This window comes from Chlorocebus sabaeus, chromosome 20, assembly GCF_047675955.1.
Source record: "Chlorocebus sabaeus isolate Y175 chromosome 20, mChlSab1.0.hap1, whole genome shotgun sequence".
NCBI lineage: Eukaryota > Metazoa > Chordata > Mammalia > Primates > Cercopithecidae > Chlorocebus > Chlorocebus sabaeus.
In genome coordinates this window covers 11,989,112-12,060,382 of record NC_132923.1, presented here as the reverse complement: position 1 = coordinate 12,060,382, position 71,271 = coordinate 11,989,112, and the positions used below count along the sequence as shown (strand labels likewise).

Genomic DNA, 71,271 nt, shown 5'->3' with positions numbered 1-71,271 from the left:
AAAAAAAAAAAAGAATATTAGTCTGGCGTGGTGGCACACGTGTACTCCCAGCTACTTGGGAGGATGGGGCAAGGAGGATCGCTTGAACCCAGGAGGTTGAAGCTGCAGTGAGCTGTGATCACACCACTGCACACCAGCCTGGGTGACAGAGCAAAACTCTGTCTCAAAAAAAAAAAAAAAAAAAGGCACTTGGGAGGTCGAGGGAGGCGGATTGCCTGAGCTCAGGAATTTGAGACCAGCCTGGGAAAAATGGTGAGACCCCATGTCTGCAAAAGATATAAAAATTAGCTGGGTGGTGGGCACTTGCAGTCCCAGCAACTGGGGAGGCTGAAGTGGGAGGATGGCTTGAGCCTCCGGGAGGTGGAGATTGCAGTGAGCCGTGATCCACCACTGCACTGCAGCATGGCCAACAGAGCCAGACCCTGTCTCAAAAATAAAATAAAATAGGCCAGGCACAGTGGCTCACGCCTGTAATCCCACCACTTTGGGAGGCCAAGGCATGTGGATCACCTGAGTCAAGATTTTGAGACCAGCCTGACCAACATAAAGAAACCCCGTCTCTACTAAAAAATACAAAATTAGCTGAGCATGGTGGTGCATGCTTGTAATCCCAGATACTTGGGAGGCTGAGGCAGGAGAATTGCTTGAACTTTTGAGGCGAAGTTTGCAATGAGCTGAGATCATGCCACTGCATTCCAGCCTTGGCAACGAGAGCAAAACTGCATCTCAAAAATAAATAAATAAATAAATAAATAAATAAATAAAATAAAATAAAACTTAGCTAGGCGTGGTGATGCACGCTTGTGGTCTCAGCTACTCGGTAGGCTGAGGCAGGAGGATCCCTTCAGCCCAGGAGGTTGAGGCCGCAGTGAACCATGGATTGCACCACTACACTCCAGCCTGGGTGACAGAGCGAGACCTTGTCTCCAAAAAAAAAAAAAAAAAAAAAAAGGTTAAATAGTTCATAATATATCTGTGCTGTGGAATATTGTGAAGCAATTACAAGCTAAGTAGACTATACAGGAAAGGAGGGCCAAGACATTTGAGAGCAAAAAGCAGGCTGCCAAACTGTATATAACACGATTCCATTCCAAAAAATAAAACAATTCTGTTTGCATGTGGATAAAAACAGTCTAGAAAGACACAATAAGATATAAATGAAGGTTACTTGGGAAAAGAGTGAAGTTGGGTAATTTTTACTTTGTATATTTATTTATTTGAGAGAATTTTGCTCTTGTTGCCCAGACTGGAGTGCAATGGCGCTATCTCAGCTCACTGCAACCTCTAACTCCCAGGTTCAAGCGATTCTCCTGCCTCAGCCTACTGAGTTGCTGGGATTACAGGCACCTGCCACCATGGCCAGCTAATTTTTGTATTTTTAGCAGAGACGGGATTTCACCATGTTGGCCAGACTGGTCTCGAACTCCTGACCTCACGTGATCTGCCTGCCTTGGCCTCCCAAAGTACTGGAATTACAGGCATGAGCCACCACTCCAAGCTTATTATTATTATTATTATTTTGAGACAAAGTCTCGCTGTGTAGCCCAGGCTGGAGTGCAGTGGTGCAATCTCGGCTCGCTGCAACCAACCTCCACTTTCTGTGTTCAAGCGATTCTCCTGCCTCAGGTTCCCAAGTAGCTGGGACTACAGGCGCCTGCCACCACACCTGGCTAATTTTTTTTTTTTGTATTTTTAGTAGAGATGGGGTTTCACTGTGTTGGCCAGGGTGGTCTTGAACTCCTGACCTCGTGATCTGTCCACTTCAGGCTCCCAAAGTACTGGGATTACAGTCATGAGCTGCTGTGCCTGGCTGTACCTATCCTTCTTGGGAAGGCTTTCCAGGTATTTGAAGGGCCTTGGGTGTTGTCATCTAAGCTGTCTCTGCATTAGGCAGCACCCCAAGCCCAATAAAGCTGTGGTCCCTGCAGCCTCATAGAGGACCACCTTGGTGGTGTTGAATAAGAGCCAAAAGAATTCTTTGGATTACCAGGTAGAAATTCCTATTCTCTCCTTGTACTTTCTTCCAAACAAAGTCTCTCTCAAAGTCTCAAAGCCATGTGTAGTGGCATAATGATCTTGCCTGTGAATAGCCACTGCTCTCCAGCTTGGGCAACATAGTGAGAACTCATCTGTCAAAAAAAATATTTACAGTAATGCTAAAATCTAAAATCGTATTATAACCTCTCCCAACCCACCGTTTCCCTCTCCAGGGACCAAGTTACTACCTTCCTCCCCTTTCCCCAGGAAAGCCTACTTCCTGCTTTAATTCCATTATAATTGGCAGATTTCATATTTATTTATTTATTTATTTATTTATTTATTTATTTATTTATAGAATGAGTCTTGCTCTGTCGCCCAGGCCGCAGTGCAGTGGCACGATCTCTGCTCACTGCAAGCTCCGCCTCCCAGGTTCACGCCATTCTCCTGCCTCAGCCTCCCGAGTTGCTGGGACTACAGGCGCCACCACTATGCCTGGCTAATTTTTTGTATTTTTAGTAGAGACGGGGTTTCACCGTGTTAGCCAGGATGGTTTCGATCTCCTGACCTTGTGATCTGCCCGCCTTGGCCTCCCAAAGTGCTGGGATTACAGGCGTGAGCCACCACACCGGGCCACTTTCGTTTATTTTTTATTGCTGGAAAATGTTTCAGAAGTTCCTTCGTTTTTTTCCCAGAGTGTCATTATAAGTAAGACTATACAAAACTCATTTTCAACTGCCACCATGAGCCAATTTCACACACATGCTTGTGCGCACATGCACACACACACACACATCCTTAGTGTTGTTTTGTGTGTTTAAATTAGCACAAATGGTACCATATCATATATGTCATTCTGTGGTTTATCTGGTTCACTCAACAATGTGTTTGATACATTAGGCTCTTTCCTTTAAGCTACCTTGTAGTACTCTTTTGTAATAATATATTGCATTTTATCTACTCCCCCCCTTGATGAGCATTTAGACTGTTTCTATTTTTTTGCTATTACAAACAATGTTCTGATGAAAATTCTGGAATCTACTTCCTAACGTGCACATGTGAGTGTCTCTATGTTATAGGTTTATTGGGTAATTTAGCATGTATAGTTTTCAGTTTTATTAGGTGTTATCAAGTTGTTTTCCTTTTCTTTTTTTTTTTTTTTTTTTTTTTTTGAGACAGTTTCACTCTTGTTGCCCGGGCTGGAGTGCAATGGCACAATCTTGGCTCACTGCAACCTCCGCCTCCCAGGTTCAAGTGGTTCTCCTGCCTCAGCCTCCTAAGTAGCTGGGATTTCAGGCACCCACCATCAAGCCTGGCTAATTTTTGTATTTTTAGTAGAGACGAGATTTCATCATGTTGACCAGGCTGGTTTTGAACTCCTGACCTCAGGTGATCTGCCCGTGTTGGCCTCCCAAAGTGCTGAGATTATAGGCATGAGCCAGTGCGCAAGGCCTTAAACATTGCTTCAGACCTCAGTGACCTTTGCCTAGAGGTGTAAAGCTTGACTCTAATCTACCCTGACTAAAGAACAATGACTCTGGAGCATAATCTTGGCCGGAAGCATGTTAGAACTGCCCTTCTAATTGCCAGTCTCTAATTTTGTTCAATTTAGCACAGATTAGTGAGAAATCTGAATATCCATCATCAGACAGGTTCACTGGTCAGAGAAAGGTGTGGAGGTTGAGCACAAAATTTCCTCTCCCTATTCCAGAACTTGGGAGTTACACAGTTCAGTGAACCCTTGAAGGTGGAACATCAGAGGAACAGAGGGCACAGAACTGGATGTGTAAACTGTTGTTCTTCCAGGCTTTCCTGGTTGTGAGCTTTCCCAGTATGAGAGGTGCTCAGCACGGGGTGGGCCAGGCCTAGTGGTTCAGGGCAATAACGTGTGTTCTGAACGTGTGTTTATTCTTTTCAACTTTATTATTTTGATTTATTTATTTTTTATTTTGAGACAGAGTTTCACTCTGTTGCCAGATTGGAGTGCAGTGGCATGATCTCCGCTCACTGCAACCTCCACCTCTCGGGTTCCAGCGATTCTCCTGCCTCAGCCTCCTCAGTTGCTGGGATTACAAGTGCCCACCACCATGCCCAGCTAATTTTTGTATTTTTAATAGAGACGTGTTTGCACCATGTTGGCCAGGATGGTCTCGATCTTTTGACCTCGTGATATGCCCTCCTTGGCCTCCCAAAGTGCTGGGATTAGAGGTGTGAGTCACCACGTCTGGCCTTATTTTTGTTCCTTATTTTTGAGCCAGAGTCTCGCTCTGCCACCCAGGCTGGAATGCAATGGCACCATCATGGCTCACTGCAGCCTCGGCATCCTGAGTGCAGGCCATCCTCTCACCTCAGTCTCCTGAGTAGCTGCGACTGCAGGCGCATACCACCAGGTCTGGCTAATTTAACATTTTTTTTTTTAGAGATAGGGTCCCATTATGTTGGCCGTGAACTTGAACTGCTGGGATCAAGTGAACTGCCAGCCTTGGCCTCAGAAAGTGCTGGGATTATAGGGGTGATTATATCAGAAAGTGCTGTGCCTGACCTTATTTTAAACAATGTTACCAAAGGGCTGAGGAAGGAATGAGGACTAGATGAACTAAAATTTCAGAGAGGGGAGAATTTTTCTGAGGTGAGTTGAGCATATGTTTAGGATTGAGTTTAACCTAGACAGAATGCCTCTCCTTGGGAAGACCACCAAAAGTTTCTGGTGGTCATGCAAAGCAACTTGGAAACTTAGGGGGCCTCTAATTATGGCCAGTTTTACCTATGGAATATTTGCTGAACACTGGGAATGTGCAGGAGCCTGGAGAGTCAGGCTAAAAACTCCTAAAAGGCAGACTGAATCTCTTATGGTCTGTAATTACTGATTTTAAAAAGTAGATCTGCTGAGGCAGGGCAAGGAGAAGAGCCTCAATTACTCAACTGGTTTTCTCCTCCTCAAGATATTTGCCAGATTTTGAGTCTGCATGAAGTAGAAGCCTGGAGAGCTAGCTCAATATCATTCCGTATTTCAGGGCAGAGAGGATGAATACCTGTCCAGTTTTCTTTTTTTTTTTTTCTTTTATTTATTTTTTGTTTGAGACGGAGTCTCGCTCTGTCGCCCAGGTTGGAGTGCAGTGGCCGGATCTCAGCTCAATGCAAGCTCCGCCTCCCGGGTTTATGCCATTCTCCTGCCTCAGCCTCCGGAGTAGCTGGGACTACAGGCGCCCGCCACCTCGCCCGGCTAGTTTTTTGTATTTTTTAGTAGAGACAGGGTTTCATCGTGTTAGCCAGGATGGTCTCCATCTCCCGACCTCGTGATCCGCCCGTCTCGGCCTCCCAAAGTGCTGGGATTACAGGCTTGAGCCACTGCGCCCGGCCCAGTTTTCAATCGAAGGTTGTGAGAGCCCGGGCGCAGTAGCTCACACCTGTAATCCCAGCACTTCAGCAGGCTGAGGTGGATGGATGGCATGAGTTCAGGAGTTTGAAACCAGCCTGGGCAACATAGTAAGACCCCCACCTCTTAAAAAAATAAAAAAGAAAAAGAAAAGAAAAATTAGCCAGGCATGGTGGCACGCACCTGTGGTCCCAGCTACTCGGGAGGCTGAGGTGGGAGGATCACCTGAGCCCAGGAGGTAGAGGTTTCATTGAGCCATGATTGCACCACTGCACTCTAGTCTGGGTAACAGAGCAAAACAACAATAAAAGGTTGTGAGAAGAGGGGTGAACCAGGCTGAAACAGCAACCCAGTCCTGACACAGTCTAATCCCAGATTTAATTGAAGTGATCAAATCCTTACTCTATCTGCCTAATAGAAAAAAGGGAAAACTCTCTCTGGTAGAAGATAATATGATATGACTCCTCTACATTTACTCATAATTTCTGGCAAACAATACAAAATTGTAAAACTTGTAAAGAGAAAAGTAAACGTGACCAAACGTGACCAAAATTAAAAAAAAAAAAAAAAGATAATAGAAGCAGACCAACAGATGATCCAGATATTAGAGTTAGCATTCAAGAATGTAAAATAACTACTATTAACATGTAAGGAAAATAGAGAAAATGATGAATATATAGATGAAAATATGGATCATTTAAACAGAGAAATGGAATCTATAAAAAAGTCAAATGAATGTATTAAAACTGAAAAAAATCTGAAATTAAGAACTCAGTGTACTGGTTTAACAGCAGATTGGGTACAGCAGAACATAGGATTAGTGAACTTGAAGACAGATCAGTAGAAAATACTCAAACTGAAGGACAGAGATTTAAAAAAAGAATAAAAAAGAAAAAGAAAGGAGGAAGATTGGGGTAAGCTAAATTATCTAGCATACATACAACTGGAGTCTCAAAAGGAGAGAAGAGAGAATATTGGGCAAAACCAATATCAGAAGAGATAAAAACAGTAGTGCAGCCATGGATAAGCTGGACATGTTTTCTTTCTTATCTTCCTTTTATAGCCCCTGAGGCCAGATAATTTTCCAAACCGATGAAAGGTATCAACTCACAGAGTCAAGAAGCTCAGCAAACCCAAGCAGGGCAGATACAAACAAAACCATTTGTAAGAATATACTAGTAATACTATTAATCACTGGCCAGGCGTGGTGGCTCACGCTCATAATCCCAGCACTTTGGGAGGCTGAGGCAGGTGGATTACCTGAGGCCAGGAGTTCAAGACAAGCCTGGCCAACATGGTGAAACCCCATCTCTACTAAAAATACAAAAATTAGTCAGTCATGGTGGCATGTGAGCCTGTAATCCCAGCTACCTGGGGAGACTGAGGCAGGAGAATTTCTTTGCAAGTTTGCTTGAACCCGGGAGGCAGAGGTTGCAGTGAGCCAAAATCATGTCATTGCACTCCAGCCTGGGCAACAGAGCAAAACTCCATCTCAAAACAAACACAAAAAAACAAACAAACAAAAAACTATTAAACATCTTGAAGTCAGAGGGAAAAAAGCCACATTACCTTCAAAGAAACAACAATATGACTAATAGGTAAATTTTCAACAAAAACAATGGAAGTTGGCTGGGTGCAGTGGCTCACACCTGTAGTCCTAGTACTTTGGGAGATTGAGGCAGGCAGATCACCTGAGGTCAGGAGTTTGAGACCAGTCTGGCCAATATTATGAAAACCCATCTCTACTAAAAAGACAAAAATCATCTGGGCGTGGTGGCACACACCTGTAAACCCAGCTACTTGGGAGGCTGAGGCAGGAGAATCACTTGAACTCAGGAGGTACAGGTTGCAGTGAACTGAGATTGCACCACTGCACTCCAGCCTGGGCAACAGAGTAAGACTTTGTCTCAAAAAACAAAACAAAACAAAACAAAACAAAAAACCAAAAAACAAACAAACAAACAAAAAACCAGTGACAGCCAGGAGACGATGAAATAACACATTTAAAGTTCCAAAAGAAAGTAACTATCAACCTGTGCCAAAGGATAAATGCTACAAAAATAAAAGTTTAAGAAAAACACTTTTACCAAAACCATCTTGAAGAGGAACAAAGTTATAGGTCTCACATTTCCTGATTTCAAAACTTATGACAAAGCTACATTAATCAAAACAGTGTGGTACTGTCATAAAGATAGACATACTGGCCAGGTACAGTGGTTCACGTCTGTAATCACAGCACTCTGGGAGGCCGAGGTGGGCAGATCATGAGATCAGGAGATCAAGACCATCCTGGCTAACATGGTGAAACTCCGTCTCTACTAAAAAATACAAAAAATTAGCTGGGCGTGGTGGCGGGTGCCTGTAGTGCCAGCTACTCAGGAGGCAGAGGCAGCAGAATGGTGTGAACCCTGGGAGGCAAAGCCTGCAGTGAGCTGAGATCGTGCCACTGCACTCAAGCCTGGGTGACAGAGCGAGACTCAGTCTCAAAAAAAAAAAAAAAAAAAAAGGACAAAGAATAGAATAGAGAGCCCAGAAATAAACATTCACATACATGATCAAACGAGTTTTGGGCTTTTTTTGTGAGACAGGGTCTCACTCTGTTGCCCAGGCTGGAGTGCAGTGGTGTAATCATAGCTTATTGTGGCCTTGAACTCCTGGGCTCACACAATCCTCCTGCCTCAGCCTCCCGAGTAGCCGGGACTATAGGCACATGCCACCACACTTGGCTAATTTTTAATGTTTTTGTAGATATAGGATCTCATTATATTGCTCAGGCTGGTCTTGAACTCTTGAGCCCAAGAAATCCTCCTACCTTGGCCTCCCAAAGTGCTGGAATTACAGATGTGAGCCACCACAGCCAGCCTCAAATGAGTTTTGGCAAGGGTGCCAAGACCATTCAATGGGGAAAGTAGAGTCTTTTCAACAAACAGTAGTGGGAAAACTGGATATAGATGTACAAAAGAATGAAGTTACAGCAATACAAACATTAATTCAAAATGAATCAAAGATTTAAACTAAGAGCTAAAACTGAACTCAGAACAGGGGAAAAGCTTCATGACATTGCATTTGGCAATGATTTCTGGAAATGACACCAAAGTCAGGACAAGAAAAGAAAATAAATAGGACTACATCAAAATTAAAAGCTTTTGTGCACCAAAGGACACTTTGCAAGACAGACTCAGTTCCAGCCTGTACGGAACTTTTAGCTTAGTAAGGCAGACAGTCTTCCAAGTTATGACGAATGCTATGAGAGGTGTTATAGAATTGAATTACAGAGGATATAAAACTTCAAAAATCCTCAGGGTATCCTCAAGGCAGACTCACATACTAGTGCAGCCAAGGATACATTGGATATGTTTTCTTTCTCATCTTTCTGTTCTAGTCCCTTGGGACAGACCTTGAGTAGGTCAAGAAAGAATCCTTAACTGTATTGGAGTTGAAAGTTCAAATCCCATTCTCTTAAGAAGTGGAGTAGCGGGCTGAGCGTGTTGGCTCACGCCTGTGCGCCTGTGATCCCAGCACTTTGGAACCTGAGGTGGGCAGACCACCTGAAGTCAGGAGTTCGAGACCAGCTTGGCCAACATGGTGAAACTCCATCTCTACCAAAAATACAAAAATTAGCCAGGCATGGTAGTGGGCGCCTATAGTCCCAGCTACTCAGGAGGCGGAGGGAGGACAATTGCTTGAACCTGGGCAGTGGAGGTTGCAGTGAGCCAAGATGTCTTGTGTCTTGTTCTTACCTTTTGAATATTGCATCATCAGTAGTTAGCAGTTTGCTTTCTCTGACATCCTACTCTCAGGCTGGATGGCTCTGGATCCTCTCATTTAAATAAGTATTTTATGTATAGATAAAATATATAGCTATATTACCCCACCGGTAACATAGCTTCTAAAAGCTCAGGGTCACATCCCTTAGGTGACCCTCTCCCGCCTTAAAGTGTCTGCCTGAGAAAACTCAAGGTTGCCAAAATAAGGGCAGCTTCCTTCCTTCTTTCCCTCCTTCCTTTCCTTTCCCTTCCTTCCTTCCTTCCTTCCTCCCTCCCTCCCTCCCTCCCTCCTTCCCTCCCTTCCTTCTTCCTTTCCTTCCTTCCTTTCTCTCTCCTTTTTTCTCCTTTCTTCTTTTCTCTCTTTCTTTTCTTTTTTTGAGATGGTGTTTCGTTAGGTCTGTTGCTCAGGCTGGAGTGCAGTGGCGCAATCTTGTCTCACTGCAACCTCTGTCTCCTGGGTTCAAACAAATCTCTTGCCTCAGTCTCCCGAGTAGCTGGGATTACAGGCGTGTGCCACCACACCCGGCTAATTTTTGTATTTTTTGTAGAGACGGGGTTTCACCACGTTGACCATGCTGGTCTCGAACCCCTGACCTCAGGTGATCCGCCCATCTAAGCCTCCCAAAGTCCTGGGATTACAGGCATGAACTACCGTGCCCAGCCTGAGGTGGGCAGATTTCTTGAGCTCAGGAGTTTGAAACCAGCCTGGGCAACATGGTGAGATCCCCCCCGATCTCTCAAAAAAAAAAAAAAATACAAAAATTAGGCTGGTCGTGGTGTCTCACGCCTGTAATCCCAGCACTTTGGGAGGTTGGGGTGATAGGATTACCTGAGGTCAGGAGTTCGAGACCAACCTGGCCAATGTGATGAAACCCTGTCTCTATTAAAAATACAAAAAAACTCCCAAAAAATTAGCTGGGCACGGTTGTGCACACCTGTAACCCCAGCTACTGATGAGGCTGAGGCTGGAGAATCGCTTGAACCAGGGAGGTGGAAGTTGCTGTGAGTTGAGATCGTGCCACTGCACTCCAGGCTGGGCAACAGAGTGAGACTCCCTCTCAAAAAAAGAAACAACAACAACAACAACAACAACAAAATTTAGCTGGTTGTAGTGCCTGTAGTCCCCAGCTACTCGAGAGGTTGCAGATGGAAGATCACTGGAGCCGCGGAGGCCTAGGTTGCAGTGAGCCGAGATCACGCCACTGCACTCCAGCCTGGGTGACAGAGCCAGAACTTGTCTCAAAAAACAAACAAAAGACACGTAAGGACAGTGTTGAGGACAGTATCCTCACTAGTCTCTGTGGGAGGATGGAATCCTAACTTCCATAACTGCCAGCTAGCAGACATCACTGAGCTAAGCATATTTACATTGACTAATTCTGTAAATGTTCACTTCCCTGACTCTAATGACCCTCTGTCTCACCGTTCCCTAACCTCGTTTTCCCTATAAAATACCCATTACTTGTATACAAATTGCAGTCGAGTTCAGTTCATGCTGAACTCTTTTTCCTTATTGCAGTAGTTACTACTGATTGAAATCTGTCCTTTCCACTTTATTGTCTGGCTTTGTTTATCTTTGACAAAGTTCACCAATTTCAAGACACTGTTTCCAGCCTCTGCTATGGAGTTACATTGAGAAGGAAACCCCTGGAATTTAGTTTCACCCCTACACTTTCAGTGGAATTTTTCTGCTTCTTTAGAGGTGGGCAAGGGCCCTTGACAATAAGGAAACTTTCAGACTTGTCCAAGGTTCCACAGAGAGTGCTTGATCCACCCGAGCTATCACATCCCACAGGGTATACACAAGAGTATACATTAATACTTTTTTTTTTTTTTTTTTTTTTTTTTTTTGAGACAGGGTCTCACTCTGTTGCCCAGGCTGGAGTGCAGTGGGGCAACCTCAGCTCACTGCAACCTCCCTTGGGTTCAGGCAATTCTCCCACCTCGCCCTCCCAAATAGCTGGAATTACAGGCGTGCACCACCACGCCTGGGTAATTTTTTTTGTTTGTTTTTGGTTTTTGTAGAGATAAGGTCTCACCATGTTGCCAAGGCTGGTCTTGAATTCCTGGGTTCAAGTGATTCTCCCGTCTTGGCCTCCCAAAGTTCTGGGATTACAGGCATGAGCCACAGCACCGGGCCCTGATTCCTTTTTTATTCTGGCTTCAAGATTCAGTTGTACCGTTATCGGCTGTGTGACTGGGTAAATCACTACACCGCAAGTCTCGGTTTCCTATTTACGAAATGGGTCGAATAATGCCTGCCACGTGGGGCTGCTCTGAGGAGTACAGATGTAAGAGATCCTGTGTCCACTGATATTTTCATGTGGGCTTTTTGATAATGATCCAAAAGGAACATGAGAACTGTGATTTCTCGGCCGGGCGAGGCGGCTTACTCCTGTAATCCCAGCACTTTGGGAGTCCGAGGCAGGCGGATCACCTGAGATCCGGAGTTCGAGACCAGCCTGGCCAACATGGTGAAATCCCCTCTCTACTAACAATACAAAAAATTAGCCGGGCGTGGTGGCTCATGCCTGTAATCCCAGTTACTCGGGAGGCTAAGGCACGAGAATCGCTTGAACCTGGGAGGCGGAGGTTGTAGTGAGCCGAGATCGCGCCACTGCACGCCAGCCTGGGGGACAGAGCGAGACTCCGTCTCAAAAAAAAAAAAAAATTTGTGATCAGCGTCTTTTAAGTGGCCACCTCCCCACCCCACCTTCATGCCTCGCTCCTCCTTGAATCGTGTGTTAGAACGCTGTGATCTGGTCCAAACTCCACGGAGATGCGATGTGAAGCGATGTTGGGCAATTTCAACTCCCTGTCTCGGTCGCCACCTAGGATTACTGCACGTTCAGCTGCGACCTCATCAACATGGCTGCTGGAACTCGCCTACAGGAAAAAGAAACAAGTGACACTGAAGGTTCACTTCCGCTTCCGTTGGCGCAAGCGCTTTCATTTTTTCTGCTACCGTGACTAAGATGGAAGCGTTTTTGGGGTCGCGGTCCGGACTTTGGGCGGGGGGTCCGGCCCCAGGACAGTTTTACCGCATTCCGTCCACTCCCGATTCCTTCATGGATCCGGCGTCTGCACTTTACAGAGGTCCAATCACACGGACCCAGTAAGTTCTCGGCGCTTTCGCTTGCGTAGGGGGAGGGACCATGGGGCCTGGTGCTGCCGGCCAGTTTTGAGAGCCCGGGAAGGTGAGGCGGCAACCCCGGGGGCGCGAACGGCAGGGGAGCTCGGGGCGCAGAGTCCTGGAGAATGCAGAATAATTGGAAGGAATTGTAGAAAATCAGAAGCGGAGCTCAGTGCGCGAAAGAGGGCGCAGGCCATCCCCCCGCTCAGCTCCCACCGTTCTCACTCTTTAGGAACCCCATGGTGACCGGGACCTCAGTCCTTGGCGTTAAGTTCGAGGGCGGAGTGGTGATTGCCGCAGACATGCTGGGATCCTACGGCTCCTTGGCTCGTTTCCGCAACATATCTCGCATCATGCGAGTCAACAACAGTACCATGCTGGGTGCCTCTGGGGACTATGCTGATTTCCAGTATTTGAAGCAAGTTCTCGGCCAGATGGTGTAAGTCATCCAGAGAACAGGAGAGTGGTTCCCAAGTAGAGAGGGGAGTCCCCTGTTTTTTATTCCCTTCGATGGAATGGGGGGACTTGATGTTGCGGCGGGGGACTGGAACAGTTGTTGGAGGTCGGCGATCTAAGAGTGTTTGCAATAAAGTTTTTGGCATTAGGAGGTGTAAAATGGGGGAAGGTGTGGTAACTTCTTTTGGGGATGGGTGGAGACCCCGACTTAATTCTCTCCCTTTTCTCACAACCAATTCCTTTTAAGGATTGATGAGGAGCTTCTGGGAGATGGACATAGTTATAGTCCTAGAGCTATTCATTCATGGCTGACCAGGGCCATGTACAGCCGGCGCTCGAAGATGAACCCTTTGTGGAATACCATGGTCATCGGAGGCTATGCTGATGGAGAGAGGTTCATATGAATACAAATAACTTATTTCCTTTACCACCCAACCTAGTACCTGTGTAGTATCTCTTCTGTCTCTTCTCCCCAAGTGAATCCCACTTTAACTCAGACCCCATGGTCCCCTTCTTCAGCTAAGATGAACCTAAGGTGAAATGAGTTTTGATCCATTGTGTCCTGTTAGCTTCCTCGGTTATGTGGACATGCTTGGTGTAGCCTATGAAGCCCCTTCGCTGGCCACTGGTTATGGTGCATACTTGGCTCAGGTAAGTAGTGAGTCTAGAGGTGGGGAAAAGGGAAGACAAAAGGAAATGGATTAGTGGTTGTCTCCGTTTCTCCTGAAATTCTGATACGAGGGATGGGCTGGGATCCCTATTACTGGGCAGATGGTTTTCTTTGTAGTCTGGGGGCTGTAGGTGTTGACACTGATTTCCAGTGACAAGATGGAATGTCTGGGAGTCAGTAGACATGCAGAGAGAGGACACCCTAGAACTTCCGCTTGAAGTGGCTCTTAGCTTATTAGTAAGCAGAGTTTCATTCTGGTGAGGCACGAGGTAGAATGTCATCTTTTCACTCTCATGCTTTTTATACCATAGATTTGAGACAACTAGCCTGTTATTCAGCCCAATATCTACCATGGTTTCCCCCAATCTCCCTAGCCTCTGCTGCGAGAAGTTCTGGAGAAGCAGCCAGTGCTAAGCCAGACCGAGGCCCGAGACCTAGTAGAACGCTGCATGCGAGTGCTGTACTACCGAGATGCCCGTTCTTACAACCGGGTGAGGGATGTGCTGGGAACCTAATTGGTGGGCTCTGAATCCTTGCAATCCCTGGGTCTCTATGCTTTGAAGAACAGATTGCCTCACTTGTGTAACTCCTATTTTTACCCTGGGGAAGACCTCCACTTGACCTTTCATTTAAGGACTTCTTTAAGGGGTGGGCATTATTGAATGCTCTGCTTTTTTCCAGTTTCAAATCGCCACTGTAACTGAAAAAGGTGTTGAAATAGAGGGACCATTGTCTGCAGAGACCAACTGGGATATTGCCCACATGATCAGGTTAGTAATAGGAAAAAAATTGGTGACAGATTGGGGAGGTCTTTGGCTTACACTAAGCTGGGCTTTTCTGGGAGACTCATCCAGGAAAATGGGTGGAGAGGGTTTTGGTTGGACGGTACAGCTATTTTTAGGAATTGATCCCTTTATGCTTTACACTTTTATTATTCTCTCTTCCTTTTTTAGTGGCTTTGAATGAAATACAGATGCATTATCTGTTATATGAAGATGCATTGTTAGATGAAGTTATACCCTACTTTTAACTTTGAACTTGGCTGGTTCAAAGATAAGACTCTTCTTTTGTAAAGTAAATAAATTCTTCAAAATGCTTGCTGAGTGGTTTTTGTCTGACTGGGTCACACCAAGTGCAAAACTGCTGAGTACTGCTATGTGCCATCTCCCTCCTTGGTTGGAGAACCCTTGGGGTCTTGCAGCACATACAGAATTCTCTGCACGACACAGAAAGACACACTAGCGTCATTTGGAGCTGTATTAGAAGCAGAGCTTCCTGTAGAAGCGACTTAATTTTTGTGTGCTAACTGGCTTTTTGTGTTCAAATTCTTCTCCCAAATCTTCTCCCACTACACTGGATTATCAAAGGATACAGATTTCTTAATGTTGGCTGTGATTTTCATTAAAATACCACTTTAAAGATAATCTAGTAGAGCTGTTCTGTCTCAGGTTGCCCTCAAGTCAGCTGGGACATCAACCATCCCTGGAATGGTTCTAAACCTGAATATTTTAGAGACAAAATTCTCATTCTGTTGCCCAGACTGGAGTGCAGTGGCACGATCATAGCTTACTGCAGCCTTGAATTTCTGGGCTCAAGCAACCTCTTGCCTCAGCCTCCCAAGTGCTGGGATTACTGGCATGAGCCATCATGCCCAGCCTGAATTTTTAAAATGAACACTGTAGGTGACTCTGACACATATCCTCTTCAAACTTCTTGAGAAAGAAAATATAGGCAGCAAATTCAAAGTATAGAAATTCAGTGAGAGAACTGAAGGAAAAATCAAACCATCCCTCCACTTGCATTGTCTGTAACAACAAACTTGTAAGGCAAAAGAAAACAATGAGCTTTCAACCTGAAACCTCCACACATTCAGTCTCAACACAGAAAATAGTCAATAAATACATGTTTATTGATTAAACTGAATTATAAAAAACAAAACCAAAAAAAATTTCCTTCTACTACTAAGCCATGCAGGCAGAGTCCACAAAGACAACTTCCTGGCCAAAACCCAGCTGATCCGCTGTTGGTATTATGATCTTAAAAAAAATTACCCATCAAGAAAGTCAATCATGTGCAGAGGACGGGAACCCCAGCTCTGCTAAGGCTGTGGCTGCTGCAGAAACTACCAAAGAGTAGGATTAAGTTGTAGATAGAAGTGACCAATCAGTTCTTGAACTTTCTCAAAGGCAAAGGCTGACTTCAAAGTCCATAGTCAATAAAATGGCATCAGGCAAAAAGCTGGGGAAGAGAAGCCCAGATGGATCCTTAGTTGTTTTCAGATGTCAAGGGTTCACAAAGCTGGCCAAGCTGTTTCTGGAAGGGACTTTTCCAGTTCACTATATTATAGTGTGCTGGGGGATGAAAAAAAAACAAAAAAGCGGGCTGGGGTGGGAGAAATGGGTGGTAACAAATGTCACACCTGTACCACCAGGCCCATCACATCTTGAGCATTTCCCAGTCTGTGAAAGCCTATTAAACAAGGTCACCTAGAAAAAAAACAAGTTTATAAATCCATTTCCCCTCATTTTATTAAATGTTCCACTTATGTACATTTTAAAGACGAACCATTTACAAGCTTGTGCAGGTTGCCTCCTTGGCTCACAGGAGGGGAACATTGTTGAAAGTCTCAGGATAAACAGAAGACTTGGTTTTTTGCTCCTTTTCTCTGTACGGTACAGTACGTTTTGGTTTAAAACCATGAGTACATACAATTAAAAAAATCCCTCATGCAAACTGTAGAAAAAATTTTTTCCTTGAAGCTGGCAGTGAAAAATAAAGATTCATGTCATTTTCTTTGTGCACACCCCTGTGCGCTTCTTCCTATCAGATTCTTCCCTAAGTATTAAGAGAAATAGGGGAAAGCCACAGAGTACGCTGGATTTCAACAAGTAGTCTGTCTTGTCTTTTTGAAGTTCAACACTTCTTCAACAATTAGCTCCTGACTATAGGACCAGCAATCCCTTGAACAGGCATGTTCGCCATTTAACAGGATGAAGTTCAATAAAGTAGGGACTGCCCCTGGGGGCTTACAGGATGAAGACTCAAACTGGGAATGGCTTCCACCCTAAAACTGATCACCTCAGTACCTCTTGCTTGCTAATAACACCTGTATCATCCTTTGTCCAGAGTGATGGATGGTGTGAGAACAGGGAAAGGGGCCAAGGATCACAAGTGCAAAAAATATTGTTTATGTCATGTTTTGGAGGGAAGGTGGTGAGGAAAAGACAAATCTATTCATTCTGGATAATTAAAGGTGGTTTCATGCATTTTTAAAGCCACAATTTTATATCTAGGGTTGCTGTAGAAACCAACATCTCTGGAGAGGGAAGGCAAGAAAAGGAGAAGGAAGAGAGAGTTCAGTGGGACTTTTTTTTCCATTTTCATTTTTATATAAAAGTGTTAAGACCACAATGAAAAAAGTTTTTTATCCATATATATAATAAACCAGTTTGTGAGCTACATAATTTGTCTTTCCCATCTTCAGAAATGTTCTCACATTGACAATGATTAGATAGCATCATGCCCAAAGACATTGGCCACACAATAAAACAAAAAACCAGAAGTACTATGATACAATCGAGGTAAAAGGGGAAACAAAATTTAACATTCGCCCACAATTTTTTTTTTCTTTTTCTTAATTTTGTCAGAAAAATACCAAACACAGTGATTTAAATTTAAAAAAAAAAAAAAAAGTCACAAAAACCTGTTTTTAGCAGAAGTGAATGACCAATGGGCCAGCTCCTTGGCTCAGACGTGATTACTATTGGTTTTCCTAATTAATCCACAAATCCACAGGGAAGTGTAAGTCAACTTCAGGGGGGAGTGGTGGTGTAAAATTAAAAAATATAAACCAAATACCCCACCTGGTATGCCCCCTTTTCCCTAAGCCCCTTTACCCTCCCTCACATGTTCCCACCCCCACTCCACACCCCCTCATGACCCCACTCAAATCTCCATCAGATCTAGGTCAGCTTCTTCAAAGCCATAGAAAGACTCGGTCTCACTTTCACCCTCAAAGAGCTGGTGAAGGCTTTCAGGCTCAATTGTCTCTTCAGGAGATGATCTGGGTCGTGGAGTGGAAGACTCAGAATGTTCCCCACTCAGCTTTAGTTGCTCCTCTAGGGAGGCAATTAGCTCCTCCTGCATGTCAGCATTTCTTGTAGGTGAGTTAATGTTGCCATCAGGGCCAGGCAGAACACTAGCCACCAGGAAGGAGCGCTGAACCAGCTCTGGACAGTCCCCAATGACACCTAGCACTTCACCCAGCCAGACAAGCACCAGCTGAAGGAGGACATCAGAATCACATGCAGTATCTGCCATTTCCCGAGCCTGTTCCTTCCACTTTTTATGCAGGAAGTTCTTGACAGTTCTTTTGATGCATACATCTAATGGCTGAATTTTGGAGCTACAGCCTGCTGGGACCACTGCAGGCAAAGTGCTAGAGGCACTAAGCATAGCCAGTACCTCTTCTGACAAGTGAGTGCGATGACAGTCCATCACAAGCATGCCTTTGCTGCGCTGGCAAGCTGTGTGCTTCTGCCACACTCGAGTTGACCACAGCTCCATTATCTCATCATCACTGTAGCCACTCTCCTTTGCCTCTAGCAATATGGAATCTGGCATGTTAGCAGGCTGATCCATCTGCCCTCTGTAGAAAACCAGGGTGGGAAGGACAGTGCCATCTGCCAGAATGGCCAGGACTACATCACACCAAGGTTCCCCTGTGCCCACCGTCTGCAGGGCATTCTCCTTTCGGTCATCACTGCTCAGCACCTCTGTATCCAGGAACAAGGATATCTCGTCAATAGCCACAATCATAGACAAGGGTAAGTCCTGGTTGTGAATCTGCCGTTGTACAAATTCAATGAAGAGTCCTGCATTCTCTGCCACGTCCTTAGGTAGGGTGTGGGCCACAGCTCGCCGGGCATGGGGAGTCAGGTGGTGCCGCAGCATGAAACGCACAGCCCACTCATAGGAGATCTTAAATCCCCCTTCCAAAGAACGTCCTATTTTGGTGGCCTTCTGGAACAAGGTCTCCTCATTTACAGGTAGCTGTTGTTCACGCTGGGTTAGCACCCACTCAGCCAGTTTCTCTTCTGCCTCAAAGCTTAGATATTTGCCCTCTAGATTCTCCCCCTGGGAGGCCTGGAAACGTCGAAGCCAACGCCGAATACGTCGCTGGGGATTTCGGAAGTGTTCAGCTGCCTGTTCTGTATTGCAGCATAGAGCAAACAGTACTACTCGAAGCTTCTTCACAGACAGCTGCTCCTTTTTGCCAACCCCACTACCACCACCACCTGATGCTGGCTCAGGTTCCTGGGTGACCGGGCTCCCTTCATCCTGATCATCAACATTCAGACATTCAGCTCCCTCCGTAGCCAATGGTGGAAGGGCTAAAGGCTGTGTGTGAGTGGGGGTTGGTGGTGGGGTTGCAGTTGAGGCTGGTGATGGGAGTGCTGGGGCTAAGGGAGTTGGTAGCTCTTCAGGCTCAGCTGGGGTGGCCCCCGCAGATTTCACAGTGGCAGCTTTGTTAGTGGGGAAGGAAGGAGGAGGGTACATATTCTTCACGTTCCGGTCATGCACTCGGTCACGAGTCTGGCCATGCCTACAGGGGTGAGGAGCAAAGAGAGGAGGAAAAATCTCAGTTCAACTAGGAAATTGAAATAATAATATGATGATAATAATAATAAAGAATAAACACACTGCAAACCAGAAATTAAATTGTGAGGTGAGTTTTTGTTACCTTGAGTGAGCTATCCAAGTGAGTCCTATGGAAAATGAAACAATAAAAAAAGTTAGCTCAGTGAAGAAATAAGCCCTCCAAAGACAGTGCCCTGGGATTTCAACTTACTACATAAAAATACGCTGTTCACAGTGACCAGCTTTCCCAGTTTTCTATAAACTTTAGGTCGGAAGGTTTCTAATTTGGTACAGTACATCTCAACGGTGAATGAGTGAGGCCAGGTGGGCATGCTCCTGATGCATACAGTACGAACCTGGATCTTTTTTCCTCCCCTTGCTCAACTAATCCCCATCTCTCCTACTTACCCCGTGGCAGGATGCTGCTGGATCTGTGAGAGGGGTTGAATACCAAATGCTTGGCCATAGCATCTCCCACAGAGGTAACAAAGGTACATGAAGTGCAGGCCAGCTTGATTCCACTAAAAAAGAGAATCGAGAATATCTAAGAGAAATACAGCAGTGACACTTGAGACCATTAAGCTTTGAGGCTTAAGAAAGAAAAGGAATGCCCTCCCTCTTTCTCTTTTCTCTGAAATTAATTCACATAACCACCTCTCCAAATAATGAAAAACCTGAAAATTAATTAATGTAAAAACCTGAAAAATTAAGATGCTGCCAGTAAGTTTTTTCTTACCTCACAGAATTTTTAAACAAAGCCAAATACTTGGGGCTCTTCCGTGGAACATGATTGCTGAGAAAGACAAAGAAGTGGTATGAGTTATGGAGTTCTGCTGGCTAAGCTACAGATCACCAGCCAGTGACAATCCCCCAACAAGAGACGCTTCTTCAGTGCATCCTAATCTCAACCTAAGCCAGTTTTCCTGTCACCATGCTTCTTAAACTTTAATACGCATACGAGTCCCCTGAGGATCTATTAAAATTCACATTCTGATTCAGCAGGCCTAGGGTGGGGCTGAGAGTCAGCATTTCTAACCACCTCCCACCTAATACTACTGCTACTTGGCCCTAGTAGCACAGACCATCAAAACTGAAAAAACAAAGCCTCTCACTCTGCTGGGAGAGAAGAACAAATAGGTCTAAGAGTTGAAAGAGGAAACATATTAGGAGCAGGGGAGAAAACGAAATGAGTGCTCAAGAATCTGGCTGGGACCAGGTGCAGTGGCTCACGCCCATAATCCCAGCACTTTACGAGGCCGAGGCAGGTGAATCACCTGAGCTCAGGAGTTTGAGACCAGCCTGGCCAACATGGTGAAGCCCCATCTCCACTAAAAATACAAAAAAATTAGCCAGGTGTGGTGGTGCACACCTGTAATCCCAGCTACTTGGGAGGCTGAGACAGGAGAATCACTTGAACCCAGGAGGCAGAGGTTGCAGTGAGCCAAGATTGTGCCACTGCACTCCAGCCAGGGGGACAGGGCAAGACCCTATCTCCAAAAAAAAAAAGAAAGAATCTGAACTCTCAAGCTAAAATACTGGTTAAAAAACAACTTACTTGATCATGTGGTTGGCATAAGCTCGAGAGCAGCAGGTGCTGTAGCGACACAGAGAGCAGTGTACATAAGTAGGGAAATGATTAGGGAAGTCTGGGATCTCGAAGCTGCACTCCAGGCATGTCTGCCGGCCCATGACACTCCTGTGGGAAAAAAGAAAGAATTCTCATTACTGCCTCAGGGGTCCCCAAAATGTAGGATTTTCAGACAACAAACCCTGCTAAAAAGCTACCAGATCGCACTGTGTATCAGGAATAATCCTGCCCACCCAGTCCCCACCCGCCCAGCACTTAGAAGAAGGTGCTGACATTTTCCTAACAGCTCTCTTCTGGATGCTGCGCTGGACAGGGGGATAAAGGAAGACAGGCAGAGGGTCCATGGAGGAGGTCAGTGGTGCTGCCTCCTGCAAGGCGCTGGGAGGTGTATCATTAGAGGATACAGGAACAGTTCGTGGCTGCCCTCGGGAAGCCCGGATTGTCACCTGAGAAACAAGGGAAGTAACGATGAGACATAACCCACACTGAATTTCAGAATACTGAAAATCTCTATTCCTCCCTCCCTGAGCCTATAAGACACTGGCAAACTCTTTACCTTGGTGCCTGGTTTCAAGCCCTCCAGCTGCTTGGGTTTACGGAAGGTTTTATGGTGTTGAAGCTTGTGTTCAATTTTGTCCTTGGCAAAGAGAAACTGTAGCCGGCATTTGTTGCAGTGATAAACATTTCTCTTCTGAAGTGGGGGAGGGAAAAAAAGAGACAAAATCCCTTAAAGGTTCCTAATAAATTTTCTTCTTTGAGGAGAAAGCAGATCAATGTCAACCATATCATTCTTCCCACCATTCTGTTGATAATTTAAGAGAGTAAGAAAGAAATATGCGACATGACCACAAAACCTACCATTGAGAATCATCACCTCCCATGATCTCAAAGAAAGATGGTAGATTCTAGTCCACGATGACTAAGTTCTCAAATCATCCGTTCCTGACTTGTTTAACAATTTGAATGAGTGATGTAACCTTTATTTGTATTGTATCTTTACATTGCTGACAACTGGACATTCTCCTGGACATTCTTTTTTTTAAAAAAGGACAATGTACATAGTAAAGAAAAGTCATACTTTTTTTTCTGTACTCTTCTAACTTTGCTTTCAACTCCGACACTCAGTTCCCTTCCATACAAACGACTTATTACCAGTTTCCTGAGTATGCTTTCGTGGACAGTCTACACATGTAACTGTATCACAAACACATTCATATCCAATCATTACCTGCCCCACCCCCCTTTTTTTGAGACAGGGTCTCTGTTGCCCAGGCTGGAATGCAGGGGCATGTTCACAGCTCACTGCACGTCCCAAGTAGCTGGGACTACAGGCACGCGCCACCATGCCCGGCTACTTTTTGTATTTTTTGTAGAGACTGGGTGTCACCATGTTGCCCAGGCTGGTCTTCAACTCTTGGGCTCAAGTGATCTACCCGCCTTGGCCTCCCAAAGTGTTGGGATTATAGGCGTGCACCACTGTGCCTGGCCCCCACTTTTTTCCCTTTCCTTTTTGTAGAAATGTTGTCTCACCATGTTGCCCAGGCTGGACTCCACCTCCTGGGCTCAAGTGATCCTCCCACCTCAGCCCTCTTCTTTTTCTCCTTTTAATACAAATGATAGCACTTATCTTGCTGTTTTCCCACTTAACACATCAGTATATACAGATACGTCTCCTGGTGAGACCATTTTGAGGATTCAGTCCGCCTAGTATTGAAGTCCTTCAAAAACAGAACCCATGTCTATGATTTTCTTTAGTAGGATAACAAGTTTAGGCTGAGAGACAATTTCCACCCCCCTATTTGGAAACATAGTTGTGGTAGACGATCAGCAGTCACTACTGTGCAAAGGAGACTACGAGCGTAATAGGGTGCATATGTTTGTGTGCATATGTATGTGACTATTAAGCACACATTCTCCATTTTGAATCCTCTCGTATATACCTTTCACTCTCCTCTAGTGGCTCTCTTCTTGTAGTATTTTAAAACGAAGTCATAGCTTTTCATCTTATAAAGTAAATAAACAAAAGCAACAAGAAATTCTTCTTTGCCACTTCTTCCTCTGGATTTACCTACTCTGGGGGTCCTCCCTTTTTATAAACAAACATCTTTAAATACATCATCTTCATTTCCTTACCTCTCATTCATTTGTTCTGCTGAAATCTAACTTCCACCCTACCAACCAATAAAATGGCTCTCATCAATGTTGCTAAATTAAAGGCCTGTTTCTAAGTCCTTATGTTGCTTGACACCTTCCTGTAACGTACGACATTTTGATCACACCCTTTTCTTTAAAATACGTTCTTCTCCCCAGTTTCCTTAATGTCAAGACTCTTCTGGCTTTCTTCCTAGTACTATGGTGGTTGCTCTATAGATAAGAGACTTCAAATATCCTAAGCCTTCTCTTATTCTCAACAGGGTTGGGGGGCCCATGTCATTTAAGTTTAAAATCTACAGGATTTATTTAACGCTGATTCCTAAATATCTTTTCTGCAATCCAGAGTTCTCTCCCAGGCTTCAGATCTATTATCCAACAGCGACACTTGACATCCACAGATACTGCTAACTTACAATATCCAAACTCATGATCTCCCCCGTCACAAATATACTTTCTCTATTGTTTCTATCTCAGCAAATAGTTTCCTCATTCACCCAGTTGCCCAAGACAGAATCTTAGGCACTATTCTTAACTACTGGATTGCTACCTTCACTTAATCCATCTCTACATCATAAATATCACCAATCTTCTGAATATCTCTCAACTCTACCCTCTTTTTCTTCATTTCAAAAGCCAATAGCCAGTATCATCTCTCACCTGAACTACTGAAAAAAGCCTTCCACCTAGTTTCCCTAACTGTAGTCTCCATCTCCTTTAATCCATTCTCTGCAGTGCAAGCAGTATAAAATCTTAACTAAATCTGAACACATCACTCCAGGGCTTAAAACCCCTTTAATGGCTTCCCAATGACTTCTTTTCATGGCTTAAAAGACCCTCCATGATCTGTCCCTGCCTAACTTCCAACTCCTCTGTCTCTTACACCCTACACTGAATCTCTCTCAATTTCTTGAACCTCCATAATCTTGCTTTGTGCCTTGGGCACACTGTTCTTCATCTTATTTCATCTGGCTCAATCTTACTCATCCCTCAACTATTGAACAACACTTCTTTCTGGAAGCCTTACTAGGCACCCAGAATAGCTATGTGATTTTCTATATCCTATACTTTCCCCAACACAGTACTCTTCATGCTTTATTGTATTGTTTGCCTTGTTTACCACTAAATCTCTAGCATCTAGACTGGTACATGGTACATAAATGAATTCAATCAATTTCTGCAAACAAATGCATATTATAATCTCTGCCCAAATTATTTGCCTAGCTCAGCCCTGGCCCCAGCATCCATGTCTAAAAAAAAAAAAATAAAGAGAATATGGGAATTGCTTGGTGCCTAGTACCTGGTGCCTCATGTAATGCTGTTGGAATGCATTGCCATTTTTGAAGACCTTCAGGCAATAAGGGCAGAGCAGATGCCGGGTATCCTCATGGATCATCCGAAAATGGACATCTACCTCAGAGTAGAGTGAGGAGCGATATTGACACACCTGAGTCACATAAGAGGGAAAATAAGGCTAAGAATGAAGTGAACAACTGAGAGGCCTTAAAAAAAAAAAAAAAAAAAAAGGTAGCAATAAAAACTTTTAAATAAAAAAAAAAGTTTTCCCAAATGCATAGAAATCAAATTATTTTTCTGACTTTGTAATGCTGGGCTATGTCTGTGATAGATTTAGCTATTACTTTAAAAACAGGAAAGGACAGGAAAGTCTAAGAACAATCCATGTTCTATAACTAAGAAAAATAAAGCCTTTTCTGTGAATTTCCAAAGGGCATGTTCAGGAGACAGACACTCCCTTAGAATATGCACATGTTCCCTGGCTAGTCTACTTGTGGACATGTTCTTTTATGTTTTACTCCTGCATGGAAACCCTGAAGATAAACTGTGTTCACTATTTCTTCTGTACCTACTCAGAGTTCCTAAACTGAGTGTATGCAGTAGGTATTCAGCAATATTCATTAGCAGATTCTTTGTGTTCTGCCTGAGAGCAAAACTGCTAAAACTCCCTGGAGAAAAAGGCAATACCTGGCAAACATAAGGCATCTCTCCAGGCTTATGAGTATCCTTCATATGCTGGAGAAATAGTGGCTCACTTTCAAACGCCCACTCACAGATCTTGCACTTGGCTGTAAGAAGAAAAGTAATCAATAAATCCACTTGAAAATAAGACAAAAGTCCTGCTGACTCACAATCTTTATTTTCTGACTCCTTTATTTTCATTTTCAACAATCAGTAAATCACAGGTCCCTTCTGTTCTTTCTTTAAATGGCTCCACCTTAACATTTGTGTTGCTGATAATCTTATGTATGTAGCTCAGACTTCTTACCAAAGCTTCGTTCTAGATCTTATCTATAAGACATTTTAAATTGGTTATTCTATCATCAACTCTAACCTAATTCAGCATCCTTCTGGCTTACCAGTGTTTCCCTTTTTCTTTTCCCCATTTCTTCCTGAGCTCAAAATTTAGGCACTATCTCGGACTCCAAACCCTGTATTCTGTCACCATTATTTCAAACTGCATGTAGGAGCTGTCACTTCTCTATTCCTATAGGCAAAAACTTGGTAGTGGCTCATATGATTTCCCACTGCTAATCTGCTGGCCTCCAATACTTCCTACTCTCTTTGAAATTGTCCATTTTGTCAAGCTTATGAGAAAAAATTTTGACAAAATTTTATGACACAAATTAACGATTTTGTCAACTTATGAGACAATTTTTGGTAATTTCATGTTGGCCAGGCTGGTCTCGAACTCCTGATCTCAGGTGATCAACCTGTCTCAGCCTCCCAAAGTCCTGGGATTACAAGTGTGAGCCACTGTGCTTGGCACTCCCCATTTTTTTTTTTTTTTTTAAAGAGACAGAACCTCACTCTGTTGCCCAGGCTGGAGCATGATCACAGCTCACCGCAGCCTCCTGAGTAGCTAGGACTATCCTTTGAGCTCAAGCGAGCCTCCTGTATCAGCCTCCCAAGTAGCTAGGACTACACTGGTGCACCACCATGCCCGACTAATTAAAACATTTTTTTTTTTTTAGGTACAGGGTCTTGCCATGTTGCCCAGGCTGGTCTGAAACTCTTGGCCTCAAGCAATCCTTCTGTCAATCCACTTCAGCTTCCCAAAGTGCTAGAATTACAGGGGTGAGCCAGTATACCAGTCAATTTTAGTAAGATTTTTAACTGCTACATATTTTGAATTATACAGTATAGCAAAAAGATATTATTTACATTTTTCTCACTTTAATTGGAATTAGTTTCAAATTTTTGCAAATAAGAAAACTGGAAGCTTAACGCCTTGGGCATTTACTGGACAATGTCTAACCTCCCCTGCCAGCTCCCTACACCCCAGCCAAAGAAATATGAAGAGTTGAAATTTTTTTTTTTTTTTTTTTACTACCTAGAACCCTGGATTTTTGTTTTTGTTTCGAGACAGAGTCTCGTTCTGTCTCCCAGGCTAGACTGTAGTGGCTCAATCATGGCTCACTGCAACCCTGACCTCCCAAGCTCAAGCAATCCTCCCATCTCAGCCTCCCAAAGTGCCAGAATTACAGGTATGAGCCACTGTGCCTAGCCAGGTAATTTTTTAAAGTAAAACAAACAAAAGCCAGGGGTTCTTAATCTGGGGTCTATGGAACAGGCCTCTAGGAACCCAGGTATTCTCTGAAATTACTTGCAAAAGACTAAAATGTAGATTTTTTTAGGAAGAGGATTCACACATTTCATATTTTTTCTCAAAGGGGTCTGCAACTCCACTTAGAAACACTGTATAGAGGTACATTAGGTGCTATGAGGACATGGATAAATAAGAAATTCTGCATAAAGGAATGAGGAAAAGTTATAATAACATAAAAAGCTGAATTGTCAAAGAAGAATGGGGCTCAGCCACCCAGAGACAGGACCAAGAAAAAAGCAGGAGGAAAGGCAAGTAGGTATGAAAGTTAACCACATGTTTGGGAAACAGTTAACTAGCAACATGACAATATTCTCTCTTTTCCACCCACCCCCTGATTTGTTTACCTCTTTCAGTTTTTTTTTCTTTTCTAGAACACCTTTAAGCAATCTTTTGTCCAGGCCTTTCTTACTCTGTTTTCCCTGGGCAATCTCATTCAATCTTTCTCCTATAACCTATTTATCAGCTCTATTTTCACAGCTGTCACGCAACATCAATAATAAAAACCCTTATTAAGCAATTTCTAATGTACAAGCATCATGTTAAGATTTACATGTGTTGGCTGGGCGCGGTGGCTCACGCCTGTAATCCCAACACTTTGAGGGACTGAGACAGGCGGATCACCTAAGTTGGGAGTTCAAGACCAGCCTGACCAACATGGAGAAACTCCGTCTCTACTAAAAATACAAAATTAGCCAGGAATGGTAATGCATGCCTATAGTCCCAGCTACTTGGGAGGGTGAGGCAAGAGAATCGCTTGAACCCAGGGAGGCAGAGGCTGCAGTGAGCCAAGATGGCACCACTGCACTCCAGCCTGGGCAACAAGAGCAAAACTCCCTCAAAAAAAAGAAAAAGAAAAGATTTACATGTGTTATCTCAAGAAAACTAATGAGGTAGGAACTCAAATGTAAGTGGATTTAGGAGATCTCTGGTAACCTTTGACACATCAGTTCTACAGGGGAAGGCGCTAATACAGAAAAAGATTCAAGAGGGAGAATGAATTGATTCTCCATAGTGGCTATCCTAAAACTGTCCCTCTGAGCACCATCACCCTCATTCCCTCCTTAACACTTAACACAGTCTCCTACTTTGAGGAATTAGGCATGAATAACTATAACTTTTGCTGCTTGTTTTGCAAACTATGGAAGGATAGATCTCTTATATCTTCCTAAGGCTCATCCAACCTCATCATGCCATGTATTCCAAGATTTTGTCAATTTGTTTTCCCTGTCTTGAATCTTCCCCACCCCCGACAGTTTCCGACTCCCAAACATGGTTAAGCTCCTTAAAGCATCCTTCCCTCAATCCTATTTCTTCCTCAGTCTATTATTTCTCCTTTCCGCTAATGCAAGATTTTTTGAAAGATTAGAATAACCTACATCTGTTACCTTTAATGAGATGCTCAGGAGGTGGAGGTAATGATGCCAGGAGGAAAAATGTTAGAGTATTTGAAGAAATGGGCGTGGTGGCTCATACCTGTAATCCCAGTACTTTGGGAGGCCGAGGCGGGTGGATCATGAGGTTGAGAGATCAAGACCATTCTATCCTGGCTAACATGGTGAAACCCCATCTCTACTAAAAATGCAAAAAAATTAGCCAGGAGTGGTGGCGGGCGCCTGTAGTCCCAGCTACTTGGGAGGCTGAAGGCAGGAGAATAGTGTGAACCCAGGAGGCGGAGTTTGCAGTGAGCTGAGATCACGCCACTGAACTCCAGCCTGGGTGAAAGATCGAGACTCTGTCTCAAAAAAAATAAAAATAAAAAAAAAAAAAAGAAAAAAAAAAAGGAGTATTTGAAGAAATGTACCTTAAGATAGCCACTATGGAAAACAGGAATAATAACTAATAGTCTTAACCATTTTTTAGTCCCAAATCTGAGAGTAACAAAAGGTATGCAGCAGCCTCTCTCCTGAAAAATGCACACACACAGGAAAGGTTTCCATGTAATTTCAAGGCGTTCACAGGACACCTCACCACCACGCAGGTTAACATTTCTGTATTAGACATAAATATTAAAAGACTATTAATCAGGGCCAGGTGCAATGGCTCACACCTGTAATCTGAGCGAGAGGCGGGTGGATCACCTGAAGTCAGGAGTTCAAGACCAGCCTGGCCAACATGGTGAAACCCTATTTCTACTAAAAATACAAAAATTAGCTGGGTGTGGTGGTGCATCCCTGTAATCCCAGCTACTCGGGAGGCTGAGGCAGCAGAATTGCTTGAACCTGGGAGGTGGAGGTTGCAGTGAGCTGAGATCGCGCCACTGCACTCCAGCCTGGGTGACAAGAGTGAAATTCCATCTCAAAAAAAAAAAGAAAAGAAAAAAAGACTATGAATCAGACAGAGTGTGGGAGGCTCACACCTGTAATCCCAGCACTCTGGGAGGCCAAAGTGGGTGGATCACTTGAGGCTAGGAGTTCAAGACCAGCCTGGCCAACGTGGTGAAACTCAAGTCTCTACTAAAAATACAAAAATTACCTGGGTGGGATGGCGTACGTCTGTAGTCCCAGCTACTTGGAAGGATGAGGCAGGAGAACTGCCCGAACTCGGGAGGTGGAAGTTGCAGTGAGCTGTGATTGTGTCACTGCATTCCAGCCTGGGTGACAGAGTGAGCCTCAGTCTCAAAAATAAAAAAGACTATGAATCAGCATTAGACAAACTTATGAAAAGAACCCTAGGGCCATACAAGCTCCTTCAAGTCATTGCACTGCTCTGAAACAAGTGTGAATAAAAATGTAACGCTATTTTTTTTTTTTTTTTGAGATAGGGTCTCACTCTATCAACCACACTGGAGAGCAGTGGTGTGATCATATCTCACTGCAGGCTCGACTTGCTGAGCTCAAATCCCACCTCAGCCTCCTGAGCAGCTAGGGCTACAGGCACATGCCACCACACCTGGCTAATTAAAAACAAACAAACAAACAGAGATAGAGATAGGGTCTCACTATGTTCCCCAGGCTGTTCTCAAACTCCTGGGCTCAAGCAATCCTCATGCGTTGGCCTCCCAAAGTGCTAGGATTAGTGGCATGAGTCACCATTCCTTGGCCTGTAATGTTGTTAAGATGATATTGTTATCACAATTAAATATAATGATCCACTGATATTCTGGGGACAACTCAGAAAATTTTAAAATAAACTAGGTATTGAATGATATTAAGGATTTCTAATTAATTCTGTTAGTTTTTTTTTTTTTCCCCCGAGATGGAGTCTTGCTCTCTCACCAGGGTGGAGTACAATGGTGGGATCTCAGCTTACTGCAACCTCCGTCTCCCGGGTTCAAGTAATTCTCCTGCCTAAGCCTCCCAAGTAGCTGGGATTATAGGCGTGTACCACCACACCCGGCTAACTTTTTGTATTTTAGTAGAGACAGGGTTTCACCATGTTGTCTGGGATGGTCTCAAACTCCTGACCTCATGATCCACCCACCTCGGCCTCCCAAAGTGCTGGGATTTACAGGCGTGTGGCACTGCGCCCGCCCCTCTTTTTTTTTTTTTTGAGACACTGTTTCATTCTTGCTGCCCAAGCTGGACTGCAATGGTGCTATCTCAGCTCACTGCAACCTCCGCCTCCCAGGTTCAAGTGATTCTCCTGCCTCAGCCTCCCAAGTAGCTGGGATTACAAGCCCGCACAACCATGCCCGACTAATTTTTTGTATTTTTAGTAGAGACAGGGTTTCACCACATTGGCCAGGCTGGTCTTGAACTCCTGACCTTAGGTGATCCGCCCGCCTCAGTCTCCCAGCGTGCTGGGATTACAGGCGTGAGCCACTGCGCCCAGCCTATTAGATCTTAACAAAGGTACTATGGCCACATTAAAAAAAAAAAAAAAAGCCTTATTTTTTAGAGCTATACATTAAAATATTTAGGGGAAAAATATCATGATGTCTACAAATAATAAACAATTCAGAAAATAAATGGAAAAAAATCCCCCAAAATATTAGCACGTAAAAATAAGCTCCTTTTTGCACTCTCATGTTTATTGCTGCGCAGTACACAAGAGGCAAAACATGGAATCAATGTAAGTGACCATCAACAGATTAATGAATAAAGAAGATGTGGTGGCTCGGCACAGTGGCTCATGAGGTCAGGAGTTTGAGACCAGCCTGACCAACATGGTGAAACCCCGATTCTACTAAAAAATACAAAAAAATTAACCGCGCGTGGTGGCGCGTGCCTATAATCCCAGCTACCTGGGAGGCTGAGGCAGAAGAATCTCTTTAACCCGGGAGGCGGAGGTTGTAGTGAGCCGAGATTGCGCCACCGACCTTCAGCCTGGGCAACACAGCAAGACTCCTTCTCAAAAAAAAAAAAAAAAAAAAAAAAAAAGGTATGGTATATATACTCAGTGGAATATTATAGACATAAGAAAGAAAGAAATTCTGTCATGCAGGAACATGGTTAGAACTGGAGATCATTCATGTTAAGTGAAGTAAGCCAAGCATAAAAAGACAAATATCACATGTTCCCACTCATATGTGGGAGATAAAAGAAAGTAGATCTCATGAAGAGAGAGTAGAATGGTGGTTACCAGAGGCTGGGAAGAGTAGGGGAGCAGGGAGTTGAAGAGAAGCTGACCAATGGGTACAAATACATGGTCTGAAAGAAGAAATAAAGACTTAGGGCTAGACAGATCAGTAGGGTGACTATAGTTTACGATAATCTGTTGTACATTTCAAAATAGCTAAAAGAGAATAATTTGAATGTTTCCAGCATAAAGAAACACATATTTAGAATGATAAATATTCCAAGTACATAGATTTAATTTTTACAGATTATATGAATGTATTAGATTATCACATGCATCCCTAAACCATGTACACCTATTATGCATCAAATTTTTTTTTTTTAAAGCTACTTTTGGGCTGGGCATGGTGGCTCATGCCTGTAATCCCAGCACTTTGGGAGGCTGAGGCGGGTGGATCACGAGGTCAGGAGTTTTAGACCAGCCTGGCCAACATGGTAAAAACCCATCTCTACTAAAAATACAAAATCCCAGCACTTTGGGAGGCTGACGCAGGTATATTATTTAAGTCTAGGAGTTTGAGACCAGCCTGAACAACATGGCAAAACCCCATTTCTACTAAAAATAAACAAAAAAAAATTAACTGGGCATGGTGTCACATGCATGTAATCCCAGAAACTTGGGAGAGTGAGGCACAATAATTGCTTGAATCTGGAAGGTGCAGGTTACAGTGAGCCAAGATCGCACCACTGCACTCCAGCCTCGGTGACAGAGCAACTGTCTCAAAAAACAAAAGACAAACAAACAAACAAACAAAAACGCCGGGCTCGGTGGCTCACGCCAGTAATGACAGCTTTGAGAGGCCGAGCTTGAGCTCAATAAATTGAGACCAGCCTGGGCAGCATGGCAAAACTCCATCTCTACAACCCCCCTCACCCCGCCAAAGAAAACTCCCAAAATTAGCTGGGCATGGTGGCATGTGCCTGTAGTACCAGCTATTGAGGAGGCTGAGTTGGGAGGATCATCTTAGCCTGGGAAGTGGAGGTTGCAGTGAGCCAAGACTGTGCCACTGCACTCCAGCTTGGCTAACAGAGAGACCCTGTCTCAAAAAACAAACAAACAAACAAAAAACTACTTTCATGCCAGATCTGTCAAGGGTGCAAAAAAGGAAGTGACAAAAGACTGCAAGAATAAAATTGAAATCACTAAGGAAAGGTGATTTTGGTAAGTATAAAATTTTGTCGTAAGAGACTCAAAAATTAAGTCAGGGAAACCAACAGAAAAAAGATCAATGAGGGTCTACATTGTTTCTTTTCCAGAAGGAAAAGCTTATCTTCCCTCTGTGGAATTTTATTATTTGTGGAATTTCGGAATAACAAAACCCACCCACCATAATACGTGTAAAAATGAGTTAGGTACCCAGCCTGGGTAACGCAGCAAGACCCTGTCTCTACCTCCAAGAAAAAGAATAAATTAGCTGGGTGTGGGGGCGCATGCCTACAGTCCCAGCTGCTAAGGAGGCTGAGGTGGCAGGATTGCTTGAGCCCAGGGGTTTGAGGCTGCAGTGAGCTATGATTGCATCACTGCACCCCAGCCTGGGTGGCAGAGCAAGACCCTGTTGTCTCAAAAAACTGGTGTTTTCACTGAGAGGTATGGATGAGTTACTCTGGCTTCACACAACTGACAGTGAAGAATCTTGAGTCCTATTCTAGACCAAGCTGGCTACCCTGGCACTACACTGCAGTATCACTATTGATTCTTTTTTTTTGAGACAGAGTCTTGCTCTGTTATCCAAGGTGGAGTGCAGTGGCATGATCATGGCTCACTCTAGCCTTGACCTACTGGGTTCAAGCAATCCTCCCACCTCTACCTCCTGAGTAGCTAGGACCACAGGCATGCGCCACCACACCCAGCTAATTTTTGTATTTTTTTTTTTTTTTTGGTAGAACCGGGGTTTCTCCATGCTGCCCAGGCTAGTTTTGAACTCCTAAGCTCAATCTGCCTGCCTCGGCCTCTCAAAGTGCTGAGATTACAGGCCTGAACCACTGCACCTGGCCCGGTTGATTCTAATATGCATTCTACTCCCAAATGATTAGTCCAAAGTTCCACTGTCTAATATGGTGGCACCAGCAACATGTATCTAGTGAACACTTAACATGTGGTAAGCTTGAATCCAATTTAGATGTGTATTTGAAAAAAGAATGACAAATATGTCATTAATTTTAAATTTTGAGTTCATGTTGAAATATTTTTAATATATTGAATAAAATATGCTGTTAAAATTAATTTTGCCTATTTTTTTTAAACTTTACAGTAGATCCCCTTTGCCAATGGGAAATAAATGTTCCAAGACCCCCAGTGCATACACGAAACCTGATAGTAGTGAACCCTATACATACCACGTTTTTTCATATATACATATATATACACACACCTATGATAAAGTTTAATTTATAAATTAGGCAAAGAGATTAACAATAAAAAAATATATTATATATAAAAGGACAATTATAACAATACACTGTAATAAAAGTTATGTGAACGTAGTCTCTCAATAATCTTACTGTACTGCACTCACCTAGTTTTGGACTGTGATTGACTGAGACTAACTAAAATTGAGGATAAGGGAGCACTACTGTATTTAAAGTGAAAAAAATTAAAATTACCCATGAAGCTTGCATATTTCTACTGCCTAGTGTTAGTGTAAGCCATTAATGTCAATTCCATTTCCCTTGCCAATAAATAGTCAAAGAGATATAGAAGGAAAGCAATTCTCATGCATAAGAAAACAGATTCAAGAAAGAAAGATGCGAAGATAAGGTCTCTTCTTTGTCTAACAATTTTTTGTCTGGACGTAGTGCCTGACACTTACACAGTCACCCTGCTATGAGCCAGAGACAAGAGAATTATTGAAAAACAGCAAAGCAGCCGGGCGCGGTGGCTCAAGCCTGTAATCCCAGCACTTTGGGAGGCCGAGACGGGCGGATCACGAGGTCAGGAGATCGAGACCATCCTGGTTCACACGGTGAAACCCCGTCTCTACTAAAAAATACAAAAAACCAGCCGGGCGAGGTGGCGGGCGCCTGTAGTCCCAGCTACTCGGGAGGCTGAGGCCGGAGAATGGCGTGAACCCGGGAGGCGGAGCTTGCAGTGAGCTGAGATCCGGCCACTGCACTCCAGCCTGGGCGACAGAGCTACACTCCGCCTCAAAAAAAACAAAACAAAAAAAAAAACAAAAAAAAAAAGAAAAACAGCAAAGTAGTCAAGTTCTAGGCTGAAGCATCCGTTTCTGTATCTCTCAGTTAAATGATACAAAATATATTCTTATTATTTTCTTTTGTTTTGAGATAGAGACTCGCTCTTTCATCCAGAATGGAGTGCAGTGGTGTAATCTCAGCTCACTGCAACCTCCATCTCCTGGGATCAAGTGATTCTCGTGCCTCAGCCTCCTGAGTAGTTGGGATTACCGGCGTGCACCACCACACCCAGCAAATTTTTGTATTTTTAGTAGAGATGGGCTTTTGCCATGTTGGCCAGGCTGGTCTCCCCTGGCCTCAACTGATCCACCCACCTAATCCTCCCAAAGTGCTGGGATTACAGGTGTGCGCCACCACACTCAGTCCTTGTTGTTTAATTCATTTTAGTTAAGGATTTTCATTTGCAGCAAATGCTTCCAGATAATATGCATATGTCTTTTATGCTTTTGATCATGCTGTTTTCAATCACCTAAAAGCTTTTCTTACTACTTTCCATCCGTCTAAACCTTTCTTAAATTTAAGCACAACTTTCCTGGAACCTAACCACAAGGATTTTTTCCCTTCTCTGAACTATTTCGCCTACCAATGATATCTTAAAAATGTCTATGTTTATAATATACTAACTTATTCTCATATTTGCCTATATTTACATAATTTTTGTCTTTACAACAAAACTGGAAATCCCGTAAAGGACATCAGAAGTATTCTCAACACTGGGCTTAAATCCTCACAATGTCTCCTTAGTAGAGATGTATTTAGAGGTGTGTGCTCATAAGCAAGTGAGTTAATTTCTTTGAGCATATGTTCAGCCTACATCTATCTATAAAACGTACAGTATAGAAAACATTCCAGCTCAACTTATATTTCATTGAAAGCACTGTCTTTTTTTCTTTTTTTTTGAAAGCACTGTCTTAATGATAAAGTACTTAATATTAAACTTTTTTTTTTTTTTTTGGGGGGAGATGGAGTTTTGCTCTTGTTGCCTAGACTGGAGTGCAATGGCATGATCTCAGCTCTCTGCAACCTCTGCCTCCCGGGTTCAAGCGATTCTCCTGCCTCTGCCTCCCGAGTAGCTGGGATTACAGAAGCGCCCACCACCATGCCCGGCTAATTTTTATATTTTTAGTAGAGACGGGGTTTCGCCATGTTGGCTGGGCTGGTCTCAAATTCCTGACCTCAGGTGATCCGCCCACCTCAGCCTACCGAAGTGTTGGGATTACAGGTGTTAGCCACCGTGCCTGGACATATTTTCTTTCCTTTTTTTTTTTTTTGAGATGGAGTCTTGCTTAATCGCCCAGGCTAGAAAGCAGTGGCGCAATCTCAGCTCACTGCAAGCTCCGCCTCCCGGGTTCATGCCATTCTCCTGCCTCAGCCTCCCAAGTAGCTGGGACTACAGGTGCCTGCCGCCATGCCCGGCTAATTTTTTACATTTTTAGTAGAGACGGGGTTTCACCGTGTTAGTCAGGATGGCCTCGATCTCCTGTCCTCGTTATCCGCCTGCCTCGGCCTCCCAAAGTGCTGGGATTACAGGCGTGAACCACTGCACCCGGCCCATATTATCTTTTATCCTACTTAATTTCTTTGAGCTTATGTCCAGCCTACATCTATAAAATGTACAGTGTAAAAACACTCCAGCTCATCTTATATTTCATTGAAAGCAATGTCTTGATGATAAAGTACTTCATAATATTATCTTCTATCCTACATAAAACCTATCAGGGTATTAACTAAAGTGGATGAGCAAATAGATGACTGTTCCTTCTATAAAGAGACCTAAGAAATAAATTCATTACGTTTGTTTTTCTACAGTGGTTCTGAATCAAGGCCCCTAATAATTCAGGATCTAAGACTGAACTCAATCCATGCTCGAACAAAATAAGTCAGGCTTGTAAAAAAAAAAAAAAACAAGGTGAATGAAGTAAAGAACTGGCTACAAATATGAAAAGTACTTCCTCTACACTGTTACCCACATGTAAATAAATATAATAGGCTCCCCCCAGCGCCATTCAATGAGTGAACGGCAAGGTATATTCCCCTAGAGTTTAAGAGTTTCCAAACTTACTAGTAGATTCATAGGGACTATGAACATTTTCCAAGTGGCACTGAAGCTGGAAGGGAGTGGAAAACTGGCGGTAACAGTGCTGACAGATAGTATGACCATCTACCTCACCATTCTGCTGATCGAGTTCTACGTGGTGTTTCATATGGTTCATGAATCTGTAATAAAGTACAAAGAGAAAGTACAGAAAACATAAAAAATCAGTAGCCTTTTAGAAATATAATGGTAAAATTATAGAACAAACATTATCTACTCCCCTCCATTCCCCAAACTTCCTGTTTGGGCTATCCTTTTCTGAGCCCAGAAAGATAGTGAGTACTTGAAACTAAGAGAGTTCTGTGAAAGGAGATGTACTGGTTTCCTTTACTCGATCCAGTGACCTTTTGTTTAATACCACAATATCTCCTTCTATAGTCCTAGTTACTGATTTAAAGATAACCCCAGCAAGACTGTATAGTAGTTAGGTCCATTCTCCAAAGAGAAAGACTTAAAATATATAAGAAAATGTAAGTCTTCTCTTGTCCAAAGTAACCTCCAAGGCTCTTCAACACTTACCGAATATTGTTTTTTAGTCTTTTGGTACAATGTGGGCATCGGAAAGATGTGGCGACCTTAGGGAAATTTGTGAGTTGGGCTACTTTGCCACCATCCCGTCCATAGTAGAAGTCATCTACAAGCATAATGAGTTTGGTCTGGACGGCATCACCCACGTTCTCATTTGGCTCTGGTACTTTGGTAGGTGGTGACAGAGCAGGAATAGGTGTAGAAGAGGGTGTGGAAGCAACAGGAGCTGTTTTCTCAGGGGATGGGGGCTTTGCTGCTGATGGGACACTGGGTTCTGAATCCAGGGACTTTCCTTTCTTCTGGTATTCAACCATTTCTGGGCAACAGTACTATAAAGAAAGACATCTGATCATTCTGGTTATCCTGGGGGCTAGAATGTGCTAACTCCTTAACTTCACTACCATTCTTTGTTAACGGTTTGGTTTCAGGTATTCTCATTCAGCTTTCACCCTTCAGTCTTTCCAAGTTTCACTCCTGTTCTAGAGTATATCCACAGCCGTACGCCACACAAACACCATAATTTGTACTTCTCCCTCCTGCCTGTCTTAGGTCCCTTAATCATTAGTATAACTCGGCTCTGAGCTCCCTGGCAAAAAACATTTTCCAACCTTTTTATCTGGACTAATACCAAAAAATGAAAAGCTAAAAAATGGAAATAAGAGCTCCTGATTCATCCAATGATACAATTAACAGAAAACGAACTGAGGCCAATATGGTTTGAGTCCTTATTACCTATAAATCTGTTCTTCTGTGTGGTTTCAAAATCTACCGTGCTAAGAAAGTAAGATCACATATGTTCTGATCTATTTGAGGGTCTTTAAATGTATCCCATCACATTCCAAAGTACATAGCTCTTTTAAAAACAGACCAAGAGAAACAGTAACCCTCCAAAAAGCTTCAGTCATTTTAGAGCCCCTGCTTCACAAGCTTCCAATATTAATGAAGGTAAATGGCAGAAGCCACTTAAGCTGGATCACAGGTGATATCACTTACACACATGTGACCTCTCAAAGCTTCAGTAACACGAAATTGAGCATTACACCGTGGACATATTTTCCGTCCACCATCCTGGAGGTCAAATACTGGGATGGAAGAGGTCACTGAAAGAAGTGAGAAGAATTGATAAGATTAATACAATGACACCGGAAAAAGATTACTAACCTTTTGGGAAAAGGTCAAACACTCCCTGAGAAATATATAAAACGATAAGCAAGCATGAGAGATCACTATGGTTTTTTGTTTGTTTTTGTTTTTTTTTTGAGACAGGGTCTCTCAGTCTGCTGCCCAGGCTGGAGTGCAGTGGCACGACCACAGCTCACTGCAGCCTTGACCTCCCTGGGTTCAAGATCACTATATTTGAGGCACGTTCCTTTTACTGTTCTAACTCTAGACCAGGGGTCAGCAAACCACAGCTTGCAGATCAAATCCAGCCCAGCTGCCAGTTTCTGTTTGGCCCATAACCTAAGAATAATTTGTATGTGATTTTTTTGTTAAGGTTTTTGTTTTTGTTTTTTCAATCTTGCAGAACTGAAGTTATATCCAATAAAAAACTCTCCCCTTGCCTCCAACCCGGCAACCACCATTCAACTTTGTCTCTATGAATCTGACTACTCTAGGTACCTCAAGTAAGTGGAATCATATAGTAATTGTCCTTTTGTGACTAGCCTATTTCACTTTAGCATAACGTCCTCAAGGTTCAACCATGTAGTAGCACTGTTGTAGCAGAATTTCCTTTCTTTTTTCCTTTTTTTTTTGAGAGGGAGTCTCGCTCTGTCGCCCAGGCTGGAGTGCAGTGGCGCGATCTCGGCTCACTGCAACCTGCAACTCTCGGGTTCAAGTGATTCTCCTGCCTCAACCTCCCGAGTAGCTGGGATTACAGGCACGTGCCACCATGCTCGGCTAATTTTTGCGTTTTTTTTTTTTTTTTTTTTGAGAGGGAGTCTCACTCTGTCGCCCAGGCTGGAGTGCAGTGGCGCGATCTCGACTCACTGCAAGCTCTGCCTCCCGGGTTTACGCCATTCTCCTGCCTCAGCTTCCCGAGTAGCTGGGACTACAGGCGCCCGCCACCTCACCCGGCTAGTTTTTTTTCATATTTTTTAGTAGAGTCGGGGTTTCATCGTGTTAGCCAGGATGGTCTCGATCTCCTGACCTCGTGATCCGCCCGCCTCAGCCTCCCAAAGTGCTGGGATTACAGGCTTGAGCCACCGCGCCCGGCCTCAGAATTTCCTTTCTTAAGCCTGAACAATATACCATTGTATGTGAATACCACATTTTATTCATGCCTTTATCAGTTGATGGACCTCTGTGTTGCTTTCACCTTTCAGCTATTGTGAATAATGTTGCAATGAGCATAGGTGTACAAATACCTGTTCTAAACCCTGCTTTCAATTCTTTTGGGTATAGAACCAGAAGTGGAATTCCTGGAGCATACAATTCTATCATTTTTAACTTTTTGAGAAACCATCACACTGTTTCCAAAGTGGTTGTATCATTTTACATTTCCACCAACAGTGCGTAAGGGTTCTGCTTTCTCCACATCCTCAACAATATTTGTTATTTTCTGGTTCTTTGCTAATAGCCATCCTAATGGGGGTGAGACGGTACCTCATTGTGGTTTTGATTTGCATTTCCGTAATAACGCCGAGCACCTTTTCATGAGCTTATTTGCTATAACCTTCTTTGGAGAAAGCTCTGTTCAGTCCTTTGCCTACCTTTTTTTTTTCTTTTTTTTGAGATAGGGTCTTGCTCTGTCGCCCAGGCTGCAGTGCAGTGGCACGATCTCGCTCACCACAACCTCTGCCTTCCAGGTTCAAGCAATTCTCCCATTTCAGCCTCCTGAGTAGCTAGGAATACAGGCACACAACACCGTGCCTGGCTAATTTTTGTATTTTTAGTAGAGACAGGGTTTCACCATATTGGTCAGGCTGGTCTTGAACTCCTGACCTCGTGATCCACTTGCCTCGGCCTCTCAAAGTGCTGGGATTACAGGCATAAACCACTGCGCCCAGCCAATCCTTTGCCTATTTTGTTTGTTTGTTTTTTTGAGACGGAGTCTCGCTCTCACCCAGGCTGGAGTGCAGTGGCGCCATCTCGGCTCACTGCAAGCTCCACCTCCTGGGTTCACGGCATTCTCCTGCCTCAGCCTTCCCAGTAGCTGGGACCACAGGTGCCCGCCACCACGCCCGGCTATTTTTTTGTATTTTTAGTAGAGATGGGGTTTCACCGGGATGGTCTCGATCTCCTGACCTCGTGATCCGCCCACCTCGGCCTCCCAAAGTGCTGGGATTACAGGCGTGAGCCACGGCGCCCGGCCTCCTTTGCTTATTTTTAAAAAAGGTTGTTTGGGAGTTTTTTTTGATATTGAACTGTAGGAATTCTCTATATATTCTGGATGTTAACCACTTATTAGATATATAATTCGCAAATATTTTCTCCCATTCTGTGGCTTCCCTTTTCACTGCGTTGATAATGTCCTTTGATGCACAAAAGTTTTAAATTTTGATATAATTTAATTTACCCATTTTTTTCTTTTCTTGCCTATGCTTTTGGTGTCATATCCAAGAAATAGTAATCACTGTCAAATCCAGTATCATGAAGCTTTTTGTTCTATGATTTTTCTAAGAGTCTTATAGTTTTAGTTCATTTAGGTCTTTGATCCATTTTGAGTTAATTTTTGTATTAAGAGTAAGGTAAGGTTCAACTTCATTTTTTTGGACACGGATATCTAGTTTTCCCAACAACTTTTTTTTTAAAGGTTTTTACCTTTTTTTGAGACAGGGTCTCGTTCTGTTGCAGTGGCATGATCACGGCTCACTGCAGGCTCAACCCTCTGGGTTCAAGCCATCCTCTCACCTCAGACTCCTGAGTAGCGAGGACTGCAGACATACACCACCACACCTGGCTAATTTTTCTTTTTTTTTTTGTAGAGAAGGGATCTCACCATGTTGCCCAGGCTGGTCTCAAACTCCTAGGCTCAAGTGATCCTCCCGCCTTGGCCTCTCATAATGCTGGGATTAGATGTGAGCCACTGCATCTTGCGGTTTTTATTTTTAAAAGGTTGAAATAAAAGAATAAAATTTTTCGACACATGAAAATTTTATGAAACTTAAATTTCAGTCCATAAATAGTTTTTAGTGGAGCACAGCCATGCTCATTCGTTTATGTACCTGTGGCTGCTTCCACACCACAACAGCACAGCTAACAGCGGCAACAGAGGCTACATATCGTGCACAAAGCCTCCAAATTTACTACTAGACCCTTTACAGAAAACATTTGCCGACCCCTGCTCTAGACCATCGAAAACCCTCATGCTCATATTCTCAACCTGAAGATCTCTCTACCAAATCCCAACTTTAAAACCTTGTTTAGAAATCCATCTCTTCCATGAAGTTATCTTTCATTATCTCACCAATCTCTTGATCAATCAATTTCACTAATCTCCAAAGCACAATTACACATAGAATTTCTTAGAGCTGATTCAGTTACACTTTTTATAAGTGACTTTCTCCTTACTAAAGTTTCTGTAAGAGCAAACTACAGCAGCTATATTTTATTTTATTTCTGTATTTCTGAGTATAGAGCTCTGATACAACGAACACTTTATTAATGCTTTTGAATGACTGGCTGCTCAGGGTCTTTCAGGTTATTGTACCTTTCATTGACGACTCAGGTCCGCTGGTTCTTTGAGAGCCATGAGCAGAGCTGTTGTTGGACACCACCACTGGCCCAGCACTTTGGCCCAGGGAAGGGATTGTGTTAAGGGTATTCACCAATTTGGCCACTTCATTGCTATTTTCACCTGTAACGCCAGGTCGCTTCACAGTGACAAAGCTGGCAATGCTCACTGCAGGTGGAGAGGGGAAGGAGGGAGCTACGGTGACCAAGTGATAATCATCTGTTCTCCACCCACCATCCCATCCTAGCTCTGCCATCTCCTCTTCCCAAGCCTTACCTAGCTTGGGATTCGTGGTTTGGTTTGACTGGCCAGGAGACTGAACAGCTAGTTGCCCCAGTGAGGTTGGCTGTGTGGCAGTGGGAGTGGTGGAAGTGCTGGGAGTGGACTTGGTCTGCTGGGACTGGGACTGTGGGACGGTGCTTCGAATGGTAAGAGTGGCCGGGATGACGGTGGTGAAGGTGTTGGTGGTGGGCCTCACAGGCATTGTGGAGCCTGGCCTCACAGGGGTCATCTGGGAGAACACTTGTGGAACTCCAACTGTCGGCTTAACAAACTGGGTACCTGGGGCTTTGAAAGAGAGATAAAGTACCAGATCTTGGTCAGTGAGCTCACCTATAAAACATTCTCCCTGCCTTTACTGGAAAGATTACTTCCCCAAACTGATGGATGATCATCAGAAGTTTCCAAGAGTAGTATAGATTCTAAAGACTAAGAAAAGTCTTAGTCTAAAGACTAAGAAAGCACAAGGTGTCCATATTGACAAAATAAATTAGCCTGGGTAGCCTAAAAACATTTAGTTAAGACTCCCATCAACTCCTCCTGAAACACCTTACCACACTGCCTTTTTAATTCTAAGAATACAATTAGTAGCTCGACCTCGGTACTGGCAATATGGGTGTATATAGGCCAAATGGCAAACCTGGTCCTGAAAAAAGAAATCAGTCTTTCTCAGAGTACTAAAGGAGTCTTCCGTCCTTTCCTATCAACTCAGAAGACAGACTATGTCATTCTACTAGGATGTCCCAAAGGAGAATGTCTACTGGCTCAACTGTAGACGATTCCACTGAGAAAAATAAAGAAATACCAGGGTAAGCTGGTCAGACTGAGGGCTAAAAACCCCTGTGGGCTATGAGAACAAAAAACAAAACCTTAGGGAGATAAGCTACAGAGGTACCGTTACAAATAGCTAAATTAAGATATTCTGTTTTGGTCTGAATTGTAGTAAACTTATACATGCTAAATAGAGCAATGGAAAATTCTAAGATTTTTAAAAATTATCCTTCTCAGAATCTTAAAAAACAAAAAAACTATCTAGCAGAATCTTAAAAAAAACACAAAAAAACTATCTAGTCATTGACAGTATTTATCCATAAAGGGAATGGTCATTTGTTTATATCTAAAATCCATGCTATAAAATTAAAACAAAGTTTATAATCCCACCGTGCAAATGAGGAGATGTGTAAGGAATGAATTTGTGAGTTTGCATTAATAACATTTCTCCAGGATAACAAACTTAATAGCTGACTAAATACCAGTTACAGAATAATGACTATAAACTCTGTTTTACTACTTCATGAAGGGTGGTGAAAAGCTAAACAGAAATAAAACCACCACCCTGGCCAAACAGATTTTTAAAAATTGGGCTTAAATCATTAAGATTTTTATATTTTCTTTAAATATACTTACTAAATGACTTAGGATATGTAGAACAACAAAAACAAATCTTCTGGATGCCGGTTTACTCCAAATGGATAGACATTTTTCCTTACCTGGAACTAGTGTAATTGGTCTAACCGTTTGGCCTTGCTGTACATTCAGCACAATCCCAACCTGATTCATTGCATTTTGTACAGGCCGGACATTCCTTACAGGAAATCCCTGTATTAAAAAGCAAAATGAGCTTTAACATGGAGACCAACTAACACTAACAAACATTGCAGTATGACCTATATCCAAAAAAATTCCCATACTCTTACTTAATGGTTCTCTCTCTAGAATTACAGCTTTTAAACGACTGAGATGGAGAAGTTTAGGAAATTCTGGCAAACTTTTGAGTAACAAAATATCAAAACTAGAGAACAAGCTTTGGTACACACAAGCAAAAATGAAAACCTATTCCCTGACTTAAGAGAGCATCGGTTTAAAAAACCTCATCAACACATTGGCTCCCTGAAGTGCTAAATGAAGAGAAGCAGGGGTGGGGGAGCGGGGGGAAGAGCAATGTTCACTGGAGTGATTCAATATACAAACAATCCTAAGAAATTGTTCCCAAAGTCTACTTCAAAGGCCACAAACCTCTGGCAAATTCATAAGAATTTACAACTCAGGAAGCCACAGGCAAAGAGAAGCATTTGCCTTTAGAATCAGGCTTTCAGAATTAGGCTTTCAACTTCAATTCAACACATTATATATCAAATAAGTCATCTTCCTTGTCTCCCAAAGGTCTCCATGAACTCCACCAATTACATATCTACATCTCCAAAAGTTAACTAACTCATCCCGTGGGAAGAGGAGCAGTCCAAGCAAAGGGTGAAAAGCCTCAAGAGCCAAGCATTAAGGCTTCCTAATCCAAGCTTTCCCACTAATTTCTGCCTAGATTTTAATCAAATCACTTAATAAACTTCTAAGGGGTTTAAAGAAGATATTACCCAGCCATGCTATCTAAGCTGGGCTTTCCACAGTCAATATCAAATTGCAGAACAGTAAATGAGAAAGCCAGGTCAAGAGACAAGACTTAGAACCACTTCTAATGATGCCAAAGACCCTAAGTCAGAGCTTTCAGAGGTTCACAGTCTTTCTCTCCTCTAGCAACCTTGGAATTCAGAGTCCTACTCACCTGTGTAGTGATAAATATTGGTTGTGAGGCCACAGGGGAACTAGTCACATGATTGGCATTCTGCATGACCTGAACAGGCCTCAATACTGGTTGAGTAACCATTGTGCCCAGACCTGGGGCTGGATTCTGGGTCAGGATGAGTGGCTGTCCACCTTGCTGGACCAAAGGATTGCCAGCTAAAGGGCAAAGGAAGAAAAAAAAAAAAAGGAATGTTAGAAACAATGTTAAACCCACTTTATTTTATTTTATCTGATTTACTTTATTTTATCTGATACAGGGTCTCACTCTGTCACCCAGGCTGGAGTGCAGTGGCACAGTCATGGCTCACTGCAGCCTCAACTTCCTGGGCTCAGGTGATTCTTCCACTTCAGCCTCCCAAGTACAAATCCATATTTTATTAGAAACAGAAATGGTGTCCTATATGCCAAAATATTCAAGACTGCCACTCATCTCAGGTTTAATGTGACCAAATTCACCAAAAAATTAAGCTTCACCCAAATCTACAACTAACAGAAAAACAGATGGGTAGGGGAGGTTCACTAACACTTTACCCATATGTCTTAACTGGGGATGAAAGACACATTAGAGTTCTATGTGGCTAGTACCCTGACTCTTATGATTTAAGTGACCACATATAATCTCCTCCACTAAATCAGCAGAATAAAATATGTTGTCTTTTTTCCATATTTTAACTAGGTAAAGCCTGTTTTATTAGAATATAATTTGTTAGCTAATCCCCCTTAATTTTTTAAAAATATTCATCAACAAACATTAATTCAGCAAGTACACAGAATCTAAAGAATGGTTTCTCCTCCTAGTGAGTTAAATCTGAGAAATGCAAGATTCTTTAAGCAACCACTGGGAACCCAGAGACTGACAGGCTACCTACTGTAGCCTTTCTCTTTATGTCATCAGGGCTGATAAACAGAAGACCTGGACAAAACCTAACCCACACCAAGTAAAAATGACATGATTTCAGAAGATAATGATTCATTCATGAATTAATATTAATAAACTGGGCTATTTATTATTGAAATATCTTAAATTCCTTTCATTTGTGAGACAATTTTATAAATATTTTTAAGTCCCTTATTGCATGACATTTGGTGAAAAAGCCAATACTAAGTTTCCTGATTTACAAAGAATACTCAAAACCAGATAGAAAATTTCAGAGCACCAATATACCTAAGCTAAAGAGTCAAGCAGGCCAGGCATGGTGGCTCACGCCTGTAATCTCAGCACTTTGGGAGGCCAAGGCAGGCAATCACTTGAGGTCAGGAGCTCAAGACCAGCCTGGCCAACATGGCAAAACTCCGTCTCTACTAAAAATTAGCCAGACATGGTGGCGTATACCTGTAATTCCATCTACTTGGGAAGCTGAGGCAGGAGAATTGCTTGAACCAGGGAGGTGGAGGTTGCAGTGAGCCAACATAGTGCCACTACACTCCAGCCTGGGCAACAGAGCAAGGCTCTGTTTCAAAACAACAACAACAACAAGAAGAAACAAAAAACCAAAGAGTCAAGCAAAATATGGCCTCAACTTTTTACCCAAAATCACCAGAATGGGATGGGCCCCTCTGAAACGTATGTTCTACCTGGCAGGTTATATCACCACAGTTAACTACAAAGCCAGACCACCAAAGGAATAGGCATGTAGGTGGCTACTAATGGGCCAACAGTGGCTTATCTCATACTCTCTCAGAAACGGAGAGCTCATCAGTAGACTAGACCCTCAGTTACTGAGCCAGAAGACTAGTGATTGTAGAGGCAGATAGATAAATAAAACAGAAAATTCCAGCAAGTTCTATCCATGTTAAACTATACTGGCAAGTTATCGATGGTGGGTTTTTTAATTTTTTAAATGTTTTATTATGGAGAAGTCAAAACATACATAAAAAGAGAACACTACAGTGAACCCCGACGTAACCACCACCCTGCTTCAATAATTATCAATGTATGGCAAGTCTTATTTCTTCTATACCTTCTACATACTTAATAGTTCCCATATCACTTTAAAACAAGTTCTAGATCATATCATCTATAAGTATTTCAGAATGTACCTCCTACATAAGAACTTCAAAAAAAGATAAAAGAATCATACCAACATAACTCCTGAACACTATAATAATTATTCAATATCAAATACCCAGTCAAAATTCAAATTTACTTGTTTGTATTTTTTAAAGAATTTGTCTGAATCCAGTTACAAAATGTTTGCAAAGTGCAATTGATGAACATAAGTCAAGTCTTTTAACCTATAGGTTCCCCAACCATCTCTTTCTATCCTTTTGAAATTTATGGTTGAAAAATACTGACTAAGCAAAAGTCTATATTTTCTAGTCATTATTTAACTGCTAGGACAAAAGAAAATAAATTATCTCTTATTTATCCTAATTCTAAAAATTCTTAAGGTAATTACTAGCTGAACATCCCAATTAAATACAAGAAGGGAAAGATGGAGGCTTTTTTCATTTCTGTGAAATCAATCAGCATTAGCAAGTCTCTTAAAGACAGACGAGGTTTCTACGAAACCTGTAAATACCATTATAAAGAATTTTAACAGCATTTTCTGCAAATATTTTCTCTTATATCAGAGTCAAGTTTAAATTTTGGTGGATTGTTAGAATTTTTCCAAAAAGGCCGGGCAAGGTGGCTCACGCCTGTAATCCCAGCTCTTTGGGAGGATGAGGTGGGTGGATCACCTGAGGTCAGGAGTTTGAGACCAGCCTGAACAACATGGAGAAACCCTGTCTCTACTAAAAATAACAAAATTAGCCAGGAGTAGTGGCACATGCCTGTAATCCCAGCTACTCAGGAGGCTGAGGCAGGAGAATTGCTTGAACCTAGGAGGCAGAGGTTGCGTTGAGCCGAGATTGCGCCACTGCACTCCAGTCTGAGCAATAAGAGTGAAACTCCATCTCAAAAAAAAAAAAAGAAAGAAAAAAAAAGAAATTTTCCAAAAATATGGTACAATGAAAAAGTGGTTTTCTAAGGCCAGATTAGATTCACAATACAATAGAAAGCAAAAGCCAGTCTATGGAAAGTCACACTGGGTAAATTATACTTATTTAGAAGCATTTTAATGATTTCTGCAATCTTATTAAATCTTTGCTCAAAGGAATTCTGCCAATTCAAGTGTCTTACAAGGTTCTATTTCCAGAGGATGAAACAGGCTACCAGAATTCTGGTGCTTTTAAAAAAAAAAAAAAAAAAAAAAAAAGCCTTTAAAAGGATTATCCAGCCTAGAGCAGTGGTAAGCACCTGTAGTCCAGCTATTCGAGAGACTGAAGCAGGTGGAACACTTGAGCCCAGGAGTTTTGAGTCTGGCCTGGACAACACAGTGAGACTCCCATCTCAAAAACAAAACAAGGCCAGGCGTGGTGGCTCACACCTACAATGTCAGCACTTCGGGAGGCCAAGGCAGGCGGATCACTTGAGGTCAAGAGTTTGAGACCAGCCTGGCCATCATGGTGAAACCCCATCTCTACTAAAAATACAAAAGTTAGTTGGGCATGGTGGCACATGCCTGTAATCCCAGCTACTTGAGTGACTGAGGCACGGCAATTGCTTGAACCCAGGCGGTGGAGGCTTCAGTGAGCCAAGATTGTGCCATTGCACTCCAATCTGGGCAACAGTGTGAGTCTCAGTCTCAAAAATAAAAAATGAAAAATAGCCAGGCGTGGTGGTGTGCACCTGTAGTTCCAGCTACTTGGGGGGCCGAGGTGGGAGGATCGTTTGAGCCTGGGAGTTGGAGGGTGCAATGAGTCAGCCATGTTCGTGCCACTACTGTACTCCAGCCTGGGTGACAAAGTGAGACCCTATCTCGAACAAAACAAAGAAAACCTAACAAACAAATGAAACAAAACAATCCACCTCACTGACAATGAATTCCAAGAGTTTTCTTCTGTACTTCAGACGTCATATGGTATCAAGCACATTATTTTTTGAGATGGAGTCTCACTCTGTCACCAGGCTGGAGTGCAGTGGCGCGATCTCGGCTCACTGTAAGCTCCACCTCCCGGGTTCAAACGATTACCCTGCCTCAGCCTCCCGAGTAGCTGGGGCTACAGGCCGAGCTAATTTTTTGTATTTTAGTAGAGATGGGGTTTCACCATGTTGGCCAGGATGGTCTCAATCTCCTGACCTTGTGATCTGCCTGCCTTGCACATTATTAGTTAAAAAAAAAAAAAAAAATTCAAAGAATTATGCAACTAACTTTCTCTAAGTTTGCTCTCTCTTGATTTTTTTCCTTCATTTTTTTTTTTTTTCTTCACAAGGAGTTTTGCTCTGTCACCCAGGCTGAAATGGTGCAATCTCAGCTCCCTGCAACCTCTGCCTCCCAGGTTCAAAAAATTCTCCTGCCTCAGCTTCCCTAATAGCTGGGATTGCAGGCATGTGCCACCACACCTGGCTAATTTTGTATGTCTAGCTTCTTTCTCAGCATTATGTTTTCAAGGTTCATCTATGTTATAGAATGTATCAATATTTCATTCCTTTTTATGGGCCAATAATATTCCATTGTGTACATATACATTTTGTTTATCCATTAATTGATGGACACAGGTTGTTTTTACTTTTAGCTATAACAAATGATACTGCTATGAATATTAGTACACAAGTTTTTATGTGAACATACATTTTCCATTCTCTTGGGTATACAGCTAGGAGTAGAACTGCTGGGTCATATGGTAACTCTATGTGTAACTTTTCGAGGGCCAAGTGAGGTGGCTCATATCTGTAATCTTAGCACTTTGGGAGGCCAAGACAGGCAGATTACTTGAGGTCAGGAGTTTGAGACCAGCCTAGCCAACATGGTGACATACTGTCTCTGCTAAAAATACAGAAGTTAGCCGGGTGTGGTGGCAGGCACCTGTAGTCCCAGCTACTCTGGATACTGAGGCATGAGAATTGTTTCAACTTGGGAGGCAGAGGCTGCAGTGAGCTGAGATCGCGCCACTGTACTCCAGCCTGGGTAACAAAGCAGGCTGGTGTGCAGACTTCGTCTCAAAAAAAAAAAAGTAATACATGCCACAAACACCTTCCAGTTTGTGGTTTGTCTTCTCAGGGTTTTTTTTTGTTTTTTTTTTTTTTAAATCACATCTTTAATGTAGTTCTATTTATCAATTTTACCCTTTATGGTTAGCTCTGTTTTTGTATTTGGTTTAAGAAATTTTTCTCTCTTCTGAGATCACGCATTTTTTTTTTTTAATTTTAAATTTCTAAACTTTCTAAAGCACACTAAGTGAAACAATACTGAATTGTTTAAAAGTTATTCTCATTTGCTGGCTGGGAGCAGTGTCTCACGCCTGTAATTCCAAAACTTTGGGAAGCCATGGTGGGTGGATCACTTGAGGTCAGGAAATTAGAGACAAGCCTAGCCAACATAGTGAAACCCCGTCTCTACTAAAAATACAGAAATTAGCCGAGCATGGTGGCGCATGCCTATAATCCCAGCTACGAGGGTGGGTGAGGCATGAGAATCGCTTGAACCTGGGAGATGGCGGTTGCAGTGAGTCGAGATTGCGCCACTGTACTCCAGCCTGGGTGATGGAGTGAGACTCTGTCTCAAAAAAACAAATGTTATTCTTATTTGCTATGTTACTAATGTAGTAAGCAGATAATACACCAATACAATTAAACTGAAGGTTTAAAGGGAAACTGGGTTGTAAGAGGCAATATTTCTCATTCGCTTTATTCTGAAGCCATATCCTTAAAGTTGGACTAGCATTTCAAGAGTTCCTAGGCTGGGCGCAGTGGCTCACGCCTGTAATCCCAGCACTTTGGAAGGCCGAGGTGGGCAAATTACCTGAGGTCAGGAGTTCGAGACCAGCCTGGTCAACACTGTGAAACCCCATCTCTACTAAAAACACAAAAAACTTAGCTAGGCATGGTGGTGCATGCCTGTAATCACAGCTACTCAGGAGGCTGAGGCAAGAGAATTACTTGAACCCAGGAAGTGGAGGTTGCAGTGGGCCGAGATCACGCCACTGTACTCCAGCCTGAGTGACAAAGGGAGACTCCGTCTCAAGAAAACAAAAAAACAAGAGTATCTGATGAAAAAAGTTACAGAACTGTATGTATTTTTTATATAGATATATAAAGTGAGATAAATTAGACAACTGCAATTAATTTAGGCTTATCTATGGATGAATTTTTTTTGGAATATACAAGACTGTGGTTACCAGTCTATACCCACTGTCTTCTTTTTTTCATGAACACGGGTTATGGGTTAACATTTTAATATAAACATTAGAGGCTTCTGAAGTAAATAAAGTCAACTTATATTTTTTAGAAAAAATTAGTACACTGGCCATAGGCAGGCTCAAGAATCAAGGGTACATTCAAGGAGTCAAGGAGACCAAGTCATCTCAGCATGTCATACGATGCTCAGCTGGCCTGGCACGGTGGCTCACTCACACCTGTAATCCCAGCACTTTGGGAGGCCGAGGAGGGAGGACCGCTTGAGCTTGGGAGTTTGAGACCAGCTCAGGCAACATGGTGAAACCCTGTCTCTACAAAAATTATAAAAGTTAGCCAGGCATGGTGGCGTGTGCCTGTAGTCCTAGCTACTTGCAGGGCTGAGGTGGGAGGACTGCTGAGCCAGGGAGGCTGAGGCTGCAGTGAGCTGTGTTCACGCCACTGCACTCCAGCCTGGGTGACAAAGCAAGATTCCGTTTCGGGGTGGGGGGAAAAAAAGAAAAAGATACACAGCCATCTCAGCATGGGCCTTGGAACCCTGGGATCAAAGAAAAGGTTAGGTAAGCTGGTTGCTAACAGAACTTTAACAGTTTAAGAGACACACAGGACTAGTCCTGTGGTAGTGGGTTATCAGAACTTATAAACATTAGTGTCACTAAAGCTGGCATACAACTCCCCCACTGCTAAATTTGACTGGCTTAAAAAAAAAAAAGAAATACACAGGAAAGCAATATAATACAGTAGAAATCCCGAAAGCTTTGAAGTCCAGAGAATTCAAATCCAGTTTAGTTACTTAGCAACCATTAATTCTTATAACTAAAGCAAATTATTTAGATGCTCTAGGCCTCAGTTTCCACATCTATAAAATAATAGAAATCTTTACATAAATGGTTCCCCATCTTTATATACACAACGGTCCCCATTTACAAGGTTTTTAGAAGTCTAAAGATTTCCCATAAAATAATCATATTTTCAGTACCTAAATACTGAAAGTCTTTGGAAATCATGGAGGTTTTAAAGTTTGATAATACCTAAAGTTGGTAACAACATGGGGAAAGAGCTATTGGTGGGCACTTATTTAGAGCAACCTATTAGGGTAACTTGACAATATCTATCAAATTATAAACACCTGATCCAGCAAATCTCACCTCTAAGACTTTACATCGCAGATATGTTTTACACAGTGGGCAAAGACACATGCCTGAGAACGTTCACCACAGCATCATTTGTAATCACAAAGGATGGCGACCCTAACAAATGTTCCACAATAGGGGAATGCATATATAAATGGTTATATCCCCAAATTAAAAACCATACACTCTTGTAACAGCAATATAAACTGATAAAACATTTCTAGATGGCCAAACCAGGAATAATACTGATCACAATTCTTAAAAACTGTGATGACCTTTGAGCCAACAGTTTGTTTCAGAAATATATTCGCAGAACTAATCAACGATGAGAGAAAAGATGCAGAGATAGGAAAGTTCACTGAAGCTCCTTAAAATGGCAATATACCCTCTTACAACCCATTGTTAATAAGTTAATCAAATAATGGGAAATACAGTCATCAAAAATGTTATAGATGACTATTTATTAAAATAAGATACTATTAAGGGGAAAAGGCAGGCAGAGTAATGTACAACTTGTATAATCTTTTTTTGTAAAAAGAAAATCACATATAACATACAGATGTATATAAAAATAAATATTGTACAGAATAAAAGTAACCACCAGTTATCTCCAGGTGGTGGGATTATGGTTAAACATTTTTTTTCTTCCTTTTGAATTTTTTTTTACTTTATAGTTTTTCTACAAAGCATATATTATTTCTGTAGTACTAAAGCTGTTTCGGTTTTATTTTATTTATTTATTTATTTTTTTTTTTTGAGAGGGAGTCTCGCGCTGTCGCCCAGACTGGAGTGCAGTGGCCGGATCTCAGCTCACTGCAAGCTCCGCCTCCGGGGTTTGCGCCATTCTCCTGCCTCAGCCTCCCAAGTAGCTGGGACCACAGGCGCCGCCACCTCGCCCGGCTAGTTTTTTGTATTTTTTAGTAGAGACGGGGTTTCACTGTGTTAGCCAGGATGGTCTCGATCTCCTGACCTCGTGATCCGCCCGTCTCGGCCTCCCAAAGTGCTGGGATTACAGGCTTGAGCCACCGCGCCCGGCCTGCTGTTTCGGTTTTAAAGGAAATAAAATAATTAAAAAATAAAGTCCTTTGCAGCAACGCAATGACTCTATGAAAGTGCCTACTTCAGTTATGAATCTTGAGATATAACTGGTCAACTCATCTTCAGAGTGTAGAAACAGGCATCAGAAATTAAATAGAAACGAGTACTATATAGCCTTTCTAGTAAAAAAACAAAAACTAAACACTAAAAACGCTAGTCTTTCACCATTTCTTTCATGCAGACAACAACCCTATCCTATCTTCCACACTCAGGAACCAATAAGCAAATCAATCTGCCAGAGAAAATACAGAACTGCCCTGGGAAAATTCTTACCAAACTAATGGAATTTTTGTAATTAAAGAAACAAAAACAACCAACCAACCAAACAAAAAAAGCCCCAGATCTCTTTAACAGTTAGGAATTTTGGGTTGACATTTTCTCTCCTAGAAATTATCAGTAGCAAGAATCTACTGCTCTCTCACTTGAAACACCAGTATCGAGTCAGCACTAACTTAGAAGGAATAGCACCATCTACAGAAATCACTTCCATATCAGAGAATCATTACTAAATTCATTTTCCAACTAGTAGAACCACATCTGTACCTAACTAAACAGGTATGGCTGCCCCTGAGACCTTTTTTATTCTTTCACCCCTCTAGCCCAGGATTATTATTTCCCAATAATCCCACTTACCATTGTTGTTGGCAATTAGTGTGACAAGAGTCTTCTTTGTACTGTCGCTGTTCTGTGCCCCGCTGCTACTAACGGTGGTGGATGTAGAGAGGTGCCCAGCAACAGAAGCATGGGCAGCGATGGGCACTGGAGCCGAGACTGGCTGCTGGCTCACAGAAACTGTGGGGAAGGGGAGGCACAGTCACTTGGAGACAGGGACAGATGACACTAAAGGATACTGCTCTAATCTTCCCTTTCCATCTTCTTGTGGATCTCTATAGCCAAAAAGTTTCCTGTTTCATAAATCCAACTGTTCATGTGATTTCTCCTCCTACTTAACCCTTAGTCCACCATTTAAACACAATCCCTTCTTCTTTGTCTCACATCTCCTGGTTAATTAAGTTACATCACTGAGCCCACTGAACTGGGATTTTAATACTTTGCTTACATAACACTAGCAAACCTCTACGACTCAAAGGTTTATTATTACCACTAGTGGTATTCATAACCATGCACATTAAGCCATCCAAAAAGACCTTGAACTGTGCCCTATTTCAGCCTAAACCAATGCCATCTTCAGGTCTCAAGACAGGAAAGATAAAAATAAAGAGCAACTGGTACAATTTAGGGGAGCAAAAGAACTACCACCCATTTTCTGAATTCAGGGCAATCTAGAATTTGACTCAGCAGTATCACCTTTATGAAAGAAAAGCTAACAAGCCTAAATTTGTAAACTGTCCATGAAGGCAGACACAAGGCAATTTCTACTCTGCTCACAAAGGAAACCAAGTACAAGTAAAACAAAACAAAACAAAAAAGACTATGGGAACCTATTTTTGACTGGGTACATAAATGAGCACTGATACACACACACCACCACTTTGAATTCTTGTTCATATATCTTTTAGTAAGAAGACTGCTAGATATTTGATAAACACTGGTTAATCCAACCTTCCAATGTTTTCAATGAAATAAATATATAATTTCTAGCTATATGGATGAGGAAACTGAGGTTTTCACAGACTACAGCATGGGAAAAAAGGTAGCACCAGTGAGTGCCACAATGAGGTCTCCCTGGATTCTTAAAAGTCCTTTTTCATCTCACACTTTGTTAACCAAAATATCATTCAATTTAATTAATTTAAATCATCTAAGATCAGAAGAGCTTTTGTTACCTGTGGTAGTTTTATCCACTGAATTATAATCTTCAACTACAGAGTCCTCAATGACATCACTGATTTTCTGCCATGGCTCCAACTCCTCCTCCTCACATTCCATGAACAGGTCGGTGTCTGCCATGCTACAAGAAAAACATTCAAATAAGATATGGGCCTAAGAATAGGAGATACTGCTTTATACCAAATATGAAATCAGAACTTTGACTCCATTGGCAACCTACCTCCTTGGACTCCTTTATCATATGCTGCTCTAGCCTTTCTCCATTTCCAAGGGTTCAGAATTACAACTTTTATTCTTGAATATTAGAATCTATTGCACAGCAAATTATTTAATAATTAGGGCTACAGGCCAGGCATGGTGGCTCTGCCTGTAATCCCAGCACTTTGGGAAGCCGAGGCAGGTGGATCACCTGAGGCTGGGAGTTATAGAACCAGACTGGCCAACATGGCAAAACCCTGTCTCTACTCAAAATACAAAAATTAGCCAGGCGTGGCAGTGTGCGCCTGTAATTCCAGCTACTTGGGAGGCTGAGGCACGAGAATCGTTTGAATCCAGGAGGCGGACGTTGCAGGGAGTCGAGATCACAGCACTGCACTCCAGCCTGGGGGATGGAGTGAGACTCTATCTCAAAAAAAAAAAAAAAAAAATTAGGATTATAAAAGTTTAGGCCAGGCACAGTGGCTCATGCTTGTAATCCCAGCATCTTGGGAGGCTGAGGCGGGTGGATCATGGGGTCAGGAGTTCAAGACCAGCCTGGCCAAGATGGTGAAGCCCCATCTCGACTAAAAATATAAAAATTAGCCGGGCGTGCTGGCAGGCGCCTGTAATCCCAGCTACTTGGGAGGCTGAGGCAGGAGAACTGCTTGAACCCCGGGTGGCAGAGGTTGCAATGAGCCGAGATCGCACCACTGCACTCCAGCCTGGGCAACAGAGACTCCGTCTCAAAAACAACAACGACAACGACAAAAAGTTTAATGTGTAACACCCAGGGCCAGGGTCAGGATGAGGACAGTGAGGTGAGTCAAGCAAGTGCAGGATTGGATTCAGTCTTTATTTAAAATAGATATTTTGTTCAGTATGGACTGTTCTGCATTAACACTGATCTTTTAAAAATGATGCATTAAAATGCATTTATTATGATTACTGAACCTCTCTGTACTGCTTTAAATTTTGCACCTAAGATGAGAACCTCACTTGTCATACTCTAGTCCCAGTCCTACTACTACCTTGTACATCTAGTCTAGGAAATTCTGGAGGCTATTCCACTGTGATTTTGGAGTCAATCCTTAATTTGTAAACACTGCCTAAATTACATGTTCCTTTAAAAAATTGAAGTCTGAGCCGGGTGCAGTCGCTCAAGCCTGTAATTCCAGCACTTTGGGAGGCCGAGGTGGGCGGATCACCTGAGGTCCGGAGTTCGAGACCAGCCTGACCACCATGGAGAAACCCTGCCTCTACTAAAAACACAAAATTAGCCGGGAATGGTGGCACATGCCTGTAATCCCAGCTACTCAGGACGCTGAGGTTGGAGAATCGCTTGAACATGGGAAGTGGAGGTTGCAATGAGCCACAATTCATGCCACAGCACTCCAGCCTGGGCAACAAGAGCGAAACTCCGTCTCAAAAAAAATACAAATAAATAAATAAAGTCTGTATCTCTGCAATGCAAACAAAGAGTTATTGCTATTCGACCCCCCAGTAACAGTTTACTAAGGGTCAGTTTCCTTGTGTTGGAACGCGAATACTATTGCTCTTCAAAGTTCAAACACAGCCTTTACTGCAAAAGCTCTAAGTGTCCTTAGAGTCTTAGTAATTCTGCTGCTACATCCATAAGCGAAAACCAAAACCAACCAACCAACCTAACCATTCTGTTTACTGAATAGTTAGGGCCATACAACTTGACAGTAGCAGTTTGCAAAATGCCCAACAGATGGCATTGTTTCCCTTGAAAATTAAAAATATCTTGCAATGCCCCAGTGATTTAGCTATAGCCAGGGGGAGTTTGGGTTTTAATGAGTAAAGTGTTTAACTGGATTCTAACTGGTCTTTCATCTTCTATTTTAATTATTTCTCTCTTTCTAACCATGAAGCGGGTGAGGAAAGAAAAAGATGTAAGAGATCAACTTAAATTCTCTTATTTTCAGGCTTAATTATATGAAGACAATACTAGCCAGAAACTGAATTAAAAAGAAATCAAATCCATATCACAGGTATTCTTTGAGACAAAGACAACACATGCCTTTGTTTTCCAGTCCAATTCCACTACAAAATATATTTTAAACAATTTTTTCCTTAAATACTTACTTTTATTCCATTGTTCTTTGCTGTGTAACCTTCTGACTGCTTAGAGTCAACAGATAATTAATGCACAAATATCCAACACCCAGCAGAATGAATATAAACTGTGGATAATAACCTCTGCCGATGTTTTTCAAGGACCTACTTTTGTCCTGACCAGTTACAAGCAAACTCTCCACACATATGAAAAACTTTGCTTTGGAATATGAAGAGCTATCAGAATACAAATTGTGGTTTTCAATGTCACGCCTGTGGTTATTTTGGTAGCATATCCAAAAGGGTGTACTTTTATCTTAAGTATTCATAATACCTTAAGAGTTTCAGTTCTTTATTTTATAAAGCAATGAATTATAATAAGAATATTGAAATTTCTTCCATTTGACCTTGAGAGAAATGGAAAGAACTCCAGCTTGGGTAACATAGCAAGACTCCATCTCTACAAAAATTTTTAAAAAATTAGCCAGGTGTGCGGCACACACCAGTGGTCCCAGCTACTTGGGAGGACGAGGTAGGAGGATCGCTCGAGGCCAGGAGTTCGAGGTTACAGTGAGCTCAAGGTTACAGTAACTGCAGTGGTGCCATTGTACTCCAGCCTAGGCTGGAGAGCTGGAGAGCAATACCCCATCCCTACAAAATAAAAAAATGAAAAATAAATGGAATAACCAAAAAGGGTAGATCTGAAAAGATGGCAAAGAAAGATGTTTATGTCCTAACTACTTTTTAATCAAGTGAGAAAAATATCTCTTCTCCTTAGGTATGAGTACTGCCAAGATATCCAGTGTAAATTAAAAGACTCAAAATGAAAAGAAAATCCAGCTTGGCCAGACACGGTGGCTCACACATGTAAACTCAACAATTTGGGATGCCAAGAAGGGTGGATCATTTGATGTCAGGAGTTCCAGACCAGCCTGGCCAACATGGTGAACTGAAACCCCACCTCTACTAAAAATACAAAAAGTAGCCGGACATGGTGGCACATGCCTGTAATCCCAGCAACTGGGGAAGCTGAGGCAGAAGAATCGCTTCAACCCAGGAGGCAGAGGTTGCAGTGAGCCAAGATCGCGCCACTGCACTCCAGCCTGGGCAACAGAAGCCAGACTCCGTCTCAAAAAAAAAAAAAAAAAAAAAAGAAAAGAAAAAAAGGAAATCCAACTTATGGGGAAATATTTTTCATGTTTTTTTTTAACAACACAGAAGATGGAGTTAGTTAACAGGGTTTGTCAACTCAGAAAATATTAGGTCTGCTGACTGAACATATTTCACAAATGTACAAAGCATCTTTGAAGACACTGAAGCCAAGTTTTTCAAAACTGTCCTTGATTCTGACCTACACTCTGGTATCTCAGGATGTGATCAATTCCTTTCACTTTCAGCATCTATAACTCAGGGTCAAAAACATGATACAACAGAGACATAGCAACCTAATGTAAATACTTAGCAAACCAAAAATAGAAATCGCAAATTTAGATCCTTCTTCTAGTTTTCTAGTTATTAAAAGGAAACCTTTACTAACATAATAAAATGCAGTATTTAATATTTCTACCAAGATTCTCAGGGAACACCACCATTCTCTGTGGTCTTTCAAGTGATCCATGGCATACAATCTCCTTTCAATTTTTTTTTTTTTTTTAAAGCCCCGATCAGGGCAAGGACAGCCTTTCAACTAGTTTTGAACAAAGAAGACAGGAATTACCAAATATGCAGTGTCAACATGTACATCCAGATTCTGAAAATGGGCCCCCCACCAAAAAAAAATATATCTTCCCAAACTATCATTCCACACATTTAACCTCTTTCTATACCAAATCTTTCCCATAAAGGAAAAAACAAAACAAAACAAAACACAATGCATTTATTCCCCCTCTTCCCTAATTTCTTGCTATGAAGGACTGGATACTTATCACACTAAAAAAAAATTACGTTGAAATGTAATCCTTAATTAAGGGGCATTTTACTTTCTCGTTTTTTATTTCAAAACTGCCAAATAGAAATGCGAATTTCAGGTATTAAAGGCCAGCCCATAGTGAATACAGTGCTACATCAAGAAGAAAAGGGCCAGGCGCGGTGGCTCATGCCTGTAATCCCAACACTTTGGGAGGCCGAGGCAGGGGGATCACCTGAGGTCAAGAGTTCGAGACTAGCCTGGCCAACACAGTGAAACCCTATCTCTACTAAAAATACAAAAATTAGCCAGGTGTGGTGGCACAAGCCTGTAATCCCAGTACTCAGGAGGCTGAGGTAGGAGAATCACTTGAACCTGTGAGGAGTAGGTTGCAGAGAGCTGAGATTGTGCCACTGCACTCTAGCCTGGGCGACAGAGCGAATCTCAAAAAAAAAAGGAAAACTTGGATGGGCAGTAAATTTGGGACTCATACTGCAACCAAGTGAAGAGGCAAATTTTCATACTACAACTATGAGTCTCTGAATCAATATTGTAGTGGTTCCTTTTCTGCTATTTTTAATGAGATACAAATTTTAATTGAATACAAAAGTTTACTCAGATACGTATCTGTCACTCAGTTTCAAAAACTACCAACTCAAAACGGATTCCATCATTTATGCCCCCACTTCTCCATATTATTTTGAAGCAAATCTCTAAAATATCATATTCACAAATATTTTGGTATGTAGCTCTGAAAGATAAGGACTTTAAAAGATTATAGTTTAGAAAAATTGTACGGCCGGGTGTGGTGGCTCAAGCCTGTAATCCCAGCACTTTGGAAGGCTAAGAGGGGTGGATCACATGAGGCAAGGAATTTGAGATCAGCCAGGATAACACAGTGAAACCCTGTCTCTACTAAAAATATAAAAATTAGCCAGGTCTGTAATCCCAGCTACTCAGGAGGCTGAGACAGGAGAACTGCTTGAACCCAGGAGGCGGAGGTTGCAGTGAACCGAGATTGCGCCACTGCACTCCAGCTTGAACAGCAGAGCAAGACTCCATCTTAAAAACAAAAAAATTGTATTACCATTACAGCCTAAAAAATTGATAATCCCTTAATATCAAATATCTAGGCACCATCCAAATTTCTTTTTTCTTTTTTTTTTTTTTTTGTGTGAGATGCGGTCTCATCCAGGCTAGAGTACAGTGGCACAATCTCAGCTCACTGCAACCTCCACCTCCCAGGCTCAAGCAATCCTCCCACCTCAACCTCTTGAGTAGCTCTAGGGACACAGAGCTAACTAACTTTTGGGATAGCCAAGAGTCACCATGTCTGGCTAATTTTTTGTATTTTTTTGTAGAGAGGGGGGTCTTACCATGTTGCCCAGGCTGGTCTCAAACTCCTAGACTCAAGCAACCCACCTGCCTCAGATTCCCAAAGTGCTGGGATTACAGGGATAAGCCACTGTGCCCAGCCTTTGATGTGTTTTGATCCACGCAGTTACCTTTACAGATACTCATTGTGTCCTATTTTGGCCAGTGGGAACGTCTTGAGTTGGCTGCTGAGTCCTTCTGACACACCCTAGTATCGTTTGATAAAATCTTTGCTGATAGTCAAGATGTTTCAGCTCATTTCATACATTTCGTGTCCCAGACCTAGAACCAGCCATTTCTTCAAGGAATGATAGTGGTGGGGAATGAGTTTCCAAGACCACAATAAAAGGCTAGGGTCCTTCTTGCTCATTTTAAATAAAAAATTACCTCCATACGAATCCCCAACTATTAGCTATCTTCAACTTTGCTCTTATATCATCTCATGGAAAAATTTCACATCCACAAATACATTTCTTAGAAACTTAAAAAAAATTTTTTCTCCCGAAATTTTTACTTGAAATGTTTCAGTCTTAAATTTATTAAACTACTCATTATTTCCCCCTCTTATCCTATCCTGACTATGTATTCCCCAAACAAGATACTTAGATCATTAGGAGAATTTATATGTAGTTAAGAAATTCTGGCCGGGTGTGGTGGCTCACATCTGTAATCCTAGCACTTTAGGAGGCTGAGGCGAGAGGATCACCTTAGTTCAGGAGTTTGAGACAGGCTTGTGCAACACAGAGGCATCTTGTCTCTATTAAAATTTTTAAAAACTTGTTTTAAAAGGATAAATTTTAAGAAGAATATAATCAAACGATCAAAGATTAACAAAGAGGACACATTTAGTTTAATCAAGCCTTTTAGCAAGTAACTTTTCAAGACTATCTTTTCTTTGCCTATAATCCCACCACTTCAGGAGTCTGAGGTGGGAGAACTGCTCGAGCCCTAATTGTTTGAGCCCAGAGGTTCGAGACTAGCCTGGGCAACTTGGTGAAATTCCATCTCTACAAAAAATAGAAAAATTAGCAGGGTGTTGGTGGCATGCACCTCTGTAGTCCCAGCTACTCAACAGGCTGAGGTGGGAGAATCTCTTGAGTCCGGGAGGTGGAGACTGAAGTGAGCTGTGTTTGAGCCACTGCACTCCAACCTGGGCAACAGAGCAAGACCCTGTTCTCCAAAACAGACAAGCAAACAAAACACACAAGCAAACAAACAAAATTATCTTTCCTTGAACAAAGGATATAGACAGATCATGTCAAACATTTCACACAAAATTCTCAACTATTCCTAAGCTAATAGAGATCTTTTTCAAGCAAATGAATGCAGGGGGCGGCAGACGGCGAAAACAGAGATTTAGATACAGCAGAAAGCCTACACCTTTACTTTCAAAACAAGAGCTCATTTCTAACCTTCAATAAAATTCCCAGTAGTGCTGAAAGAGTTCATCATATTCCAGCGTTCTCCAACATATATCAGGCACAGCCCAAGCTACGCACTACATCTGCAGAAGGGATTCATTCAACAGCTGTACCTAGCTTACATAAAGGGAAACCTAGTTCACAAAAGACATAAATAAATAATTAAGGACTCTTCATAGGTGACAGCGAATTTTATCAGAGGTCAAGTTTGCCCCCCAGAGGGCATTTGGCAATGTCTAGACATTTTTGGTAGTCACAATCAGGGTGGGGGTGAGGAGAGGTGTTACTGACCTATCTAGTGGGTAGTGGCCAGGAGTGCTACAAAACATCCTACAATGTATAGGATAGCCTGGAGAGTATCTGTCCCTAAATGTCAATAATGCCAAGACTGAAAATCACTGATCAAACTGAATACATATTCTGAAAACGAGGGCAATTTAAAAAAAAATCATCCCACATTCTATACATAAAGAACTATCATTTCTTTTTAAAAATATTTGTCCTCTCAGGCCAGGCATGGTGGCTCAAGCCTGTAATCCCAGCACTTTGGTAGGCCGAGGTGGGCAGATCACGAGGTCAGGAGATCAAGACCATCCTGGCCAACACAGGGAAACCCCATCTCTATTAAAAATACAAAAAATTAGCCAGGCGTGGTGGCGGGCGCCTGTAATCCCACCTAATCAGGAGGCTGAGGCAGGACAACGGCGTGAACCTGGGAAGTGGAGCTTGCAGATTGCGCCACTGCACTCCAGCCCAGGCAACAGTGCGAGACTCCATCTCAAAAACTCTGCAACAGAGCAGAACAAGGTTCTTATGAATTATTCAAATGGTTATATCATAATGTTAAAAATTTTTAATAAAACCCATATATACCTAGTCTGCTTCATCCTATAATTACCTACCTGTGAAACTTGATTTTTTTTTTTTTTGAGATGGAGTCTTGCTCTGTTGCCCAGGTTGGAGTGCAGTGGCATGATCTCGATTCACTGCAACCTCCGTCTACCGGGTACAAGTAATTCTCCTGTTTCAGCCTCCCAAGTAGCTGGGACTACAGGTGCCTGCCACCAGGGCTGGCTAGTTTTTGTATTTTTAGTAGAGACGGGTTTTCACCATATTGGCCAGGCTGGTCTCGAACTCCTGACCTCAGGTGATCCACACGCCTCGGCCTCCCCAAAGTGCTGGGATTACAGGCATGAGCCACTGCACTCAGCCAGAAACTTGATTTTATCTTCATATTCATCTGACAACTTTTAGGCCACTCTTGTTCTTACTCAAGTACATATTTTCTCCTAATAAAACAAGAGCATCATGATGTTCACCCTGTAAAATTATGGTTTTATGGTTGTTTGCCACTATCCATATTGGCTGGTGAATAATTTTTGTGAAAATAATTTTCAGGTTCTTTTGTCTAATCCCCAGTTTTAAGTTTAAATTTAAATTTTTTTTTTTTTTTTTTTTTTGGAAACAGGATCTTTGTTGCCTGGGCTGTAGTGCAGTGGCGCGATCTCAACTTACTGCAGCCTCGACCTCCTCGGCTCAAGCAATCCTCCTCGGCTCAAGCAATCCTCCTGTCTCGGCCTCCCAAGTAGCTGGGACTACAGGAATGTGCTACCATGCCTGGTTAATTTTTGTATTTTCTATAGAGTTTTGTCATATTGCCCAGGCTGGTCTTGAACTTCTGGACTCAAGGGATCTGCTTGTCTTGGCCTCCCAAAGTGCTGGGTTTTACAGGCATGAGCAATCACGCCCAGCCTTCCCAGTTTTAAACTTTTTCTAGTTGTGGCCCCTTTACAATTCCTCTACAGGTTACTTTTGCTACATATAAACTCTTCTTGCTTCTTCAACTTCCAAATCATTTTTGCAGAGAGCAGTGAATCAAAGTGACAAAATGGAAACCTATTTCTATGTTCTTCCTTAAAAATCTTATGTACGGTTGAACTTAAAAGTTACAGTAGCTCTGTATCTCAAAAGCCAGAGATTATGATCGTAATATGTTTAAATAGAAAAACATCAGCCTGGTGCAGTGGCTCACGCCTGTAATCCCAGCACTTTGGGAGGCTGAGGTGGGTGGATCACTTGAGGTCAGGAGTTCGAAACCAGCCTGGCCAACATGGTGAAACCCCGTCTCTATTAAAAAAAAAAAAAAAAAAAAAAAAAAATTAGCCAGGTGTGGTGGCACATGCCTGTAATCCCAGCTCCCCGGGAGACTGAGGCAGGAGAGTCACTTGAACCTGGAGGTGGAGGTTGTGGTGAGCCAAGATCACACCACTGTACTCCAACCTGGGCAACAGAGCGAGACTCTGTCTCAAAGGAAACAAAAGAAAAACATTAGCCAACAAACTACTGACTAATAATTCACATTAGTTATCAGTTGTTTTGTTTATGGCATCTTTTGGCAAACAAATAAACAAGAAAAGCCAAAAACAATGTATGAAGTATTACTGACAATAATATTTAACCTGGATCAAATCAATGATTTATTTATTTTAATTAATTTTATTTTTTAAATTTTTTGAGAAGGAGTTTCACTCTTGTTGCCCAGGCTAGAGTGCAATGGTGATCTCAGCTCACTGCAACCTTCACCTCCTGGGTTCAAGCGATTCTCTTGCCTCAGCCTCCCAAAGAACTGTAATTACAGGCATGTGTCACCATGCCTGGCTTATTATGTATTTTTAGTAGAGATGGGGTTTCATTATGTTGGTTGGGCTTGTCTTGAACTCCTGACCTCAGGTGATCCACCTGCCTCAGCCTCCCAAAGCGCTGGGATTACAGGTGTGAGGCACCGCACCCGGCTCAAATCCATTATTTAAATTTAACTTTCCATTTACAAGAAATACAGCAATAAAAGAACAAATTAAGCATCACCACAAACAAATAATGAGATAAATCCAGAAGGTGGGACATTCTAGAAAGAAATAATTGAATGCAGAATATGGAACATTCTATAAAACTAATATAGTCTCTTCAAAAATGTCGATGTTCAGCTGGGCGCTAACATTGACACCCAGCCACCATGTTAGTCAGGCTGGTCTTCAACTCCTGACCTCGTGATCCACCGGCCTTGGCTTCCCAAAGTGCTTCGATTACAGTTGCGAGTCACCATGCCCAGCCTCTTTCCCCTTTTCACATGCGTGAAATTTTCTTAATAAAAACTGAGGTGGGGTAGGAGGGGGTGGAACTACCTACTCATATCTTAGCTGTGGTATTTTGTACTGCTACATTCTGCCATATCTCTTTGGTATCTACTAAATAACTGGTAGCCTTGTTGGCTGAATTTCTTGATTTATTCCCATGATCAATTTTCACATAACTTGTATATATACATTTCTCTTTTTTTATTTTTATGAAGGCATTTTCACTTAATATACGTTTCTTAAGACACAGAAAAATAGTTAAATAAGAAATAACAAATTAAGGTGGATTATGTAGGCTACCAAGGAAGTACATTACTTTCTTCTACTAATCCATTATTTGACATCTTGGTAACCTAGGTGGTTTCTCTATTTGTAGTAATTGTAACATGATTTTTGTGAACTCAATAGGTTTTACTTAACGCTGCAGGCTCACACAGAACTATTAGCAATACTCAGTCTCTTGTCTTATCCTTCAATCCATAATATGGGAGTACCAGATAAATACCCTCGGGGGGGGGGGGGGGAAGGGGATTATTTCTTAAATGCTGGCAAATACGGTAGTCTACCTTATACTAAGGCCCTATATATAATGAGCTAGTCAACAGTCTATATAATTGTAAAGGCAAGCTACAAACAGACCTTTTAAAACAATGTACTATTTAAAAGCAGCAAAAAGAATCCTGCAGATACATCTGCCTACTTTTAAGGTATTTAAGGGGCAGCAACTGTTGCCTATCTTCATCTCAAAGAAAATTAGAAAAAGATCTGTTTTCTACAACTCTCCTGATATACTTGGTTCTTGAAGCTCTGAATTCCTTTGTGTTGTTCTTTCATAGCTGTAAAGTCCAGAAATGAAGAATGAATCCAGAAATGAAGAATTTGGTATCTAACACTTTCAATTTACTGCCAGTACATACCTGCCCAAAAATCAACATAAAAAGAACATTTGGAACAGGAAACATATTTTATAGAAAACAAACATTTTTAAGAACACCACTTTCTTGTTTCAGGGTGAAAAATAAACGATGATAATCCTCAACATAACTGGTAATTATGTTTTCAAGTTACCTCAATTTTTGGTTCTAAAAAGGACTAATACCAGAAAACCTATAGCGCTGAATACTTAATATGTGTATAAAACTAATTATAGTTAAACATGTAATAAGCTTTTATTTATCCTGTCTTTTGCACAGCCCATTTTGTCCCTCACAACATCTAACTGTTGTAGTACCTCACATATAAGAATCATATGGGTTTTAAGTAGTCTTAATAACCTAAAATTTCCAAACTCAAAATACTTTCCTCTTGTCTGGTAGCCAATCCTGTATCAAGAAACATCCAAATATTTAGTTCTGTGCTCTTTACTAAAACAAGTAAAGTAAGCAACGAGTTCTCTTTTCTAAAGGGGTCAATATTCAGGAGTCCCTTTCCCAAGAAAAATATCTAGTAGTATATCTAGTTCGATGACAGTTGTGTGTTACCTAAATTCCATTTCTATGCTTTCAATTTCTTTTAATTCTGCTAAAACCTAGCAATAGGTTAGTGTCTCTCTTCCGCTTTCCTCCCCTTCGTTACATATAAAAGTATGTTTTTCAGTTGGGCATGGTGTTTTACGCCTGTAATCCTAGCACTTTGGGAAGCCACGGCGGGTGGATCAAGAGGTCAGGAGTTTGAGACCAGCCTGGCCAACATGGTGAAACGCCATCTCTGGAAAAATACAAAAAAATTACCCGGGTGTGATGGTGTGTGCCTCCTGTAATCCCAGCTACTCAGGAAGCTGAAGGAGGAGAATCGCTTGAACCCGGGAGGCGCAGGGTGCACTGAGCCGAGATTGCGCCATTACACTCCAGCCTGGGTAAAGGAGCAAGACTCCATCTCAAAGAAAAAAATAAAAAAAAAAAAAGTTCTGTGGATATGGCTTCTTATCACCAACAAGCATACCAAGGAATCTATCAGAATGTCACCATATTGGTATCATGACAAAGGCATTAACCAGCTCTAGGATTTGTAATCAACCAGCTCTAAAGTTTGTATTTTACAGATAAGGTCAAAATAGTGGTTTGGAGAGACTAAATAACTTCCTCAAGGCTACAGTTGGTAAATATCCCAGTTCGTATTCAAAGTAAGCTTTTTTTGCTTTAGAACTCTTCCCCAGGTCACTGTCTCTTCCATCAACTTCAACTATTTATAAATTCTCCCAAAATTCCCCAAGGGAGTTAGATTTGAATGATTTAAAGAGCAGAAACACAGGACTGACTGAATGATTCTCATTTTTTTGACTCTTGAAATTATTGAAGACGCCAAAGATCTTTCATGTGAATTTTATCTTTCCACATTTACCACATTCAAAATGTTAAAATATTTATTAATATATTTTAAAACAAGCCCATTACAAGTTAACATAAATAACATTTCAACAAAAATTACTTTCCCTCCAAAAAGTGAGAAAAGTAACACTTTTTTTTGCGTTTTGCAAATCTCTTTTATGTCTAACTTAATAAAAGATGTTTGGATTCTCACAGTTACTTCTGCATTCAGTCTGTTGCTATATGTCATTTTGGTTAAGTATATAATGAAAATCTAGTCGGAAAAGGGAGAAGTATTTTAATAACCTTTTCAGATAACTGTAGATACTGGTAAACACTAAAACTCAACAAATGGTAGTTTCTTTGTTTTTTTTTCTTAAATAAATAGAGACAGGGTCTCACTACGTTGAACTAGGCTCAACTCAAACTATCCTTCCACCTGGGCCTTCCAAAGTGCTGGGATTACAGGAGTGAGCCACCATGCTAGGCCAAATAGTAGTTTCTTAAAGGATAGTAACATTTTGGAATCTGAAACCACATCAATCCACTTTTTTACTGTTAAAATCCATTGCTATATCTGGTATTTTCAAAGGCTCTTTTACTTTTGCTTGATTTTGCAACATCATGCATTGGTCATCTGCAAAATACAGATTTACTAAGTTATGCCCATATTCCAAATGACATATTATACAACATTTTTAAATATTACAGTCCTTAACCACTGATATCATAAGGGAAGTTTTTTAAGTACTAGGAAGCTGTCAAACTCCAGCTGTCAACTTTTTAAAAATTCTAATTTTCACCCAAATTTTATCACTGGTAATAAATACTGTCAATTGTTTTCCTAAAAGTGACAAGCTCACTTCATTTTCAAGAAATACCTGCCAAATACTAAATGTGAAAAACCACAGGTTGCCAGTCGCATGGTACTCCATGAAATAAGCCACTCACAACCCAATCCCACAAATGCTTTTCCCTCATGACAACAATCACACCTCCGTAGGCAGCATAAATGCTTTATCCATGTTTATTTCATCACAAATTCTTAAAAATTAAAAAGACAAGTAGTCAAAAGCTAAGATTTAATAATAACAGGCGGGGCACGGTGGCTCAAGCCCAGCACTTCGGGAGGCCGCCACGGGTGGATCGCCTGCCATCGAGTTCGAGACCAGCCTGGCCAAAATGGCGAAACACCATCTCTACTAAAAATACAACCCAGGAGGCAGAGATTGCAGTGAGCCGAGATAGTGCCACTGCACTCCACCCTGGGCGACAGAGCAAAACTCCGTCTCAAAAAGATAAAAATACAATAATAAATTTTACTGCTTCAAGGGCATTCTCAAGTAAGCAGTTTGGTGCCACTGACTTGTTTTGTGCTAAGGTACCGTCAGTAGTTTTACCCAGCATTGCTTTTGAACCATCAGCGTATCAGTGAAAACAATAAATAGCATCTTACTATTATTTTGAAAATAGTTATGACCTTGAGGCTCCCCTGAAAGGGTAAGAGGAGATCCCCACAGGTCATCTGTCCACACTTCGAGAACTGCTTTCCTATATTATACCACTAGTTCAAGATGGGAGTGGAAACTCTAAATCATGTTCGTCCCAAGAGTCCATTCTGTTACCTCCTTAGTTTGAGATACACCAACACAGCTCTGGAAAAGGGAAGGAAATTAAGGGCACAAGGTGTCATTTGTTTCAACATCTTGAACACTTTTATGTTAGACCAGTAATTTTCAACGTAGTGGTCACATTAATCAGACTCAGCCGCAGGACTGCTCATTTAAAAATGTAGAGATGACAACTCCCCTCTGCTCCATTCGAATAAATTTGGGGGATGAGGCTCCCCCAAATTGTACGTTTAACAATCTTCGAGTTACTTTTTATGCACCCCGAAGTTGAGAATGATTGTACTAACAGTTCGAATTCAGAGTTTAAGCTCTCAGACCCTGAGCAATGGTGTCTCGAAATTAATCGTTTGCCAAGGAGCAGCCCTCCCTGCCCCCTCCGTTTCCCTTTCCTCTAGTTGGGAAAATGCCTACAAAAGTAAAACCCCGGCTGGGAGCGGTGGCTCACGCCTGTAATCCCAGCACTTTGGGAGGCCAAGGCGGGCGGAGCACCTGAGGTCAGGCGTTCAAGAGCGGCCTGGTCAACGTGGTAAAACCCGTCTCTACCAAAAATACAAAAATTAGCCGGGCGTGGTGGCACATGCCTGTAATCCCAGCTACTAGGAAGGCTAAGGCAGGAAAATCACTTGAACCCGGGAGGCGGAGGTTGCAGTGTGCAGAGATCATGCCACTTGCACACCAGCCTGGGCGACAAGAGTGAAACTTAGTCTTAAAAAAAAAAAAAAGTAAAACCCCATTTCTGTGGAGTTTTGAGCTGCGGTGAGAGGTGTCCAAGGGCTTGGAGGAACGGGCTACCCCGCCTGCATCAAGACAGCGGCTGCTCTGAGATAGTCCAACTGCATCTTAATTTCCATTTTGAAAATGAGACTGGCCACCAAATGACTCTGAGGACTCATCAGCACTACCTTTTTCTGAACTAAGAATGTCCAAGACAAGTGCTACTAGCAGTTTGAGAGAATCCCACATCTGGAGAAGGAAATCAGAACACGCAGAAAGAGGGAAAGCAAGTAGATTAATGACAGTACTCCTTTGCAAAAGCTGCCAAGAATCTAAAGAAAATAGTCCCCGGGATAAACATGGCGCCCACCGCGGCAGGACATAATCACCAGAAAATAGATTCTCCGCCCCATCCCATTTGATAAATCACGGCGCCATCCCTAAAGAAATTTGGGGGCCGAGGGAGGAGAGTTCGTAAACTAGCTGCAGTGCACTAAGGCTTAGGATGTACTATTAGACCAAGGAGAGATTACATAACAAGGCATCGGCTCAGCAATCACTCATTTTCCTCCTCCCGCTCAAAACGAGCGCCCCACTCCTCCGAGCGGGGACGGGGCGGGGAGAGCCGCGCACCCCCACCCCCAGGGGCCGCTCCGCCGCCGCCCGCCCCCGCCGCCGCACGGCCTCGCCCCCTCGCCGGCCCCTCCCGCCGCGCTCCGCCGTCTCGCCGCCGCCCGCGCCCCCGCCCCTTCCCCAGCGGGCCACCGCCCGCGCCCGCGCCGCCCACTCCTCCGAGACGCCTCGCGCCGGGCGTGCGTGTGGACGTCGGGCTGTGTGCGGGGCCGTGGGGCGCGAGTGCGCGCGCGCGCGCCGCGACGGGCGCCAGGGGGCGGGGGTGGCCGGCCAGCCGGCAGGCAGGGGCCTCCGCCGCCGGCCCTTCGCGCAGCTCCCGCGGCCCGAGGCGCACACACACACACTCGCGCTCGCGCACCGCGCCCTGCGGCCGCCCCTGCCGCGGGCCGCGCCGCCACTCGCGGTGGGCGGGGGGCGCGCGCCGCCGGCCCCCCGCCCCCACCCCCGCGCGTACCGGCCCCATCCCCCTCTCATTGTCTCGCCTCGGAACGCCTCGCCGAGCGAAAAGATAACGGAACCCCCGGGAGCAGGGGGTGGGGAGAGAGAAGGCTCGCTCGCTCACTCACCTCCCGTGGTCGTCGCCGCCGGTAGTCTGACCCGAGAAAGGCGCCGTCGCCTTAAAGGGACCTTACACCCGGCGCCAGAAGGGGGTGGGAGCAGGGAGGGGACAGGGGCTTGGGGGGAGACGAAGAAGAGGTAACCGTTGAAAGCTCGTCTCCCCAAGGGTGAAAGGAAGCCTCCCTCGGGTTCGAGTGATTTGGGGTGGATTTTTTTCCCGAGGGGGGCGGGGGGGGGGCCCCGAGGGAGGGGGGTGGGGGGGCCAAGGAATGCGGCTCCGTGTACGGGAGCTGGCGCGGGGGAGAGAGACGCCGACTCCCCCCACCGACCCTCTCGCCCCGCGGAGGGATACGGCTCGTCACTTCCGCCCTCCCCTTTTTCACGGCCTCCCAATTGGTCGGAGCGTGCTGCACGTCATGGGCTCATCCAAACCCCTGCCCGGGCTTCTTTTCTAGTCAAGTTTGGCTGGGCCTGCAAATAAATAAATAAAGGAAAATATTTTTTATAATGAAAAAAGAATAATTAGTTTCAGAAGCTGTATCTAAATTTTGGTGAGAAAAATGAGACTCCCAAAGAAAATATTCCCCAATTTACTTGCCTAGAGTTTCCAAGGAAGTGCTGGGAGGCTCCCCCACTTTCCACTCAAGGCTTAGACCCAATCAAGAGGGGGACTTCATGATACAGGCCAGGTGGTGAGGCCCAGTGGCACCAACAAGTGTCATTGGAACAAAGAACAAAATGGCACTCACTCTTTCTCAAGAGACACTTGGCCAAGTAGCCTTGTGGCTGTGGCCTTGTTTAAGTGAAGAACTTTTAAAAGCCATTTTGATCCTCAAGCCCTTCTGGATCCTGGAAAGAAGTGGCACACGAT

General features: G+C 42.8%; 2 protein-coding genes across 11 annotated transcripts; one reads left to right on the top strand and one right to left on the bottom strand.

The window, feature by feature from the left end:
- Positions 1–12,041: 12,041 nt before the first annotated feature.
- Positions 12,042–38,260, top strand: PSMB4 (proteasome 20S subunit beta 4). Of its 2 annotated transcripts, XM_073008389.1 has the most exons (8): positions 12,063–12,235; positions 12,486–12,692; positions 12,957–13,103; positions 13,279–13,360; positions 13,754–13,870; positions 14,061–14,149; positions 14,333–14,362; positions 38,241–38,260. In XM_073008389.1, the coding sequence occupies exons 1-7, from the start codon at positions 12,096–12,098 to the stop codon at positions 14,343–14,345; spliced, it is 795 nt and encodes a 264-aa protein (XP_072864490.1). In that variant the 5' UTR covers positions 12,063–12,095; the 3' UTR covers positions 14,346–14,362; positions 38,241–38,260. The 2 variants fall into 2 exon arrangements, with proteins under 2 accessions (XP_007975393.1, XP_072864490.1); XM_007977202.3 differs by lacking the exon at positions 38,241–38,260 and having other exon boundaries at positions 12,042–12,235; positions 14,333–14,474.
- Positions 15,268–70,753, bottom strand: POGZ (pogo transposable element derived with ZNF domain). Of its 9 annotated transcripts, XM_073008386.1 has the most exons (20): positions 66,289–69,828; positions 55,945–56,043; positions 54,446–54,570; positions 53,292–53,450; positions 44,230–44,405; positions 43,163–43,271; positions 41,670–41,960; positions 41,370–41,588; positions 37,712–37,818; positions 36,710–37,047; positions 36,158–36,312; positions 24,742–24,842; positions 24,059–24,205; positions 21,164–21,298; positions 20,881–21,053; positions 20,575–20,715; positions 19,756–19,812; positions 19,428–19,540; positions 19,123–19,147; positions 15,268–18,984 (listed from the first exon to the last, which is right to left on the bottom strand). In XM_073008386.1, the coding sequence occupies exons 2-20, from the start codon at positions 56,025–56,027 to the stop codon at positions 17,325–17,327; spliced, it is 4,314 nt and encodes a 1,437-aa protein (XP_072864487.1). In that variant the 5' UTR covers positions 56,028–56,043; positions 66,289–69,828; the 3' UTR covers positions 15,268–17,324. The 9 variants fall into 9 exon arrangements, with proteins under 9 accessions (XP_072864487.1, XP_007975386.2, XP_007975390.2 ...); XM_007977195.3 differs by lacking the exons at positions 55,945–56,043; positions 66,289–69,828 and adding an exon at positions 70,409–70,753; XM_007977199.3 differs by lacking the exons at positions 55,945–56,043; positions 66,289–69,828 and adding an exon at positions 70,409–70,753 and having other exon boundaries at positions 41,370–41,561.
- Between the last annotated feature and the right edge of the window lie 518 nt (positions 70,754–71,271).

Excerpts from the sequence above, each read along its gene's own strand:
- PSMB4 (XM_073008389.1), top strand. The coding sequence starts at position 12,096 with ATGGAAGCGTTTTTGGGGTCGCGGTCCGGACTTTGGGCGGGGGGTCCG. Across the intron at positions 12,693-12,956 it reads CAAGTTCTCGGCCAGATGGT|GATTGATGAGGAGCTTCTGG; the intron begins GTAAGTCATCCA and ends ATTCCTTTTAAG. Across the intron at positions 13,361-13,753 it reads ATGGTGCATACTTGGCTCAG|CCTCTGCTGCGAGAAGTTCT; the intron begins GTAAGTAGTGAG and ends CAATCTCCCTAG.
- POGZ (XM_073008385.1), bottom strand. The coding sequence starts at position 62,201 with ATGGAGTCTCGCACTGTTGCCTGGGCTGGAGTGCAGTGGCGCAATCTG. Across the intron at positions 53,451-54,445 it reads AGTGGATAAAACTACCACAG|TTTCTGTGAGCCAGCAGCCA; the intron begins GTAACAAAAGCT and ends CCTTCCCCACAG. Across the intron at positions 36,313-36,709 it reads AGACTAAAAAACAATATTCG|ATTCATGAACCATATGAAAC; the intron begins GTAAGTGTTGAA and ends ACTTTATTACAG.